Below are 72,089 nucleotides of genomic sequence, written 5' to 3'. Positions count from 1 at the left end.
CTGACACTCTCTATCACTCTCTGACACTCTCTGACACTCTCTGTCACTCTCTGACACTCTCAATCACTCTCTATCACTCTCTGGCACTCTTTGACATTCTCTATCACTCTCTATCACTCTCTGACACTCTCAGACACTCATTATCACTCTCTGACACTCTCTGACACTCTCTATCACTCTCTGACACTCTCTGACACTCTCTATCACTCTCTGACACTCTCTGACACTCTTTATCACTCTCTGACACTCTCTGACACTCTCTATCACTCTCTGACACTCTCCATCACTCTCTAACACTCTCTGACACTCTCTATCACTCTCTGACACTCTCTGACACTCTCTATCACTCTCTGACACTCTCTGACACTCCTTATCACTCTCTGACACTCTCTGACACTCTCTATCACTCTCTGACACTCTCCATCAATCTCTGACACTCTCTGACACTCTTTATCACTCTCTGACACTCTCTGAAACTCTCTATCACTCTCTGACACTCTCAGACACTCTCAGACACTCACTATCACTCTCTGACGCTCTCTGACACTCTCTATCATTCTCCATCACTCTCTATCACTCTCTGACACTCTCTGACACTCTCTGTCACTCTCTGACACTCTCAATCACTCTCTATCACGCTCTGGCACTCTTTGACATTCTCTATCACTCTCTATCACTCTCTGACACTCTGAGACACTCATTATCACTCTCTGACACTCTCTGACACTCTCTGACACACTCTATCACTCTCTGACACTCTCTGACACTCTCTATCACTCTCTGACACTCTCTGACACTCTTTATCACTCTCTGACACTCTCTGACACTCTCTATCACTCTCTGACACTCTCTATCACTCTCTGACACTCTCTGACACTCTTTATCACTCTCTGACACTCTCTGACACTCTCTATCACTCTCTGACACTCTCTGACACTCTCTGACACTCTCTATCACTCTCTGACACTCTCTGATACTCATTATCACTCTCTGACACTCTCTGACACTCTCTATCACTCTCTGACACTCTCTATCACTCTCTGACACTCTCTGACACTCTTTATCACTCTCTGACACTCTCTGACACTCTCTATCACTCTCTGACACTCTCAGACTCTCTCAGACACTCTCAGACACTCACTATCACTCTCTGACGCTCTCTGACACTCTCTATCACTCTCTATCACTCTCTATCACTCTCTGACACACTCTGACACTCTCAGACACTCAGTGTCACTCTCTGACACTCTCGGGCACTCTCTGACACTCTATATCACTCTCTTTCACTCTCTATCACTCTCTGACAATCTCTGACACTCTCTGACTCTCTCGGGAACTCTCTGACACTCTCTATCACTCTATATCACACTCTATCACTCTCTGACAATCTCTGACACTCTCTGACACTCTCGGGCACTCTCTGACACTCTCTATCACTCTATATCACTCTCTATCACTCTCTGACACTCTCTGACACTCTCTGACACTCTCGGGCACTCTCTGACACTCTCTATCACTCTATATCACTCTCTATCACTCTCTGACACTCTCTGACACACTCTATCACTCTCTATCACTCTCTGACACTCTCTGACACTCTCAGACTCTCACAGACACTCACTATCACTCTCTGACACTCTCTGACACTCTCTATCACTCTCTGACTCGCTCTGACACTCTCAGACACTCAGTGTCACTCTCTCACACTCTCGGGCACTCTCTGACACTCTCTATCGCTCTCTGACACTCTCAATCACTCTCTATCACTCTCTGACTTTCTCTATCATTCTCTATCACTCTCTGACACTCTCAGACACTCTCGATCACTCTCTGTCACTCTCTGACAATCACTATCACTCTCTGACACTCTCTGACACTCTCTGACACTCTCAGACACTCTCAGACACTATCAGACACTCACGAACACTCTCTGATTCTCTCTGACACTCACTATCACTCTGATACTCTCAGACCCTCACTATCACTCTCTGACACTCTCTATCACTCTCTGACAATCACTATCACTCTCTGACTCTCACAGACACTCACTATCACTCTCTGACACTCTCTGACATTGCCTATCACTCTCTGACATTCTCTGATTATCTCTGACACTCTCTATCACTCTCTGACACTCTCCATCACTCTCTATCACTCTCTGACACTCTCTGACACTCACTATCACTCTCTGACACACTCTTACACTCTCAGACACTCACTATCACTCTCTGTCACACTCTGACACTCTCAGACACTCACTATCACTCTCTGAAACTCACTATCACTCTCTGACACTCTCTGACACTCTCTATCACTCTCTGACACTCTCAATCACTCTCTGACGCACTCTGACACTCTCAGACACTCAGTGTCGCTCTCTGACACGCTCTGACACTCCCTGACACTCTCTATCACTCTCTATCACTCTCTGACACTCTCTGACACTTCCTGACACTCTCTGACACTCTCTGACACTCACTATCACACTCTGACACTCTCGATCACTCTCTGACAATCTCTATCACTCTCAGACACTCACTGTCACTCTCTGACACTCTCTGACACTCTCTATCAATCTCTATCTCTCTCTGACACTCTCCATCACTCTCTATCACTCTATGACACTCTCTGACACTCTCTGTCACTCTCTGACACTCTCAATCACTCTCGATCACTCTCTGGCACTCTTTGACATTCTCTATCACTCTCTATCACTCTGTGACACTCTCAGACGCTCACTATCACTCTCTGACACTCTCTGACACTCTCTGACACTCTCTATCACTCTCTGACACTCTCTGACACTCTCTGACACTCTCTGACACTCTCTGACACTCTCAGACACTCTCTGACACTCTCTGACACTCTCTATCACTCTCTGACACTCTCTATCACTCTCTGACACTCTCTGACACTCTCTGACACTCTCAGACACTCTCAGACACTCACTATCACTCTCTGACACTCTCTGACACTCTCTGACACTCTCTATCACTCTCTGACACTCTCTGACACTCTCTATCACTCTCTGACACTCTCTGACACTCTCTGACACTCTCTGACACTCTCAGACACTCTCAGACACTCTCAGACACTCACTATCACTCTCTGACACTCTCTATCACTCTCTGACACTCTCTATCATTCTCTGACACTCTCTGACACTCTCTGACACTCTCTATCACTCTCTGACACTCTCTGACACTCTCTGACACTCTCTGACACTCTCAGACACTCTCAGACACTCACTATCACTCTCTGACACTCTCTATCACTCTCTGACACTCTCTATCACTCTCTGACACTCTCAGACACTCTCAGACACTCTCAGACACTCACTATCACTCTCTGACGCTCCAAGACGCTCTCTATCATTCTCCATCACTCTCTATCACTCTCTGACACTCTCTGACACTCTCTGACACTCTCAGACACTCTCAGACACTCAATATCACTCTCTGACGCTCTCTGACGCTCTCTCTCATTTTCCATCACTCTCTATCACTCTCTGACACTCTCTGACACTCTCTGACACTCTCAGACTCTCTCAGACACTCACTATCACTCTCTGACGCTCTCTGACGCTCTCTATCATTCTCCATCACTCTCTATCACTCTCTGACACTCTCTGACACTCTCTGACACTCTCTGACACTCTCAGACACTCTCAGACACTCACTATCACTCTCTGACGCTCTCTGACGCTCTCTATCATTCTCCATCACTCTCTGACACTCTCTGACACTCTCTGACACTCTCAGACACTCTCAGACACTCTCAGACACTCACGATCAATCTCTGATTCTCTCTGACACTCACTATCACTCTCTGATACTCTCAGACACTCACTATCACACTCTGACACTCTCTATCACTCTCTGACACTCTCTATCACTCTCTGACACTCACTATCACTCTCTGACACTCTCTATCACCCTCTGACACTCTCTGACACTCTCTGACACTCTCTGACACTCTCAGACACTCACTATCACTCTCTGACACTCTCTGACACTCTCTGACACAGTATCACTCTCTATCACTCTCTGACACTCTCTGACACTCTCTGACACTCTCTGACACTCTCTGACACAGTATCACTCTCTATCACTCTCTGACACTCTCTGACACTCTCTGACTCTCTCTGACTCTCTCTGACTCTCTCTGACACAGTATCACTCTCTATCACTCTCTGACACTCTCTGACACTCTCTGACACTCTCAGACACTCAGTGTCACTCTCTTACACTCTCGGGCACTCTCTGACACTCTATATCACTCTCTATCACTCTCTATCACTCTCTGACAGTCTCTGACAATCTCTGACACTCTCTGACACTCTCGGGCACTCTCTGACACTCTCTTTCACTCTCTATCACTCTCTATCACTCTCTGACAGTCTCTGACACTCTCTGACACTCTCAATCACTCTCTGACACACTCTGACACTGTCAGACACTCAGTGTCACTCTCTGACACTCTCTGACACTCTCAGACAATGACTATCACTCTCTGACACTCTCTGACATTCTCTGACACACTCTATCACTCTCGATCACTCTCTGACACTCTCTGACACTCTCTGACACTCTCAGACACTCACAGACACTCTCTATCACTCACTGACTCTCTGACACACTCTATCGCTCACTGACTCGCTCTGACACTCTCAGACACTCTCAGACATTCACTATCACTCACTATCACTCACTGACACTCTCTGTCACTCTCTGACACTCTCTATCGCTCTCTGACACTCTCAATCACTCTCTATCACTCTCTGACATTCTCTATCATTCTCTATCACTCTCTGACACTCTCTGACACTCACTATCACTCTCTGACACTCTCTGACACTCTCTAACGCTCTCTATCACTCTCTGACACTCTCTGACACTCTCAGACACTCTCAGACACTATCAGACACTCACGATCACTCTCTGATTCTCTCTGAAACTCACTATCACTCTGATACTCTCAAACACTCACTATCACTCTTTGACTCTCCCTATCACTCTCTGACACTCTCTATCACGCTCTGACGCTCTCTGACACTCCCTGACACTCTCTGACACTCTCTGACACTCACTATCACACTCTGACACTCTCGATCACTCTCTGACACTCTCTATCACTCTCAGACACTCACTGTCACTCTCTGACACTCTCTCACACTCTCTGACACTCTCAATCACTCTCTATCACTCTCTGACACGCTCTATCAATCTGTGACACTCTCTGACACTCTCTGACACTCACTATCACTCTCTGACACTCTCTGACACTCTCTGACACTCTCTATCACTCTCTGACACTCTCTGACACTCTCTGTCATTCTCTGACACTCTCAATCACTCTCTATCACTCTCTGGCACTCTTTGACATTCTCTATCACTCTCTATCACTCTCTGACACTCTCAGACACTCATTATCACTCTCTGACACTCTCTGACACTCTCTATCACTCTCTGACACTCTCTGACACTCTCTATCAATCTCTGACACTCTCTGACACTCTTTATCACTCTCTGACACTCTCTGACACTCTCTATCACTCTCTGACACTCTCCATCACTCTCTAACACTCTCTGACACTCTCTATCACTCTCTGACACTCTCTGACACTCTCTATCACTCTCTGACACTCTCTGACACTCCTTATCACTCTCTGACACTCTCTGACACTCTCTATCACTCTCTGACACTCTCCGTCACTCTCTGACACTCTCTGACACTCTTTATCACTCTCTGACACTCTCTGAAACTCTCTATCACTCTCTGACACTCTCAGACACTCTCAGACACTCACTATCACTCTCTGACGCTCTCTGACACTCTCTATCATTCTCCATCACTCTCTATCACTCTCTGACACTCTCTGACACTCTCTGTCACTCTCTGACACTCTCAATCACTCTCTATCACGCTCTGGCACTCTTTGACATTCTCTATCACTCTCTATCACTCTCTGACACTCTCAGACACTCATTATCACTCTCTGACACTCTCTGACACTCTCTGACACACTCTATCACTCTCTGACACTCTCTGACACTCTCTATCACTCTCTGACACTCTCTGACACTCATTATCACTCTCTGACACTCTCTGACACTCTCTGACACACTCTATCACTCTCTGACACTCTCTGACACTCTCTATCACTCTCTGACACTCTCTGACACTCTTTATCACTCTCTGACACTCTCTGACACTCTCTATCACTCTCTGACACTCCCTATCACTCTCTGACACTCTCTGACACTCTTTATCACTCTCTGACACTCTCTGACACTCTCTATCACTCTCTGACACTCTCTGACACTCTCTATCACTCTCTGACACTCTCTGACACTCATTATCACTCTCTGACACTCTCTGACACTCTCTATCACTCTCTGACACTCTCTATCACTCTCTGACACTCTCTGACACTCTTTATCACTCTCTGACACTCTCTGACACTCTCTATCACTCTCTGACACTCTCAGACTCTCTCAGACACTCTCAGACACTCACTATCACTCTCTGACGCTCTCTGACACTCTCTATCACTCTCTATCACTCTCTATCACTCTCTGACACACTCTGACACTCTCAGACACTCAGTGTCACTCTCTGACACTCTCGGGCACTCTCTGACACTCTATATCACTCTCTTTCACTCTCTATCACTCTCTGACAATCTCTGACACTCTCTGACACTCTCGGGAACTCTCTGACACTCTCTATCACTCTATATCACTCTCTATCACTCTCTGACAATCTCTGACACTCTCTGACACTCTCTGACACACTCTATCACTCTCTGACACTCTCTGACACTCTCTGACACTCTCTGACACTCTCTGACACTCTTTATCACTCTCTGACACTCTCTGACACTCTCTATCACTCTCTGACACTCTCTATCACTCTCTGACACTCTCTGACACTCTTTATCATTCTCTGACACTCTCTGACACTCTCTATCACTCTCTGACACTCTCTGACACTCTCTGACACTCTCTATCACTCTCTGACACTCTCTGACACTCATTATCACTCTCTGACACTCTCTGACACTCTCTATCACTCTCTGACACTCTCTATCACTCTCTGACACTCTCTGACACTCTTTATCACTCTCTGACACTCTCTGACACTCTCTATCACTCTCTGACACTCTCAGACTCTCTCAGACACTCTCAGACACTCACTATCACTCTCTGACGCTCTCTGACACTCTCTATCACTCTCTATCACTCTCTATCACTCTCTGACACACTCTGACACTCTCAGACACTCAGTGTCACTCTCTGACACTCTCGGGCACTCTCTGACACTCTATATCACTCTCTTTCACTCTCTATCACTCTCTGACAATCTCTGACACTCTCTGACACTCTCGGGAACTCTCTGACCATCTCTATCACTCTATATCACTCTCTATCACTCTCTGACAATCTCTGACACTCTCTGACACTCTCGGGCACTCTCTGACACTCTCTATCACTCTATATCACTCTCTATCACTCTCTGACACTCTGACACTCTCTGACACTCTCGGGCACTCTCTGACACTCTCTATCACTCTATATCACTCTCTATCACTCTCTGACACTCTCTGACACACTATATCACTCTCTATCACTCTCTGACACTCTCTGACACTCTCAGACTCTCACAGACACTCACTATCACTCTCTGACACTCTCTGACACTCTCTATCACTCTCTGACTCGCTCTGACACTCTCAGACACTCAGTGTCACTCTCTCACACTCTCGGGCACTCTCTGACACTCTCTATCGCTCTCTGACACTCTCAATCACTCTCTATCACTCTCTGACTTTCTCTATCATTCTCTATCACTCTCTGACACTCTCAGACACTCTCGATCACTCTCTGTCACTCTCTGACAATCACGATCACTCTCTGACACTCTCTGACACTCTCTGACACTCTCAGACACTCTCAGACACTATCAGACACTCACGAACACTCTCTGATTCTCTCTGACACTCACTATCACTCTGATACTCTCAGACCCTCACTATCACTCTCTGACACTCTCTATCACTCTCTGACAATCACTATCACTCTCTGACACTCACAGACACTCACTATCACTCTCTGACACTCTCTGACATTGCCTATCACTCTCTGACATTCTCTGATTATCTCTGACACTCTCTATCACTCTCTGACACTCTCCATCACTCTCTATCACTCTCTGACACTCTCTGACACTCACTATCACTCTCTGACACACTCTTACACTCTCAGACACTCACTATCACTCTCTGTCACACTCTGACACTCTCAGACACTCACTATCACTCTCTGAAACTCACTATCACTCTCTGACACTCTCTGACACTCTCTATCACTCTCTGACACTCTCAATCACTCTCTGACGCACTCTGACACTCTCAGACACTCAGTGTCGCTCTCTGACACGCTCTGACACTCCCTGACACTCTCTATCACTCTCTATCACTCTCTGACACTCTCTGAGACTTCCTGACACTCTCTGACACTCTCTGACACTCACTATCACACTCTGACACTCTCGATCACTCTCTGACAATCTCTATCACTCTCAGACACTCACTGTCACTCTCTGACACTCTCTGACACTCTCTATCAATCTCAATCTCTCTCTGACACTCTCCATCACTCTCTATCACTCTCTGACACTCTCTGACACTCTCTGTCACTCTCTGACACTCTCAATCACTCTCGATCACTCTCTGGCACTCTTTGACATTCTCTATCACTCTCTATCACTCTGTGACACTCTCAGACGCTCACTATCACTCTCTGACACTCTCTGACACTCTCTGACACTCTCTATCACTCTCTGACACTCTCTGACACTCTCTGACACTCTCTGACACTCTCAGACACTCTCAGACACTCACTATCACTCTCTGACACTCTCTATCACTCTCTGACACTCTCTATCACTCTCTGACACTCTCTGACACTCTCTGACACTCTCAGACACTCTCAGACACTCACTATCACTCTCTGACACTCTCTGACACTCTCTGACACTCTCTATCACACTCTGACACTCTCTGACACTCTCTATCACTCTCTGACACTCTCTGACACTCTCTGACACTCTCTGACACTCTCAGACACTCTCAGACACTCACTATCACTCTCTGACACTCTCTATCACTCTCTGACACTCTCTGACACTCTCTGACACTCTCTGACACTCTCAGACACTCTCAGACACTCACTATCACTCTCTGACACTCTCTGACACTCTCTGACACTCTCTATCACACTCTGACACTCTCTGACACTCTCTATCACTCTCTGACACTCTCTGACACTCTCTGACACTCTCTGACACTCTCAGACACTCTCAGACACTCACTATCACTCTCTGACACTCTCTATCACTCTCTGACACTCTCTATCATTCTCTGACACTCTCTGACACTCTCTGACACTCTCTATCACTCTCTGACACTCTCTGACACTCTCTGACACTCTCTGACACTCTCAGACACTCACTATCACTCTCTGACACTCTCTATCACTCTCTGACACTCTCTATCACTCTCTGACACTCTCAGACACTCTCAGACACTCTCAGACACTCACTATCACTCTCTGACGCTCCAAGACGCTCTCTATCATTCTCCATCACTCTCTATCACTCTCTGACACTCTCTGACACTCTCTGACACTCTCAGACACTCTCAGACACTCAATATCACTCTCTGACGCTCTCTGACGCTCTCTCTCATTTTCCATCACTCTCTATCACTCTCTGACACTCTCTGACACTCTCTGACACTCTCAGACTCTCTCAGACACTCACTATCACTCTCTGACGCTCTCTGACGCTCTCTATCATTCTCCATCACTCTCTATCACTCTCTGACACTCTCTGACACTCTCTGACACTCTCTGACACTCTCAGACACTCTCAGACACTCACTATCACTCTCTGACGCTCTCTGACGCTCTCTATCATTCTCCATCACTCTCTGACACTCTCTGACACTCTCTGACACTCTCAGACACTCTCAGACACTCTCAGACACTCACGATCACTCTCTGATTCTCTCTGACACTCACTATCACTCTCTGATACTCTCAGACACTCACTATCACACTCTGACACTCTCTATCACTCTCTGACACTCTCTATCACTCTCTGACACTCACTATCACTCTCTGACACTCTCTATCACCCTCTGACACTCTCTGACACTCTCTGACACTCACTATCACTCTCTGACACTCTCTATCACCCTCTGACACTCTCTGACACTCTCTGACACTCTCTGACACTCTCAGACACTCACTATCACTCTCTGACACTCTCTGACACTCTCTGACACAGTATCACTCTCTATCACTCTCTGACACTCTCTGACACTCTCTGACACTCTCTGACACTCTCTGACACAGTATCACTCTCTATCACTCTCTGACACTCTCTGACACTCTCTGACTCTCTCTGACTCTCTCTGACTCTCTCTGACACTCTCAGACACTCTCAGACAATCTCAGAAGCTCACGTTCACTCTCTGATTCTCTCTGACACTCACTATCACTCTCTGATACTCTCAGACACTCACTATCACTCTCTAACACTTTCTATCACTCTCTGACACTCTCTGACACTCTCTGACACTAACTATCACTCTCTGACACTCTCGATCACTCTCGATCACTCTCGATCACTCTCTGACACTCTCTATCACTCTCAGACACTCTCAGACACTCACTATCACTCTCTGACACTCTCTGACACTCTCTGACACTCTCGATCTCTCTCTGACACGCTCTATCAATCTGTGACACTCTCTGACACTCTCTGACACTCACTATCACTCTCTGACACTCTCTGACACTCTCTGACACTCTCTATCACTCTCTATCTCTCTCTGACACACTCTATCGCTCTCGATCACTCTCTTACACACTCTGACACTCTCAGACACTCACAGACACTCACTATCACTCTCTGACATTTTCTATCACTCTCTATCACTCTCTGACATTCTCTGATACTCTCTGACACTCTCTATCACTCTCTGACACTCTCCATCACTCTCTATCACTCTCTGACACTCTCTATCACTCTCTATCTCTCTCTGACACACTCTATCGCTCTCGATCACTCTCTGACACTCTCTGACACTCTCTGACACTCTCAGACACTCACTATCACTCTCTGACACTCTCTGACACTCTCTGACACAGTATCACTCTCTATCACTCTCTGACACTCTCTGACACTCTCTGACACTCTCTGACACTCTCTGACACAGTATCACTCTCTATCACTCTCTGACACTCTCTGACACTCTCTGACTCTCTCTGACTCTCTCTGACTCTCTCTGACACTCTCAGACACTCTCAGACAATCTCAGAAGCTCACGTTCACTCTCTGATTCTCTCTGACACTCACTATCACTCTCTGATACTCTCAGACACTCACTATCACTCTCTAACACTTTCTATCACTCTCTGACACTCTCTGACACTCTCTGACACTAACTATCACTCTCTGACACTCTCGATCACTCTCGATCACTCTCGATCACTCTCTGACACTCTCTATCACTCTCAGACACTCTCAGACACTCACTATCACTCTCTGACACTCTCTGACACTCTCTGACACTCTCGATCTCTCTCTGACACGCTCTATCAATCTGTGACACTCTCTGACACTCTCTGACACTCACTATCACTCTCTGACACTCTCTGACACTCTCTGACACTCTCTATCACTCTCTATCTCTCTCTGACACACTCTATCGCTCTCGATCACTCTCTTACACACTCTGACACTCTCAGACACTCACAGACACTCACTATCACTCTCTGACATTTTCTATCACTCTCTATCACTCTCTGACATTCTCTGATACTCTCTGACACTCTCTATCACTCTCTGACACTCTCCATCACTCTCTATCACTCTCTGACACTCACTATCACTCACTATCACTCTCTGACACACTCCTACACTCTCAGACACTCACTATCACTCTCTGACACTCTCTATCACTCTCTGACACTCTCCATCACTCTCTGACACTCTCTGACACTCTCTGACACTCTCTGACACTCTCAGACACTCTCAGACACTCACTATCACTCACTATCACTCTCTGACACTCTCTGACACTCTCTGACACTCTCTATCACACTCTGACACTCTCTATCACTCTCTGACACTCTCTGACACTCTCTGACACTCTCTGACACTCTCAGACACTCTCAGACACTCACTATCACTCACTATCACTCTCTGACACTCTCTGACACTCTCTGACACTCTCTATCACTCTCTGACACTCTCTGACACTCTCTGACACTCTCTGACACTCTCAGACACTCTCAGACACTCACTATCACTCTCTGACACTCTCTATCACTCTCTGACACTCTCTGACACTCTCTGACACTCTCTATCACTCTCTGACACTCTCTGACACTCTCTGACACTCTCTGACACTCTCAGACACTCTCAGACACTCACTATCACTCTCTGACACTCTCTATCACTCTCTGACACTCTCTATCACTCTCTATCACTCTCTGACACTCTCTGACACTCTCTGACACTCACTATCACTCTCTGACACTCTCTGACACTCTCTGACGCTCTCTATCACTCTCTGACACTCTCTGACACTCTCTGACACTCTCAGACACTCTCAGACACTCACTATCACTCTCTGACACTCTCTATCACTCTCTGACACTCTCTATCACTCTCTGACACTCTCTGACACTCTCTGACACTCTCTATCACTCTCTGACACTCTCTGACACTCTCTGACACTCTCAGACACTCTCAGACACTCACTATCACTCTCTGACACTCTCTATCACTCTCTGACACTCTCAGACACTCTCAGACACTCTCAGACACTCACTATCACTCTCTGACGCTCCAAGACGCTCTCTATCATACTCCATCACTCTCTATCACTCTCTGAGTCTCTCTGACACTCTCTGACACTCTCAGACACTCTCAGACACTCTCAGACACTCAATATCACTCTCTGACGCTCTCTGACGCTCTCTATCATTTTCCATCACTCTCTATCACTCTCTGACACTCTCTGACACTCTCTGACACTCTCAGACACTCTCAGACACTCACTATCACTCTCTGACGCTCTCTGACGCTCTCTATCATTCTCCATCACTCTCTATCACTCTCTGACACTCTCTGACACTCTCTGACACTCTCTGACACTCTCAGACTCTCTCAGACACTCACTATCACTCTCTGACGCTCTCTGACGCTCTCTATCATTCTCCATCACTCTCTGACACTCTCTGACACTCTCTGACACTCTCAGACACTCTCAGACACTCTCAGACACTCTCAGACACTCACGATCACTCTCTGATTCTCTCTGACACTCACTATCACTCTCTGATACTCTCAGACACTCACTTTCACACTCTGACACTCTCTATCACTCTCTGACACTCTCTATCACTCTCTGACACTCACTATCACTCTCTGACACTCTCTATCACTCTCTGACACTCTCAGACACTCTCAGACACTCTCAGACACTCACTATCACTCTCTGACGCTCCAAGACGCTCTCTATCATTCTCCATCACTCTCTATCACTCTCTGACACTCTCTGACACTCTCTGACACTCTCTGACACTCTCTGACACTCTCAGACACTCTCAGACACTCAATATCACTCTCTGACGCTCTCTGACGCTCTCTATCATTTTCCATCACTCTCTATCACTCTCTGACACTCTCTGACACTCTCTGACACTCTCAGACACTCTCAGACACTCACTATCACTCTCTGACGCTCTCTGACGCTCTCTATCATTCTCCATCACTCTCTATCTCTCTCTGACACACTCTATCGCTCTCGATCACTCTCTGACACACTCTGACACTCTCAGACACTCACAGACACTCACTATCACTCTCTGACACTCACAGACACTCACTAACACTCTCTGACACTCTCTGACATTGTCTATCCCTCTCTATCACTCTCTGACATTCTCTGATACTCTCTGACACTCTCTATCACTCTCTGACACTCTCCATCACTCTTTATCACTCTCTGACACTCACTATCACTCACTATCACTCTCTGACACAATCCTACACTCTCAGACACTCACTATCACTCTCTGACACACTCTGACACTCAGACACTCACTATCACTCTCTGAAACTCACTATCACTCTCTGACACTCTCTGACATACACTATCACTCTCTGACAATCTCTGACACTCTCTGAAACTCTCTATCACTCTCTGACACTCTCAGACATTCAGTATCACTCTCTGACATACTCTGACACTCTCTGACACTCTCTGACACTCTCTATCACTCTCTATCACTCTCTATCACTCTCTGACACACTCTGACACTCTCAGACACTCAGTGTCACTCTCAGACACTCTCGGGCACTCTCTGACACTCTATATCACTCTCTTTCACTCTCTATCACACTCTGACAATCTCTGACACTCTCGGGAACTCTCTGACACTCTCTATCACTCTATATCACTCTCTATCACTCTCTGACAATCTCCGACACTCTCTGACACTCTCGGGCACTCTCAGACACTCTCTATCACTCTATATCACTCTCTATCACTCTCTGACACACTCTATCACTCTCTATCACTCTCTGACACTCTCTGACACTCTCTGATTCTCTCTGACACGCTCTATCGCTCTCTGACACTCTCAATCACTCTCTATCACTCTCTGACAATCTCTATCATTCTCTATCACTCTCTGACACTCTCAGACACTCTCTATCACTCTCTGACACTCACTATCACTCTCTCACACTCTCTGACACTCTCTAACGCTCTCTATCACTCTCTGACACTCTCTGACACTCTCAGACATTCACTGTCACTCTCTGACACACTCTGACACTCTCTGACACTCTCTGACACTCTCTATCACTCTCTATCACTCTCTATCACTCTCTGACACACTCTGACACTCTCAGACACTCAGTGTCACTCTCTGACACTCTCTGACACTCTCTATCACTCTCTGACACTCTTTATCACTCTCAGACACTCACTATCACTCTCTGATACTCTCTGACACTCACTATCACTCTCTGATACTCTCAGACACTCACTATCACACTCTGACACTCTCTATCACTCTCTGACACTCTCTATCACTCTCTGACACTCACTATCACTCTCTGACACTCTCTATCACCCTCTGACACTCTCTGACACTCTCTGACACTCTCAGACACTCAGTGTCACTCTCTTACACTCTCTGACACTCTCTGACACTCTCAGACACTCTCAGACACTCACTATCACTCACTATCACTCTCTGACACTCTCTGACACTCTCTGACACTCTCTATCACACTCTGACACTCTCTATCACTCTCTGACACTCTCTGACACTCTCTGACACTCTCTGACACTCTCAGACACTCTCAGACACTCACTATCACTCACTATCACTCTCTGACACTCTCTGACACTCTCTGACACTCTCTATCACTCTCTGACACTCTCTGACACTCTCTGACACTCTCTGACACTCTCAGACACTCTCAGACACTCACTATCACTCTCTGACACTCTCTATCACTCTCTGACACTCTCTGACACTCTCTGACACTCTCTATCACTCTCTGACACTCTCTGACACTCTCTGACACTCTCTGACACTCTCAGACACTCTCAGACACTCACTATCACTCTCTGACACTCTCTATCACTCTCTGACACTCTCTATCACTCTCTATCACTCTCTGACACTCTCTGACACTCTCTGACACTCACTATCACTCTCTGACACTCTCTGACACTCTCTGACGCTCTCTATCACTCTCTGACACTCTCTGACACTCTCTGACACTCTCTGACACTCTCAGACACTCTCAGACACTCACTATCACTCTCTGACACTCTCTATCACTCTCTGACACTCTCTATCACTCTCTGACACTCTCTATCACTCTCTGACACTCTCTGACACTCTCTGACACTCTCTATCACTCTCTGACACTCTCTGACACTCTCTGACACTCTCAGACACTCTCAGACACTCACTATCACTCTCTGACACTCTCTATCACTCTCTGACACTCTCAGACACTCTCAGACACTCTCAGACACTCACTATCACTCTCTGACGCTCCAAGACGCTCTCTATCATACTCCATCACTCTCTATCACTCTCTGAGTCTCTCTGACACTCTCTGACACTCTCAGACACTCTCAGACACTCTCAGACACTCAATATCACTCTCTGACGCTCTCTGACGCTCTCTATCATTTTCCATCACTCTCTATCACTCTCTGACACTCTCTGACACTCTCTGACACTCTCAGACACTCTCAGACACTCACTATCACTCTCTGACGCTCTCTGACGCTCTCTATCATTCTCCATCACTCTCTATCACTCTCTGACACTCTCTGACACTCTCTGACACTCTCTGACACTCTCAGACTCTCTCAGACACTCACTATCACTCTCTGACGCTCTCTGACGCTCTCTATCATTCTCCATCACTCTCTGACACTCTCTGACACTCTCTGACACTCTCAGACACTCTCAGACACTCTCAGACACTCTCAGACACTCACGATCACTCTCTGATTCTCTCTGACACTCACTATCACTCTCTGATACTCTCAGACACTCACTTTCACACTCTGACACTCTCTATCACTCTCTGACACTCTCTATCACTCTCTGACACTCACTATCACTCTCTGACACTCTCTATCACTCTCTGACACTCTCAGACACTCTCAGACACTCTCAGACACTCACTATCACTCTCTGACGCTCCAAGACGCTCTCTATCATTCTCCATCACTCTCTATCACTCTCTGACACTCTCTGACACTCTCTGACACTCTCTGACACTCTCTGACACTCTCAGACACTCTCAGACACTCAATATCACTCTCTGACGCTCTCTGACGCTCTCTATCATTTTCCATCACTCTCTATCACTCTCTGACACTCTCTGACACTCTCTGACACTCTCAGACACTCTCAGACACTCACTATCACTCTCTGACGCTCTCTGACGCTCTCTATCATTCTCCATCACTCTCTATCTCTCTCTGACACACTCTATCGCTCTCGATCACTCTCTGACACACTCTGACACTCTCAGACACTCACAGACACTCACTATCACTCTCTGACACTCACAGACACTCACTAACACTCTCTGACACTCTCTGACATTGTCTATCCCTCTCTATCACTCTCTGACATTCTCTGATACTCTCTGACACTCTCTATCACTCTCTGACACTCTCCATCACTCTTTATCACTCTCTGACACTCACTATCACTCACTATCACTCTCTGACACAATCCTACACTCTCAGACACTCACTATCACTCTCTGACACACTCTGACACTCAGACACTCACTATCACTCTCTGAAACTCACTATCACTCTCTGACACTCTCTGACATACACTATCACTCTCTGACAATCTCTGACACTCTCTGACACTCTCTATCACTCTCTGACACTCTCAGACATTCAGTATCACTCTCTGACATACTCTGACACTCTCTGACACTCTCTGACACTCTCTATCACTCTCTATCACTCTCTATCACTCTCTGACACACTCTGACACTCTCAGACACTCAGTGTCACTCTCAGACACTCTCGGGCACTCTCTGACACTCTATATCACTCTCTTTCACTCTCTATCACACTCTGACAATCTCTGACACTCTCGGGAACTCTCTGACACTCTCTATCACTCTATATCACTCTCTATCACTCTCTGACAATCTCCGACACTCTCTGACACTCTCGGGCACTCTCAGACACTCTCTATCACTCTATATCACTCTCTATCACTCTCTGACACACTCTATCACTCTCTATCACTCTCTGACACTCTCTGACACTCTCTGATTCTCTCTGACACGCTCTATCGCTCTCTGACACTCTCAATCACTCTCTATCACTCTCTGACAATCTCTATCATTCTCTATCACTCTCTGACACTCTCAGACACTCTCTATCACTCTCTGACACTCACTATCACTCTCTCACACTCTCTGACACTCTCTAACGCTCTCTATCACTCTCTGACACTCTCTGACACTCTCAGACATTCACTGTCACTCTCTGACACACTCTGACACTCTCTGACACTCTCTGACACTCTCTATCACTCTCTATCACTCTCTATCACTCTCTGACACACTCTGACACTCTCAGACACTCAGTGTCACTCTCTGACACTCTCTGACACTCTCTATCACTCTCTGACACTCTTTATCACTCTCAGACACTCACTATCACTCTCTGATACTCTCTGACACTCACTATCACTCTCTGATACTCTCAGACACTCACTATCACACTCTGACACTCTCTATCACTCTCTGACACTCTCTATCACTCTCTGACACTCACTATCACTCTCTGACACTCTCTATCACCCTCTGACACTCTCTGACACTCTCTGACACTCTCAGACACTCAGTGTCACTCTCTTACACTCTCGGGCACTCTCTGACTCTCTATATCACTCTCTATCACTCTCTATCACTCTCTGACAGTCTCTGACAATCTCTGACACTCTCTGACACTCTCTGACACTCTCGGGCACTCTCTGACACTCTCTTTCACTCTCTATCACTCTCTATCACTCTCTGACAGTCTCTGACACTCTCTGACACTCTCAATCACTCTCTGACACACTCTGACACTCTCAGACACTCAGTGTCACTCTCTGACACTCTCTGACACTCTCAGACAATCACTATCACTCTCTGACACTCTCTGACATTCTCTGACACACTCTATCACTCTCGATCACTCTCTGACACTCTCAGACACTCTCAGACACTCACTATCACTCTCTGACGCTCCAAGACGCTCTCTATCATTCTCCATCACTCTCTATCACTCTCTGAGTCTCTCTGACACTCTCTGACACTCTCTGACACTCTCAGACACTCTCAGACACTCAATATCACTCTCTGACGCTCTCTGACGCTCTCTATCATTTTCCATCACTCTCTATCACTCTCTGACACTCTCTGACACTCTCTGACACTCTCAGACACTCTCAGACACTCACTATCACTCTCTGACGCTCTCTGACGCTCTCTATCATTCTCCATCAATCTCTATCACTCTCTGACACTCTCTGACACTCTCTGACACTCTCTGACACTCTCAGACTCTCTCAGACACTCACTATCACTCTCTGACGCTCTCTGACACTCTCTATCATTCTCCATCACTCTCTGACACTCTCTGACACTCTCTGACACTCTCAGACACTCTCAGACACTCTCAGACACTCACGATCACTCTCTGATTCTCTCTGACACTCACTATCACTCTCTGATACTCTCAGACACTCACTATCACACTCTGACACTCTCTATCACTCTCTGACACTCTCTATCACTCTCTGACACTCACTATCACTCTCTGACACTCTCTATCACTCTCTGACACTCTCAGACACTCTCAGACACTCTCAGACACTCACTATCACTCTCTGACGCTCCAAGACGCTCTCTATCACTCTCTGACGCTCTCTGACGCTCTCTATCATTCTCCATCACTCTCTATCTCTCTCTGACACACTCTATCGCTCTCGATCACTCTCTGACACACTCTGACACTCTCAGACACTCACAGACACTCACTATCACTCTCTGACACTCACAGACACTCACTAACACTCTCTGACACTCTCTGACATTGTCTATCACTCTCTATCACTCTCTGACATTCTCTGATACTCTCTGACACTCTCTATCACTCTCTGACACTCTCCATCACTCTTTATCACTCTCTGACACTCACTATCACTCACTATCACTCTCTGACACAATCCTACACTCTCAGACACTCACTATCACTCTCTGACACACTCTGACACTCAGACACTCACTATCACTCTCTGAAACTCACTATCACTCTCTGACACTCTCTGACATACACTATCACTCTCTGACAATCTCTGACACTCTCTGACACTCTCTATCACTCTCTGACACTCTCAGACATTCAGTATCACTCTCTGACATACTCTGACACTCTCTGACACTCTCTGACACTCTCTATCACTCTCTATCACTCTCTATCACTCTCTGACACACTCTGACACTCTCAGACACTCAGTGTCACTCTCAGACACTCTCGGGCACTCTCTGACACTCTATATCACTCTCTTTCACTCTATATCACACTCTGACAATCTCTGACACTCTCTGACACTCTCGGGAACTCTCTGACACTCTCTATCACTCTATATCACTCTCTATCACTCTCTGACAATCTCTGACACTCTCTGACACTCTCGGGCACTCTCTGACACTCTCTATCACTCTATATCACTCTCTGACACACTCTATCACTCTCTATCACTCTCTGACACTCTCTGACACTCTCTGACACTCTCTGACACTCTCTGACACTCTCAGACTCTCACAGACACTCACTATCACTCTCTGACATTCTCTGACACTCTCTGACACTCTCTATCACTCTCTGACACTCTCTGACACTCTCTATCACTCTCTGACTCGCTCTGACGCTCTCAGACACTCACTATCACTCTCTGACACTCTCTGATTCTCTCTGACACGCTCTATCGCTCTCTGACACTCTCAATCACTCTCTATCACTCTCTGACAATCTCTATCATTCTCTATCACTCTCTGACACTCTCAGACACTCTCTATCACTCTCTGACACTCACTATCACTCTCTCACACTCTCTGACACTCTCTAACGCTCTCTATCCCTCTCTGACACTCTCTGACACTCTCAGACATTCACTGTCACTCTCTGACACACTCTGACACTCTCTGACACTCTCTGACACTCTCTATCACTCTCTATCACTCTCTATCACTCTCTGACACACTCTGACACTCTCAGACACTCAGTGTCACTCTCTGACACTCTCTGACACTCTCTATCACTCTCTGACACTCTTTATCACTCTCAGACACTCACTATCACTCTCTGATACTCTCTGACACTCACTATCACTCTCTGATACTCTCAGACACTCACTATCACACTCTGACACTCTCTATCACTCTCTGACACTCTCTATCACTCTCTGACACTCACTATCACTCTCTGACACTCTCTATCACCCTCTGACACTCTCTGACACTCTCTGACACTCTCTGACACTCTCAGACACTCAGTGTCACTCTCTTACACTCTCGGGCACTCTCTGACACTCTATATCACTCTCTATCACTCTCTATCCCTCTCTGACAGTCTCTGACAATCTCTGACACTCTCTGACACTCTCTGACACTCTCGGGCACTCTCTGACACTCTCTTTCACTCTCTATCACTCTCTATCACTCTCTGACAGTCTCTGACACTCTCTGACACTCTCAATCACTCTCTGACACACTCTGACACTCTCAGACACTCAGTGTCACTCTCTGACACTCTCTGACACTCTCAGACAATCACTATCACTCTCTGACACTCTCTGACATTCTCTGACACACTCTATCACTCTCGATCACTCTCTGACACTCTCTGACACTCTCAGACACTCACAGACACTCTCTATCACTCACTGACTCTCTGACACACTCTATCGCTCACTGACTCGCTCTGACACTCTCAGACACTCTCAGACATTCACTATCACTCACTATCACTCACTGACACTCTCTGTCACTCTCTGACACTCTCTATCGCTCTCTGACACTCTCAATCACTCTCTATCACTCTCTGACATTCTCTATCATTCTCTATCACTCTCTGACACTCTCTGACACTCACTATCACTCTCTGACACTCTCTGACACTCTCTAACGCTCTCTATCACTCTCTGACACTCTCTGACACTCTCAGACACTCTCAGACACTATCAGACACTCACGATCACTCTCTGATTCTCTCTGAAACTCACTATCACTCTGATACTCTCAGACACTCACTATCACTCTCTGACTCTCCCTATCACTCTCTGACACTCTCTATCACGCTCTGACGCTCTCTGACACTCCCTGACACTCTCTGACACTCTCTGACACTCACTATCACACTCTGACACTCTCGATCACTCTCTGACACTCTCTATCACTCTCAGACACTCACTGTCACTCTCTGACACTCTCTCACACTCTCTGACACTCTCAATCACTCTCTATCACTCTCTGACACGCTCTATCAATCTGTGACACTCTCTGACACTCTCTGACACTCACTATCACTCTCTGACACTCTCTGACACTCTCTATCACTCTCTGACACTCTCTGACACTCTCTGTCACTCTCTGACACTCTCAATCACTCTCTATCACTCTCTGGCACTCTTTGACATTCTCTATCACTCTCTATCACTCTCTGACACTCTCAGACACTCATTATCACTCTCTGACACTCTCTGACACTCTCTATCACTCTCTGACACTCTCTGACACTCTCTATCACTCTCTGACACTCTCTGACACTCTTTATCACTCTCTGACACTCTCTGACACTCTCTATCAATCTCTGACACTCTCCATCACTCTCTAACACTCTCTGACACTCTCTATCACTCTCTGACACTCTCTGACTCTCTCTATCACTCTCTGACACTCTCTGACACTCCTTATCACTCTCTGACACTCTCTGACACTCTCTATCACTCTCTGACACTCTCCATCACTCTCTGACACTCTCTGACACTCTTTATCACTCTCTGACACTCTCTGAAACTCTCTATCACTCTCTGACACTCTCAGACACTCTCAGACACTCACTATCACTCTCTGACGCTCTCTATCATTCTCCATCCCTCTCTATCACTCTCTGACACTCTCTGACACTCTCTGTCACTCTCTGACACTCTCAATCACTCTCTATCACGCTCTGGCACTCTTTGACATTCTCTATCACTCTCTATCACTCTCTGACACTCTCTGACACTCATTATCACTCTCTGACACTCTCTGACACTCTCTGACACTCTCTGACACACTCTATCACTCTCTGACACTGTCTGACACTCTCTATCACTCTCTGACACTCTCTGACACTCTCTATCACTCTCTGACACTCTCTATCACTCTCTGACACTCTTTATCACTCTCTGACACTCTCTGACACTCTCTATCACTCTCTGACACTCTCTGACACTCTCTGACACTCTCTATCACTCTCTGACACTCTCTGACACTCTTTATCACTCTCTGACACTCTCTGACACTCTCTATCACTCTCTGACACTCTCTATCACTCTCTGACACTCTCTGACACTCTTTATCACTCTCTGACACTCTCTGACACTCTCTATCACTCTCTGACACTCTCAGACACTCTCAGACACTCTCAGACACTCACTATCACTCTCTGACGCTCTCTGACACTCTCTATCACTCTCTATCACTCTCTATCACTCTCTGACACACTCTGACACTCTCAGACACTCAGTGTCACTCTCTGACACTCTCGGGCACTCTCTGACACTCTATATCACTCTCTTTCACTATCTATCACTCTCTGACAATCTCTGACACTCTCTGACACTCTCGGGAACTCTCTGACACTCTCTATCACTCTATATCACTCTCTATCACTCTCTGACAATCTCTGACACTCTCTGACACTCTCGGGCACTCTCTGACACTCTCTATCACTCTATATCACTCTCTATCACTCTCTGACACTCTCTGACACTCTCTGACACTCTCGGGCACTCTCTGACACTCTATATCACTCTCTTTCACTCTCTATCACTCTCTGACAATCTCTGACACTCTCTGACACTCTCGGGAGCTCTCTGACACTCTCTATCACTCTATATCACTCTCTATCACTCTCTGACAATCTCTGACACTCTCTGACACTCTCGGGCACTCTCTGACACTCTCTATCACTCTATATCACTCTCTATCACTCTCTGACACTCTCTGACACTCTCTGACACTCTCGGGCACTCTCTGACACTCTCTATCACTCTATATCACTCTCTATCACTCTCTGACACTCTCTGACACACTCTATCACTCTCTATCACTCTCTGACACTCTCTGACACTCTCAGACTCTCACAGACACTCACTATCACTCTCTGACACTCTCTGACACTCTCTGACACTCTCTATCACTCTCTGACTCGCTCTGACACTCTCAGACACTCAGTGTCACTCTCTCACACTCTCGGGCACTCTCTGACACTCTCTATCGCTCTCTGACACTCTCAATCACTCTCTATCACTCTCTGACTTTCTCTATCATTCTCTATCACTCTCTGACACTCTCAGACACTCTCGATCACTCTCTGTCACTCTCTGACAATCACTATCACTCTCTGACACTCTCTGACACTCTCTGACACTCTCAGACACTATCAGACACTCACGAACACTCTCTGATTCTCTCTGACACTCACTATCACTCTGATACTCTCAGACCCTCACTATCACTCTCTGACACTCTCTATCACTCTCTGACAATCACTATCACTCTCTGACACTCACAGACACTCACTATCACTCTCTGACACTCTCTGACATTGCCTATCACTCTCTGACATTCTCTGATTATCTCTGACACTCTCTATCACTCTCTGACACTCTCCATCACTCTCTATCACTCTCTGACACTCTCTGACACTCACTATCACTCTCTGACACACTCTTACACTCTCAGACACTCACTATCACTCTCTGACACACTCTGACACTCTCAGACAATCACTATCACTCTCTGAAACTCACTATCACTCTCTGACACTCTCTGACACTCTCTATCACTCTCTGACACTCTCAATCACTCTCTGACGCACTCTGACACTCTCAGACACTCAGTGTCGCTCTCTGACACGCTCTGACACTCCCTGACACTCTCTATCACTCTCTATCACTCTCTGACACTCTCTGACACTTCCTGACACTCTCTGACACTCACTATCACACTCTGACACTCTCGATCACTCTCTGACAATCTCTATCACTCTCAGACACTCACTGTCACTCTCTGACACTCTCTGACACTCTCTGACACTCTCTATCAATCTCTATCTCTCTCTGACACTCTCCATCACTCTCTATCACTCTCTGACACTCTCTGACACTCTCTGTCACTCTCTGACACTCTCAATCACTCTCGATCACTCTCTGGCACTCTTTGACATTCTCTATCACTCTCTATCACTCTGTGACACTCTCAGACACTCACTATCACTCTCTGACACTCTCTGACACTCTCTGACACTCTCTGACACTCTGTATCACTCTCTGACACTCTCTGACACTCTCAGACACTCTCAGACACTCACTATCACTCTCTGACACTCTCTATCACTCTCTGACACTCTCTATCACTCTCTGACACTCTCTGACACTCTCTGACACTCTCAGACACTCTCAGACACTCTCAGACACTCACTATCACTCTCTGACACTCTCTGACACTCTCTATCACTCTCTGACACTCTCTGACACTCTCTGACACTCTCTGACACTCTCAGACACTCTCAGACACTCTCAGACACTCACTATCACTCTCTGACACTCTCTATCACTCTCTGACACTCTCTATCACTCTCTGACACTCTCTGACACTCTCTGACACTCTCTGACACTCTCTATCACTCTCTGACACTCTCTGACACTCTCTGACACTCTCAGACACTCTCAGACACTCTCAGACACTCACTATCACTCTCTGACACTCTCTGACACTCTCTATCACTCTCTGACACTCTCTGACACTCTCTGACACTCTCAGACACTCTCAGACACTCTCAGACACTCACTATCACTCTCTGACACTCTCTATCACTCTCTGACACTCTCTATCACTCTCTGACACTCTCTGACACTCTCTGACACTCTCTATCACTCTCTGACACTCTCTGACACTCTCTGACACTCTCTGACACTCTCAGACACTCTCAGACACTCACTATCACTCTCTGACACTCTCTATCACTCTCTGACTCTCTCTATCACTCTCTGACACTCTCAGACACTCTCAGACACTCTCAGACACTCACTATCACTCTCTGACGCTCCAAGACGCTCTCTATCATTCTCCATCACTCTCTATCACTCTCTGACACTCTCTGACACTCTCTGACACTCTCAGACACTGTCAGACACTCAATATCACTCTCTGACGCTCTCTGACGCTCTCTATCATTTTCCATCACTCTCTATCACTCTCTGACACTCTCTGACACTCTCTGACACTCTCAGACACTCTCAGACACTCACTATCACTCTCTGACACTCTCTGACGCTCTCTATCATTCTCCATCACTCTCTATCACTCTCTGACACTCTCTGACACTCTCTGACATTCTCTGACACTCTCAGACACTCTCAGACACTCACTATCACTCTCTGACGCTCTCTGACGCTCTCTATCATTCTCCATCACTCTCTGACACTCTCTGACACTCTCTGACACTCTCAGACACTCTCAGACACTCTCAGACACTCACGATCACTCTCTGATTCTCTCTGACACTCACTATCACTCTCTGATACTCTCAGACACTCACTATCACACTCTGACACTCTCTATCACTCTCTGACACTCTCTATCACTCTCTGACACTCACTATCACTCTCTGACACTCTCTATCACCCTCTGACACTCTCTGACACTCTCTGACACTCTCTGACACTCTCAGACACTCACTATCACTCTCTGACACTCTCTGACACTCTCTGACACAGTATCACTCTCTATCACTCTCTGACACTCTCTGACACTCTCTGACACTCTCTGACACTCTCTGACACAGTATCACTCTCTATCACTCTCTGACACTCTCTGACACTCTCTGACTCTCTCTGACTCTCTCTGACTCTCTCTGACACTCTCAGACACTCTCAGACAATCTCAGAAGCTCACGTTCATTCTCTGATTCTCTCTGACACTCACTATCACTCTCTGATACTCTCAGACACTCACTATCACTCTCTAACACTTTCTATCACTCTCTGACACTCTCTGACACTCTCTGACACTAACTATCACTCTCTGACACTCTCAATCACTCTCGATCACTCTCGATCACTCTCTGACACTCTCTATCACTCTCAGACACTCTCAGACACTCACTATCACTCTCTGACACTCTCTGACACTCTCTGACACTCTCGATCTCTCTCTGACACGCTCTATCAATCTGTGACACTCTCTGACACTCTCTGACACTCACTATCACTCTCTGACACTCTCTGACACTCTCTGACACTCTCTATCACTCTCTATCTCTCTCTGACACACTCTATCGCTCTTGATCACTCTCTGACACACTCTGACACTCTCAGACACTCACAGACACTCACTATCACTCTCTGACATTTTCTATCACTCTCTATCACTCTCTGACATTCTCTGATACTCTCTGACACTCTCTATCACTCTCTGACACTCTCCATCACTCTCTATCACTCTCTGACACTCACTATCACTCACTATCACTCTCTGACACACTCCTACAATCTCAGACACTCTCAGACACTCACTATCACTCTCTGACACTCTCTATCACTCTCTGACACTCTCTATCACTCTCTGACACTCTCTGACACTCTCTGGCACTCTCTATCACTCTCTGACACTCTCTGACACTCTCTGACACTCTCTGACACTCTCAGACACTCACTATCACTCTCTGACACTCTCTGACACTCTCTGACACTCTCTATCACTCTCTGACACTCTCTGACACTCTCTGACACTCTCTGACACTCTCTGACACTCTCAGACACTCACTATCACTCTCTGACACTCTCTGACACTCTCTGACACTCTCTATCACTCTCTGACACTCTCTGACACTCTCAGACACTCTCAGACACTCACTATCACTCTCTGACACTCTCTATCACTCTCTATCACTCTTTATCACTCTCTGACACTCTCAGACACTCAGTGTCACTCTCTCACACTCTCGGGCACTCTCTGACACTCTCTATCGCTCTCTGACACTCTCAATCACTCTCTATCACTCTCTGACTTTCTCTATCATTCTCTATCACTCTCTGACACTCTCAGACACTCTCGATCACTCTCTGTCACTCTCTGACAATCACTATCACTCTCTGACACTCTCTGACACTCTCTGACACTCTCTGACACTCTCAGACACTCTCAGACACTATCAGACACTCACGAACACTCTCTGATTCTCTCTGACACTCACTATCACTCTGATACTCTCAGACCCTCACTATCACTCTCTGACACTCTCTATCACTCTCTGACAATCACTATCACACTCTGACACTCACAGACACTCACTATCACTCTCTGACACTCTCTGACATTGCCTATCACTCTCTGACATTCTCTGATTATCTCTGACACTCTCTATCACTCTCTGACACTCTCCATCACTCTCTATCACTCTCTGACACTCTCTGACACTCACTATCACTCTCTGACACACTCTTACACTCTCAGACACTCACTATCACTCTCTGACACACTCTGACACTCTCAGACACTCACTATCACTCTCTGAAACTCACTATCACTCTCTGACACTCTCAGACACTCTCTATCACTCTCTGACACTCTCAATCACTCTCTGACGCACTCTGACACTCTCAGACACTCAGTGTCGCTCTCTGACACGCTCTGACACTCCCTGACACTCTCTATCACTCTCTATCACTCTCTGACACTCTCTGACACTTCCTGACACTCTCTGACACTCACTATCACACTCTGACACTCTCGATCACTCTCTGACAATCTCTATCGCTCTCAGACACTCACTGTCACTCTCTGACACTCTCTGACACTCTCTGACACTCTCTATCAATCTCTATCTCTCTCTGACACTCTCCATCACTCTCTATCACTCTCTGACACTCTCTGACACTCTCTGTCACTCTCTGACACTCTCAATCACTCTCGATCACTCTCTGGCACTCTTTGACATTCTCTATCACTCTCTATCACTCTGTGACACTCTCAGACACTCACTATCACTCTCTGACACTCTCTGACACTCTCTGACACTCTCTGACACTCTCTATCACTCTCGGACACTCTCTGACACTCTCTGACACTCTCTGACACTCTCAGACACTCTCAGACAATCACTATCACTCTCTGACACTCTCTATCACTCTCTGACACTCTCTATCACTCTCTGACACTCTCTGACACTCTCTGACACTCTCTGACACTCTCTGACACTCTCTATCACTCTCTGACACTCTCAATCACTCTCTGACGCACTCTGACACTCTCAGACACTCAGTGTCGCTCTCTGACACGCTCTGACACTCCCTGACACTCTCTATCACTCTCTATCACTCTCTGACACTCTCTGACACTTCCTGACACTCTCTGACACTCACTATCACACTCTGACAGTCTCGATCACTCTCTGACAATCTCTATCACTCTCAGACACTCACTGTCACTCTCTGACACTCTCTGACACTCTCTGACACTCTCTATCAATCTCTATCTCTCTCTGACACTCTCCATCACTCTCTATCACTCTCTGACACTCTCTGACACTCTCTGTCACTCTCTGACACTCTCAATCACTCTCGATCACTCTCTGGCACTCTTTGACATTCTCTATCACTCTCTATCACTCTGTGACACTCTCAGACACTCACTATCACTCTCTGACACTCTCTGACACTCTCTGACACTCTCTGACACTCTCTATCACTCTCTGACACTCTCTGACACTCTCTGACACTCTCAGACACTCTCAGACACTCACTATCACTCTCTGACACTCTCTATCACTCTCTGACACTCTCTATCACTCTCTGACACTCTCTGACACTCTCAGACACTCTCAGACACTCACTATCACTCTCTGACACTCTCTGACACTCTCTGACACTCTCTATCACTCTCTGACACTCTCTGACACTCTCTGACACTCTCTGACACTCCCAGACACTCTCAGACACTCTCAGACACTCACTATCACTCTCTGACACTCGCTATCACTCTCTGACACTCTCTATCACTCTCTGACACTCTCTGACACTCTCTGACACTCTCTATCACTCTCTGACACTCTCAGACACTCACTATCACTCTCTGACACTCTCTGACACTCTCTGACACTCTCTATCACTCTCTGACACTCTCTGACACTCTCTGACACTCTCTGACACTCTCAGACACTCTCAGACACTCACTATCACTCTCTGACACTCTCTATCACTCTCTGACACTCTCTGACACTCTCTGACACTCTCTGACACTCTCTATCACTCTCTGACACTCTCTGACACTCTCTGACACTCTCAGACACTCTCAGACACTCACTATCACTCTCTGACACTCTCTATCACTCTCTGACACTCTCTATCACTCTCTGACACTCTCAGACACTCTCAGACACTCACTATCACTCTCTGACGCTCCAAGACGCTCTCTATCATTCTCCATCACTCTCTATCACTCTCTGACACTCTCTGACACTCTCTGACACTCTCAGACACTCTCAGACACTCAATATCACTCTCTGACGCTCTCTGACGCTCTCTATCATTTTCCATCACTCTCTATCACTCTCTGACACTCTCTGACACTCTCTGACACTCTCAGACACTCTCAGACACTCACTATCACTCTCTGACACTCTCTGACGCTCTCTATCATTCTCCATCACTCTCTATCACTCTCTGACACTCTCTGACACTCTCTGACACTCTCAGACACTCTCAGACACTCACTATCACTCTCTGACGCTCTCTGACGCTCTCTATCATTCTCCATCACTCTCTGACACTCTCTGACACTCTCTGACACTCTCAGACACTCTCAGACACTCTCAGACACTCTCAGACACTCACGATCACTCTCTGATTCTCTCTGACACTCACTATCACTCTCTGATACTCTCAGACACTCACTATCACACTCTGACACTCTCTATCACTCTCTGACACTCTCTATCACTCTCTGACACTCACTATCACTCTCTGAGACTCTCTATCACCCTCTGACACTCTCTGACACTCTCTGACACTCTCTGACACTCTCAGACACTCACTATCACTCTCTGACACTCTCTGACACTCTCTGACACAGTATCACTCTCTATCACTCTCTGACACTCTCTGACACTCTCTGACACTCTCTGACACAGTATCACTCTCTATCACTCTCTGACACTCTCTGACACTCTCTGACACTCTCTGACACTCTCTGACTCTCTCTGACTCTCTCTGACTCTCTCTGACACTCTCAGACACTCTCAGACACTCACCATCACTCTCTGACACTCTCTGACACTCTCTGACACTCTCTATCACTCTCTGACACTCTCTGACACTCTCTGACACTCTCTGACACTCTCAGACACTCTCAGACACTCTCAGACACTCACTATCACTCTCTGACACTCTCTGACACTCTCTGCACTCTCTATCACTCTCTGACACTCTCTGACACTCTCTGACACTCTCAGACACTCTCAGACACTCTCAGACACTCACTATCACTCTCTGACACTCTCTATCACTCTCTGACACTCTCTATCACTCTCTGACACTCTCTGACACTCTCTGACACTCTCTATCACTCTCTGACACTCTCTGACACTCTCTGACACTCTCAGACACTCTCAGACACTCACTATCACTCTCTGACACTCTCTATCACTCTCTGACACTCTATCACTCTCTGACACTCTCAGATACTCTCAGACACTCTCAGACACTCACTATCACTCTCTGACGCTCCAAGACGCTCTCTATCATTCTCCATCACTCTCTATCACTCTCTGAGTCTCTCTGACACTCTCTGACACTCTCTGACACTCTCAGACACTCTCAGACACTCAATATCACTCTCTGACGCTCTCTGACGCTCTCTATCATTTTCCATCACTCTCTATCACTCTCTGACACTCTCTGACACTCTCTGACACTCTCAGACACTCTCAGACACTCACTATCACTCTCTGACGCTCTCTGACGCTCTCTATCATTCTCCATCACTCTCTATCACTCTCTGACACTCTCTGACACTCTCTGACACTCTCTGACACTCTCAGACACTCTCAGACACTCACTATCACTCTCTGACGCTCTCTGACGCTCTCTATCATTCTCCATCACTCTCTGACACTCTCTGACACTCTCTGACACTCTCAGACACTCTCAGACACTCTCAGACACTCTCAGACACTCACGATCACTCTCGGATTCTCTCTGACACTCACTATCACTCTCTGATACTCTCAGACACTCACTATCACACTCTGACACTCTCTATCACTCTCTGACACTCTCTATCACTCTCTGACACTCACTATCACTCTCTGACACTCTCTATCACTCTCTGACACTCTCAGACACTCTCAGACACTCTCAGACACTCACTATCACTCTCTGACGCTCCAAGACGCTCTCTATCATTCTCCATCACTCTCTATCACTCTCTATCATTCTCCATCACTCTCTGACACTCTCTGACACACTCTGACACTCTCAGACACTCTCAGACACTCAATATCACTCTCTGACGCTCTCTGACACTCACTATCACTCTCTGATACTCTCAGACACTCACTATCACACTCTGACACTCTCTATCACTCTCTGACACTCTCTATCACTCTCTGACACTCACTATCACTCTCTGACACTCTCTATCACTCTCTGACACACTCAGACACTCTCAGACACTCTCAGACACTCACTATCACTCTCTGACGCTCCAAGACGCTCTCTATCATTCTCCATCACTCTCTATCACTCTCTATCATTCTCCATCACTCTCTGACACTCTCTGACACTCTCTGACACTCTCAGACACTCTCAGACACTCAATATCACTCTCTGACGCTCTCTGACACTCACTATCACTCTCTGATACTCTCAGACACTCACTATCACACTCTGACACTCTCTATCACTCTCTGACACTCTCCATCACTCTCTGACACTCACTATCAATCTCTGACACTCTCTATCACCCTCTGACACTCTCTGACACTCTCTGACACTCTCTGACACTCTCAGACACTCAATATCACTCTCCGACGCTCTCTGACGCTCTCTATCATTTTCCATCACTCTCTATCACTCTCTGACACTCTCTGACACTCTCTGACACTCTCAGACACTCTCAGACACTCACTATCACTCTCTGACGCTCTCTGACGCTCTCTATCATTCTCCATCACTCTCTATCACTCTCTGACACTCTCTGACACTCTCTGACACTCTCAGACACTCTCAGACACTCACTATCACTCTCTGACGCTCTCTGACGCTCTCTATCATTCTCCATCACTCTCTATCACTCTCTGACACTCTCTGACACTCTCTGACACTCTCAGACACTCTCAGACACTCACTATCACTCTCTGACGCTCTCTGACGCTCTCTATCATTCTCCATCACTCTCTGACACTCTCTGACACTCTCTGACACTCTCAGACACTCTCAGACACTCACGATCACTCTCTGATTCTCTCTGACACTCACTATCACTCTCTGATACTCTCAGACACTCACTATCACACTCTGACACTCTCTATCACTCTCTGACACTCTCTATCACTCTCTGACACTCACTATCACTCTCTGACACTCTCTATCACCCTCTGACACTCTCTGACACTCTCTGACACTCTCTGACACTCTCAGACACTCACTATCACTCTCTGACACTCTCTGACACAGTATCACTCTCTATCACTCTCTGACACTCTCTGACACTCTCTGACACTCTCAGACACTCTCAGACACTCTCAGACACTCACGATCACTCTCTGATTCTCTCTGACACTCACTATCACTCTCTGATACTCTCAGACACTCACTATCACACTCTGACACTCTCTATCACTCTCTGACACTCTCTATCACTCTCTGACACTCACTATCACTCTCTGACACTCTCTATCACCCTCTGACACTCTCTGACACTCTCTGACACTCTCTGACACTCTCAGACACTCACTATCACTCTCTGACACTCTCTGACACAGTATCACTCTCTATCACTCTCTGACACTCTCTGACACTCTCTGACACTCTCTGACACTCTCTGACACAGTATCACTCTCTATCACTCTCTGACACTCTCTGACACTCTCTGACACTCTCTGACTCTCTCTGACTCTCTCTGACTCTCTCTGACACTCTCAGACACTCTCAGACAATCTCAGAAGCTCACGTTCACTCTCTGATTCTCTCTGACACTCACTATCACTCTCTGATACTCTCAGACACTCACTATCACTCTCTAACACTTTCTATCACTCTCTGACACTCTCTGACACTCTCTGACACTAACTATCACTCTCTGACACTCTCGATCACTCTCGATCACTCTCGATCACTCTCGATCACTCTCTGACACTCTCTATCACTCTCAGACACTCTCAGACACTCACTATCACTCTCTGACACTCTCTGACACTCTCAGACACTCTCGATCACTCTCTGTCACTCTCTGACAATCACTATCACTCTCTGACACTCTCTGACACTCTCTGACACTCTCAGACACTCTCAGACACTATCAGACACTCACGAACACTCTCTGATTCTCTCTGACACTCACTATCACTCTGATACTCTCAGACCCTCACTATCACTCTCTGACACTCTCTATCACTCTCTGACAATCACTATCACACTCTGACACTCACAGACACTCACTATCACTCTCTGACACTCTCTGACATTGCCTATCACTCTCTGACATTCTCTGATTATCTCTGACACTCTCTATCACTCTCTGACACTCTCCATCACTCTCTATCACTCTCTGACACTCTCTGACACTCACTATCACTCTCTGACACACTCTTACACTCTCAGACACTCACTATCACTCTCTGACACACTCTGACACTCTCAGACACTCACTATCACTCTCTGAAACTCACTATCACTCTCTGACACTCTCTGACACTCTCTATCACTCTCTGACACTCTCAATCACTCTCTGACGCACTCTGACACTCTCAGACACTCAGTGTCGCTCTCTGACACGCTCTGACACTCCCTGACACTCTCTATCACTCTCTATCACTCTCTGACACTCTCTGACACTTCCTGACACTCTCTGACACTCTCTGACACTCACTATCACACTCTGACACTCTCGATCACTCTCTGACAATCTCTATCACTCTCAGACACTCACTGTCACTCTCTGACACTCTCTGACACTCTCTGACACTCTCTATCAATCTCTATCTCTCTCTGACACTCTCCATCACTCTCTATCACTCTCTGACACTCTCTGACACTCTCTGTCACTCTCTGACACTCTCAATCACTCTCGATCACTCTCTGGCACTCTTTGACATTCTCTATCACTCTCTATCACTCTGTGACACTCTCAGACACTCACTATCACTCTCTGACACTCTCTGACACTCTCTGACACTCTCTGACACTCTCTGACACTCTCTGACACTCTCAGACACTCACTATCACTCTCTGACACTCTCTATCACTCTCTGACACTCTCTATCACTCTCTGACACTCTCTGACACTCTCAGACACTCTCAGACACTCACTATCACTCTCTGACACTCTCTGACACTCTCTGACACTCTCTATCACTCTCTGACACTCTCTGACACTCTCTGACACTCTCTGACACTCTCAGACACTCTCAGACACTAACTATCACTCTCTGACACTCTCTATCACTCTCTATCACTCTCTATCACTCTCTGACACTCTCTATCACTCTCTGACACTCTCTGACACTCTCTGACACTCTCTATCACTCTCTGACACTCTCTGACACTCTCTGACACTCTCAGACACTCTCAGACACTCACTATCACTCTCTGACACTCTCTATCACTCTCTGACACTCTCTATCACTCTCTGACACTCTCAGACACTCTCAGACACTCTCAGACACTCACTATCACTCTCTGACGCTCCAAGACGCTCTCTATCATTTTCCATCACTCTCTATCACTCTCTGACACTCTCTGACACTCTCTGACACTCTCAGACACTCTCAGACACTCAATATCACTCTCTGACGCTCTCTGACGCTCTCTATCATTTTCCATCACTCTCTATCACTCTCTGACACTCTCTGACACTCTCTGACACTCTCAGACACTCTCAGACACTCACTATCACTCTCTGACACTCTCTGACGCTCTCTATCATTCTCCATCACTCTCTATCACTCTCTGACACTCTCTGACACTCTCTGACACTCTCTGACACTCTCAGACACTCTCAGACACTCACTATCACTCTCTGACGCTCTCTGACGCTCTCTATCATTCTCCATCACTCTCTGACACTCTCTGACACTCTCAGACACTCTCAGACACTCTCAGACACTCTCAGACACTCACGATCACTCTCTGATTCTCTCTGACACTCACTATCACTCTCTGATACTCTCAGACACTCACTATCACACTCTGACACTCTCTATCACTCTCTGACACTCTCTATCACTCTCTGACACTCACTATCACTCTCTGAGACTCTCTATCACCCTCTGACACTCTCTGACACTCTCTGACACTCTCTGACACTCTCAGACACTCACTATCACTCTCTTACACTCTCTGACACTCTCTGACACAGTATCACTCTCTATCACTCTCTGACACTCTCTGACACTGTCTGACACTCTCTGACACAGTATCACTCTCTATCACTCTCTGACACTCTCTGACACTCTCTGACTCTCTCTGACACTCTCTGACTCTCTCTGACACTCTCAGACACTCTCAGACAATCTCAGAAGCTCACGTTCATTCTCTGATTCTCTCTGACACTCACTATCACTCTCTGATACTCTCAGACACTCACTATCACTCTCTAACACTTTATATCACTCTCTGACACTCTCTGACACTCTCTGACACTCTCTGACACTAACTATCACTCTCTGACACTCTCGATCACTCTCGATCACTCTCGATCACTCTCTGACACTCTCTATCACTCTCAGACACTCTCAGACACTCACTATCACTCTCTGACACTCTCTGACACTCTCTGACACTCTCTGACACTCTCAGACACTCTCAGACACTCACTATCACTCTCTGACACTCTCTATCACTCTCTGACACTCTCTATCACTCTCTGACACTCTCAGACACTCTCAGACACTCTCAGACACTCACTATCACTCTCTGACGCTCCAAGACGCTCTCTATCATTCTCCATCACTCTCTATCACTCTCTGACACTCTCTGACACTCTCTGACACTCTCAGACACTCAATATCACTCTCTGACGCTCTCTGACGCTCTCTATCATTTTCCATCACTCTCTATCACTCTCTGACACTCTCTGACACTCTCTGACACTCTCAGACACTCTCAGACACTCACTATCACTCTCTGAAACTCTCTGACGCTCTCTATCATTCTCCATCACTCTCTATCACTCTCTGACACTCTCTGACACTCTCTGACACTCTCTGACACTCTCAGACACTCTCAGACACTCACTATCACTCTCTGACGCTCTCTGACGCTCTCTATCATTCTCCATCACTCTCTGACACTCTCTGACACTCTCAGACACTCTCAGACACTCTCAGACACTCAATATCACTCTCTGACGCTCTCTGACGCTCTCTATCATTTTCCATCACTCTCTATCACTCTCTGACACTCTCTGACACTCTCTGACAGTCTCAGACACTCTCAGACACTCACTATCACTCTCTGACACTCTCTGACGCTCTCTATCATTCTCCATCACTCTCTATCACTCTCTGACACTCTCTGACACTCTCTGACACTCTCTGACACTCTCAGACACTCTCAGACACTCACTATCACTCTCTGACGCTCTCTGACGCTCTCTATCATTCTCCATCACTCTCTGACACTCTCTGACACTCTCAGACACTCTCAGACACTCTCAGACACTCTCAGACACTCTCAGACCTTCACGATCACTCTCTGATTCTCTCTGACACTCACTATCACTCTCTGATACTCTCAGACACTCACTATCACACTCTGACACTCTCTATCACTCCCTGACACTCTCTATCACTCTCTGACACTCACTATCACTCTCTGAGACTCTCTATCACCCTCTGACACTCTCTGACACTCTCTGACACTCTCTGACACTCTCAGACACTCACTATCACTCTCTGACACTCTCTGACACTCTCTGACACAGTATCACTCTCTATCACTCTCTGACACTCTCTGACACTCTCTGACACTCTCTGACACTCTCTGACACAGTATCACTCTCTATCACTCTCTGACACTCTCTGACACTCTCTGACTCTCTCTGACTCTCTCTGACTCTCTCTGACACTCTCAGACACTCTCAGACAATCTCAGAAGCTCACGTTCACTCTCTGATTCTCTCTGACACTCACTATCACTCTCTGATACTCTCAGACACTCACTATCACTCTCTAACACTTTCTATCACTCTCTGACACTCTCTGACACTCTCTGACACTAACTATCACTCTCTGACACTCTCGATCACTCTCGATCACTCTCGATCACTCTCTGACACTCTCTATCACTCTCAGACACTCTCAGACACTCACTATCACTCTCTGACACTCTCTGACACTCTCTGACACTCTCGATCTCTCTCTGACACGCTCTATCAATCTGTGACACTCTCTGACACTCTCTGACACTCACTATCACTCTCTGACACTCTCTGACACTCTCTGACACTCTCTATCACTCTCTATCTCTCTCTGACACACTCTATCGCTCTCGATCACTCTCTGACACACTCTGACACTCTCAGACACTCACAGACACTCACTATCACTCTCTGACATTTTCTATCACTCTCTATCACTCTCTGACATTCTCTGATACTCTCTGACACTCTCTATCACTCTCTGACACTCCCCATCACTCTCTATCACTCTCTGACACTCACTATCACTCACTATCACTCTCTGACACACTCCTACACTCTCAGACACTCACTATCACTCTCTGACACTCTCTATCACTCTCTGACACTCTCTATCACTCTCTGACACTCTCAGACACTCTCAGACACTCTCAGACACTCACTATCACTCTCTGACGCTCCAAGACGCTCTCTATCATTCTCCATCACTCTCTATCACTCTCTATCATTCTCCATCACTCTCTGACACTCTCTGACACTCTCTGGCATTCTATATCACTCTCTGACACTCTCTAACACACTCTGACACTCACAGACACTCTCAGACACTCTCTGACACTCTCTGATACTCTCTATCTCTCTCTGTTTCTCTCTGACACTCTCAGACATTCTCTGACACTCTCTGGCACTCTCTCGCACTCTCTGACACTCTATATCACTCTCTGACACTCTCTATCTCTCTCTGACACTCTCTGAAACTCTCTATCACTCTCTGACACACTCTGACACTCTCTGACACTCTCTATAACTCTCTGACAGGCTCTGACACTCTCTGACACTCTCTGTCGCTCTCGGATACACTCTGACACTCGCTGACACTCTCAGACTTTCTCTGACACTCTCTGGCACTCTCTATCACTCTCTGACACTCTCTGACACTCTTGATCACTCTCTATCACTCTCTATCACTCTCTATCACTCTCTGACACACTCTGACACTCTCTGACACTCTCAGACACTCTCCATCACTCTATGACACTCACTATCACTCTCTGTCACTCTCTATCACTCTCTGACAATCTCTGACACTCCCTGACACTCTCTGTCGCTCTCGGACACTCTCAGACACTTTCCATCACTCTCTGACACTCTCAGACCCTCTCTGAAACACTCTTTCACACTCTATCACTCTCTGACACACTCTCTCACTCTCTGACACACTCTGACACTCTCTGTCTCTCTTTGACACTCTCAGACAGTCTCAGACACTCTCTATCACTCACTGAAACTCTCTACCACGCTTTGACTCTCTCTATCTCTCTCTATCACTCTCTGGCACTCTCTGACACTCTCGGATACACTCTGACATTCCCTGACTCTCTCTGACACTCTCTTTCACTCTCTGACACTCTCTGACAATCTCAGACACACTCAGACACTCTCTGACACTCTCTATCACTCTCTGACACTCTCTGACACATTCAGACACTCTCAGACACTCACGACCACTCTCGACCACTCTCTGACACTCTCTGATACACTCTGACACACCCTGACACTCTCTGACACATTCTGTCACTCTCTGACACTCTCTGACAATCTCAGACACAATCCGAAACTCTCAGACACTCTCTGTCACTCTCTGACACTCTCAGATTCTGTCTGACAATCTCTTTCACTCTCCATCACTCTCTGATACTCTCTATCACTCTCTGACACTCTCTGATACACACTGAAACTCTCACATACTCTCTGACACTCTCTATCACTCTCCAACACTCTCTGAAACTATCTGATACACTCTGACACTCTCAGATTGTCTCTGACACTCTCAGACTGTCTCTGACACTCTCTGACACTCTCTATCACTCTCTGACACTCTCTGACACTTTCTGATACACTCTGACACTCTCAGACAGTCTCTGACACTTCTATCACTCTCTGACACACTCTGACACACTCTATCACTCTCTGACAATCTCTGACACTCTCTGACACTCTCAGACACTCTCAGACACTCCCTGACACTGTCTGAGACTCTCAGACACTCTCACACCCTCTGACACTCTCAGGCACTCTTAGATACCCTCTATCACTCTCCATCACTCTCCGACAGCCTCTCATACTCTCTATCACTCTCTGAAACTCTCAGTCACTCTCTGGGACTCTCTGACACTCTCTATCACTTTCTGACAATCTCTGACACTCTCTGATACACTCTGAAACTCTCAGACAGTCTCTGACACTTCTATCATTCTCTGACAATCTCTATCACTCTCTGACAATCTCTGACACTCTCTGATACACTCTGAAACTCTCAGACACTCTCTGACACTCTGTATCACTCTCTGACACTCTCTGACACTCTCTATCACTCTCAGGCACCGTCTCACACTCGCTGACACTCTCTGGCATTCTATATCACTCTCTGAGACTCTAACACACTTTGACACTCACAGACACTCTCAGACACTCTCTGACACTCTCTGATATTCCCAATCTCTCTCTGATACTCTCTGACACTCTCAGACACTCTCTGACACTCTCTGGCACTCTCTTGCACTCTCTGACACTCTATATCACTCTCTGACACTCTCTATCTCTCTCTGACACTCTCTGAAACTCTCTATCACTCTCTGACACACTCTGACACTCTCTGACACTCTCAATAACTCTCTGACACGCTCTGACACTCTCTGACACTCTCTGTCGCTCTCGGATACACTCTGACACTCGCTGACACTCTCAGACTTTCTCTGACACTCTCTGACACTCTCTGGCACTCTCTATCACTCTCTGACACTCTCTGACACTCTCGATCACTCTCTATCACTCTCTATCACTCTCTGACACACTCTGACATTCTCTGACACTCTCGGACACTCTCAGACACTTTCCATCACTCTCTGACACTCTCAGACCCTCTCTGAAACACTCTTTCACACTCTATCACTCTCTGACACACTCTCTCACTCTCTGACACACTCTGACACTCTCTATCACTCTTTGACTATCTCTGACACTCTCTGATACACTCTGACACTCTCACACGCTATCACTCTCTGACACTCTCAATCACTCTCTGACACTCACTGACACTCTCTGACACTCTCAGACACTCTCAGACAGTCTCAGACACTCTCTATCACTCACTGAAACTCTCTACCACGCTTTGACTCTCTCTATCTCTCTCTATCACTCTCTGGCACTCGCTGACACTCTCGGATACACTCTGACACTCCCTGACTCTCTCTGACACTCTCTTTCACTCTCTGACACTCTCTGACAATCTCAGACACACTCAGACACTCTCTGACACTCTCTATCACTCTCTGACACTCTCTGACACATTCAGACTCTCTCAGACACTCACTACCACTCTCTACCACTCTCTGACACTCTCTGATACACTCTGACACACCCTGACACTCTCTGGCACTCCCTATCACTCTGTGACACTCTCTGACAATCTCAGACACAATCAGACACTCTCTGGCACTCTCTGGCGCTCTCTATCACTCTCTGGCACTCTCTATCACTCTCTCACACTCTCTGACACTCTCTGAATGTTTATGTCACTCTCTGACACACTCTATCACTGTCTGACTCTCCCTGACACTCTCAGACTCTCTCTGACTCTCTCCATCACTCTCTGACACTCGCTGAAACTCTCTGTCACTCTCTGTCACTCTCTGTCACTCTCTGTCACTCTCTGACACTCTCAGACACTCTCAGACACTCTCAGACTTTCTCTGACACTCTCTGACACTCTCTGGCACTCTCTATCACTCTCTGACACTCTCTGACACTCTCGATCACTCTCTATCACTCTCTATCACTCTCTGACACACTCTGACATTCTCTGACACTCTCGGACACTCTCAGACACTTTCCATCACTCTCTGACACTCTCAGACCCTCTCTGAAACACTCTTTCACACTCTATCACTCTCTGACACACTCTCTCACTCTCTGACACACTCTGACACTCTCTATCACTCTTTGACTATCTCTGACACTCTCTGATACACTCTGACACTCTCACACGCTATCACTCTCTGACACTCTCAATCACTCTCTGACACTCACTGACACTCTCTGACACTCTCAGACACTCTCAGACAGTCTCAGACACTCTCTATCACTCACTGAAACTCTCTACCACGCTTTGACTCTCTCTATCTCTCTCTATCACTCTCTGGCACTCGCTGACACTCTCGGATACACTCTGACACTCCCTGACTCTCTCTGACACTCTCTTTCACTCTCTGACACTCTCTGACAATCTCAGACACACTCAGACACTCTCTGACACTCTCTATCACTCTCTGACACTCTCTGACACATTCAGACTCTCTCAGACACTCACTACCACTCTCTACCACTCTCTGACACTCTCTGATACACTCTGACACACCCTGACACTCTCTGGCACTCCCTATCACTCTGTGACACTCTCTGACAATCTCAGACACAATCAGACACTCTCTGGCACTCTCTGGCGCTCTCTATCACTCTCTGGCACTCTCTATCACTCTCTCACACTCTCTGACACTCTCTGAATGTTTATGTCACTCTCTGACACACTCTATCACTGTCTGACTCTCCCTGACACTCTCAGACTCTCTCTGACTCTCTCCATCACTCTCTGACACTCGCTGAAACTCTCTGTCACTCTCTGTCACTCTCTGTCACTCTCTGTCACTCTCTGACACTCTCAGACACTCTCAGACACTCTCAGACACTCTCTGACACTCTCTGACGCTCTCTGACGCTCTCAGACACTCTCTCTCATTCTCTCTCGCTCTCCATCACTCTCTGACACTCTCTATCACTTTATGACACTGCCTGACACACACTGACACTCTCAGGCACTCTCTGAAAGTCTGTATCACTCTCTGAAACTCTCTGACACTAGCAGACACTCTCTGACACTTTATATCAATTACTGACACTCTCAGACATTTTCAGACACTCTCTGACACACTCTATCACTCTCTGACACTCTCTGACACTCTCTATCACTCTCTGACAATCTCTGACACTCTCTGATACACTCTGACACTCTCAGACACTCTCTATCATGCTCTGACACTCTCTATCACTCTCTGACACTCACTGACACACTCTGACACTCTCAGACACTCTCAGACAGTCTCAGACACTCTCTATCACTCTCTGAAACTCTCTACCACGCTTTGACTCTCTCTATCTGTCTCTATCACTCTCTGGCACTCTCTGACACTCTCAGATACACTCTGACACTCCCTGACACTCTCTGACACTCTCTTTCACTCTCTGACACTCTCTGACAATCTCAGACACACTCAGACACTCTTTGACAGTCTCTATCACTCTCTGACATTCTCTGACACATTCAGACACTCTCAGACAATCTCTACCACTCTCTACCACTCTCTGACACTTCCTATCACTCTCTGACACTCTCTGACAATCTCAGACACAATCAGAAACTCTCAGACACTCTATGTCACTCTCTGACACTCTCTGACACTTTCAGACTCTCTCAGACACACTCAGACAATCTCTGGCACTCTCTATCACTCTCTGGCACTCTCTATCACTCTCTCTCTCACTCTCTGACACTCTCTGACACTCTCTGAATGTTTATATCACTCTCTGACACACTCTATCACTGTCTGACACTCCCTGACACTCTCAGACTCTCTCTGACTCTCTCTATCACTCTCTGACTCTCTCTGACTCTCACTGACACTCTAGGACACTCTCAGACACTCTCTGACACTCTCTGACGCTCTCAGACACTCTCTATCACTCTCTATAACTCACTCTCACTCTCTGACGCACTCTATCACTTTCTGACACTGCCTGACACACACTGACACTCTCAGGCACTCACTGAAAGTCTCTATCACTCTCTGAAACTTTCTGACACTCGCAGACACTCTCTGACACGTTCTATCACTTTCTGACACTCTTAGACACTCTCAGACATTTTCAGACACTCTCTGGCACTTTCTGTCACTCTCTGACACTCTCTAACACTCTCTGATACACTCTGTCACTCTCTATCACTCTCAGACACTCTCTATCACTCTCAGTCTCTCTCAGACACTCCCTGACACTCTCAGACACAATCAGAAACTCTCAGACACTCTCTGTCACTCTCTGACACTCTCTGACTCTTTCAGACACTCTCAGACACACTCAGACACTCTCTGCCACTCTCTGGCACTCTCTATCACTCTCTGACACTCATTTAAACTCTCTGACACACTCTGTCACTCTCTGTAACTCTCTGACACTCTCTACCACTCTCTACAGCTCTCTGTCACTCTCTGACACTCTCTGACACTCTCTGACACTCTCTGACACTTTCAGACACTCTCTGACACGCTCAGACCCTCTCAGACACTCTTGACACTTTCTATCACTGTATGACACTCTCAGACACTCTCTGTCACTTTCTCTCACTCTCTGACACTGTTTGACACTCTCTGACATTCTCTGACACTCTCAGACACCCTCTGACACTTTCTATCACTCTCTGACACTCTCAGAAACTCTCAGACAGTCTCAGACAATTTATATCACTCTCTGACACTGCCTGACACTCTCTGACACTCTCAGACACTCTCTTTCACTCTCTATCCTTCTATGACACTCTCTGACACTCTCAGACACTCTGTGACACTCTCAGACACTCTCTGACACTCTCAGACACAGTTTGACACTCTCTCACATTCTGAGACACTGTCTGACACAGTCTGACACTCTCAGACACTCTCTGACACTCTCAGGCACTCTCTGACACTTTCTAACACTCTCTGAAACTCTCGGACACTTTTTATCACTCTCCGACACACTCTGACACGTTCTGACACTTTCTATCACTCTCTGACACTCTCAGACACTTTCAGACACATTCTATCTCTCTTTGACACTCTCTGACACTCTCAGAGACGCTCAGGCAGTCTCAGACGCTCTCCATTACTCTCTGCCACTGTTTGACACTCTCTGACACTGTCAGACACTCCCTGACACGCTCAGACACTTTCTATCACTCTCTGACACTGTCTGACTTTCTCTGACACTCTCTGACACTCTCACACCCTCTCTGACACACTCTGACACTCTCAGGCACAATCAGACACTCTCTATCACTCTCCATCACTCTCCGACACTCTCTCATATTCTCTAACACTCTCTGAAACACTCAGGCACTCTCTGGGACTCTCTGACACTCTCTATCACTTTCTGACACTCTCTGACTCTGTCTGACTCTCTCTGACATTCTCAGACACTCTCAGACACTCTCAGACACTCTCTGACACACTCTGACACTCTCTGACACTCTCAGACACTCTCTTACGCTCTCTATCACTCTATGACACTCCCTATCACTCCCTGACACTCTCAGATTCTGTCTGACAATCTCTTTCACTCTCCATCAATCTCTGACACTCTTTGACACTCTCAGACACTCTCTGACACTCACTGACACCTCAGACATCTCTACCACTCTCTATCACTCTCTGATACTCTCTATCGCTCTCCGACACTCTCTGAAACTCTCTGATACACTCTGACACTCTCAGACACTCTCTGACACTCTGCACCACTCTCTGACTCTGTCTATCACTCTCTGACACTCTCTGACACTCACTGATACACTCTGACACTCTCAGACAGTCTCTGACACTTCTATCACTCGCTGACACACTCTGACACTCTCTTTCACTCTCTGACACTCTCTGACAATCTCAGACACACTCAGACACTCTCTGACACTCTCTATCACTCTCTGACACTCTCTGACACATTCAGACTCTCTCAGACACTCACTACCACTCTCTACCACTCTCTGACACTCTCTGATACACTCTGACACACCCTGACACTCTCTGGCACTCCCTATCACTCTGTGACACTCTCTGACAATCTCAGACACAATCAGACACTCTCTGGCACTCTCTGGCGCTCTCTATCACTCTCTGGCACTCTCTATCACTCTCTCACACTCTCTGACACTCTCTGAATGTTTATGTCACTCTCTGACACACTCTATCACTGTCTGACTCTCCCTGACACTCTCAGACTCTCTCTGACTCTCTCCATCACTCTCTGACACTCGCTGAAACTCTCTGTCACTCTCTGTCACTCTCTGTCACTCTCTGTCACTCTCTGACACTCTCAGACACTCTCAGACACTCTCAGACACTCTCTGACACTCTCTGACGCTCTCTGACGCTCTCAGACACTCTCTCTCATTCTCTCTCGCTCTCCATCACTCTCTGACACTCTCTATCACTTTATGACACTGCCTGACACACACTGACACTCTCAGGCACTCTCTGAAAGTCTGTATCACTCTCTGAAACTCTCTGACACTAGCAGACACTCTCTGACACTTTATATCAATTACTGACACTCTCAGACATTTTCAGACACTCTCTGACACACTCTATCACTCTCTGACACTCTCTGACACTCTCTATCACTCTCTGACAATCTCTGACACTCTCTGATACACTCTGACACTCTCAGACACTCTCTATCATGCTCTGACACTCTCTATCACTCTCTGACACTCACTGACACACTCTGACACTCTCAGACACTCTCAGACAGTCTCAGACACTCTCTATCACTCTCTGAAACTCTCTACCACGCTTTGACTCTCTCTATCTGTCTCTATCACTCTCTGGCACTCTCTGACACTCTCAGATACACTCTGACACTCCCTGACACTCTCTGACACTCTCTTTCACTCTCTGACACTCTCTGACAATCTCAGACACACTCAGACACTCTTTGACAGTCTCTATCACTCTCTGACATTCTCTGACACATTCAGACACTCTCAGACAATCTCTACCACTCTCTACCACTCTCTGACACTTCCTATCACTCTCTGACACTCTCTGACAATCTCAGACACAATCAGAAACTCTCAGACACTCTATGTCACTCTCTGACACTCTCTGACACTTTCAGACTCTCTCAGACACACTCAGACAATCTCTGGCACTCTCTATCACTCTCTGGCACTCTCTATCACTCTCTCTCTCACTCTCTGACACTCTCTGAATGTTTATATCACTCTCTGACACACTCTATCACTGTCTGACACTCCCTGACACTCTCAGACTCTCTCTGACTCTCTCTATCACTCTCTGACTCTCTCTGACTCTCACTGACACTCTAGGACACTCTCAGACACTCTCTGACACTCTCTGACGCTCTCAGACACTCTCTATCACTCTCTATAACTCACTCTCACTCTCTGACGCACTCTATCACTTTCTGACACTGCCTGACACACACTGACACTCTCAGGCACTCACTGAAAGTCTCTATCACTCTCTGAAACTTTCTGACACTCGCAGACACTCTCTGACACGTTCTATCACTTTCTGACACTCTTAGACACTCTCAGACATTTTCAGACACTCTCTGGCACTTTCTGTCACTCTCTGACACTCTCTAACACTCTCTGATACACTCTGTCACTCTCTATCACTCTCAGACACTCTCTATCACTCTCAGTCTCTCTCAGACACTCCCTGACACTCTCAGACACAATCAGAAACTCTCAGACACTCTCTGTCACTCTCTGACACTCTCTGACTCTTTCAGACACTCTCAGACACACTCAGACACTCTCTGCCACTCTCTGGCACTCTCTATCACTCTCTGACACTCATTTAAACTCTCTGACACACTCTGTCACTCTCTGTAACTCTCTGACACTCTCTACCACTCTCTACAGCTCTCTGTCACTCTCTGACACTCTCTGACACTCTCTGACACTCTCTGACACTTTCAGACACTCTCTGACACGCTCAGACCCTCTCAGACACTCTTGACACTTTCTATCACTGTATGACACTCTCAGACACTCTCTGTCACTTTCTCTCACTCTCTGACACTGTTTGACACTCTCTGACATTCTCTGACACTCTCAGACACCCTCTGACACTTTCTATCACTCTCTGACACTCTCAGAAACTCTCAGACAGTCTCAGACAATTTATATCACTCTCTGACACTGCCTGACACTCTCTGACACTCTCAGACACTCTCTTTCACTCTCTATCCTTCTATGACACTCTCTGACACTCTCAGACACTCTGTGACACTCTCAGACACTCTCTGACACTCTCAGACACAGTTTGACACTCTCTCACATTCTGAGACACTGTCTGACACAGTCTGACACTCTCAGACACTCTCTGACACTCTCAGGCACTCTCTGACACTTTCTAACACTCTCTGAAACTCTCGGACACTTTTTATCACTCTCCGACACACTCTGACACGTTCTGACACTTTCTATCACTCTCTGACACTCTCAGACACTTTCAGACACATTCTATCTCTCTTTGACACTCTCTGACACTCTCAGAGACGCTCAGGCAGTCTCAGACGCTCTCCATTACTCTCTGCCACTGTTTGACACTCTCTGACACTGTCAGACACTCCCTGACACGCTCAGACACTTTCTATCACTCTCTGACACTGTCTGACTTTCTCTGACACTCTCTGACACTCTCACACCCTCTCTGACACACTCTGACACTCTCAGGCACAATCAGACACTCTCTATCACTCTCCATCACTCTCCGACACTCTCTCATATTCTCTAACACTCTCTGAAACACTCAGGCACTCTCTGGGACTCTCTGACACTCTCTATCACTTTCTGACACTCTCTGACTCTGTCTGACTCTCTCTGACATTCTCAGACACTCTCAGACACTCTCAGACACTCTCTGACACACTCTGACACTCTCTGACACTCTCAGACACTCTCTTACGCTCTCTATCACTCTATGACACTCCCTATCACTCCCTGACACTCTCAGATTCTGTCTGACAATCTCTTTCACTCTCCATCAATCTCTGACACTCTTTGACACTCTCAGACACTCTCTGACACTCACTGACACCTCAGACATCTCTACCACTCTCTATCACTCTCTGATACTCTCTATCGCTCTCCGACACTCTCTGAAACTCTCTGATACACTCTGACACTCTCAGACACTCTCTGACACTCTGCACCACTCTCTGACTCTGTCTATCACTCTCTGACACTCTCTGACACTCACTGATACACTCTGACACTCTCAGACAGTCTCTGACACTTCTATCACTCGCTGACACACTCTGACTCTCTCTATCACACTCTGACAATCTCTGACACTCTCTGATACACTCTGAAACTCTCAGACACTCTCTGACACTCTCTATCACTCTCTGACACTCTCTGATACACTGTGACACTCTCAGACACTCTCCATCACTCTATGACACTCTCGATCACTCTCTGTCACTCTCTATCACTCTCTGACAATCACTGACACTCCCTGACACTCTCTGTCGCTCTCGGACACTCTCAGACACTTTCTATCACTCTCTGACACTCTCAGACCCTCTCTGAAACACTCTTTCACACTCTATCACTCTCTGACACAGTCTCTCACTCTCTGATACACTCTGACACTCTCTATCACTCTTTGACAATCTCTGACACTCTCTGATACACTCTGACACTCTCACACGCTATCACTCTCTGACACTCTCAATCACTCTCTGACACTCACTGACACTCTCTGACACTCTCAGACACTCTCAGACAGTCTCAGACACTCTCTATCACTCACTGTAACTCTCTACCACGCTTTGACTCTCTCTATCTCTCTCTATCACTCTCTGGCACTCTCTGACACTCTCGGATACACTCTGACACTCCCTGACTCTCTCTGACACTCTCTTTCACTCTCTGACACTCTCTGACAATCTCAGACACACTCAGACACTCTCTGACACTCTCTATCACTCTCTGACACTCTGTGACACATTCAGACACTCTCAGACACTCACTACCACTCTCTACCACTCTCTGAAACTCTCTGATACACTCTGACACTCTCAGATTGTCTCTGACACTCTGCATCACTCTCTGACACTCTCTGACACTCTCTATCACTCTCTGCAACTCTCTGACACTCTCTGATACACTCTGACACTCTCAGACAGTCTCTGACACTTCTATCACTCTCTGACACACTCTGACACTCTCTATCACTCTCTGACAATCTCTGACACTCTCTGACACTCTCAGACACTCTCAGACACTCCCTGACACTGTCTGAGACTCTCAGACACTCTCAGACACCCTCTATCATTCTCCATCACTCTCCGACAGTCTCTCATACTCTCTATCACTCTCTGAAACTCTCAGTCACTCTCTGGGACTCTCTGACACTCTCTATCACTCTCAGGCACCGTCTCACACTCGCTGACACTCTCTGGCATTCTATATCACTCTCTGACACTCTCTAACAGACTCTGACACTCACAGTCACTCTCAGACACTCTCTGACACTCTCTGATAATCTCTAACTCTCTCTGATACTCTCTGACACTCTCAGACACTCTCTGACTCTCTCTGGCACTCTCTCGCACTCTCTGACACTCTATATCACTCTCTGACACTCTCTATCTCTCTCTGACACTCTCTGAAACTCTCTATCACTCTCTGACACATAATGACACTCTCTGACACTCTCTATAACTCTCTGACACGCTCTGACACTCTCTGACACTCTCTGTCGCTCTCGGATACACTCTGACACTCGCTGACACTCTCAGACTTTCTCTGACACTCTCTGGCATTCTCTATCACTCTCTGACACTCTCTGACACTCTCGATCACTCTCTGTCACTCTCTATCACTCTCTGACACACTCTGACACTCTCTGACACTCTCTGACACTCTCTGACACTCTCAGACACTCTCCATCACTCTATGACACTCTCTATCACTCTCTGTCACGCTCGATCACTCTCTGACAATCTCTGACACTCCCTGACACTCTCTGTCGCTCTCGGACACTCTCAGACACTTTCCATCACTCTCTGACACTCTCAGACCCTCTCTGAAACACTCTTTCACACTCTATCACTCTCTGACACACTCTCTCACTCTCTGACACACTCTGACACTCTCTATCACTCTTTGACAATCTCTGACACTCTCTGATACACTCTGACACTCTCAAACGCTATCACTCTCTGACACTCTCCATCACTCTCTGACACTCACTGACACCTCAGACATCTCTACCACTCTCTATCACTCTCTGATACTCTCTATCGCTCTCCGACACTCTCTGAAACTCTCTGATGCACTCTGACACTCTCAGACACACTCTATCACCCTCTGACGCACTCTATCACTCTCTGAAACTCACTGAAACTCTCTGACACACTCTGTCACTCTCTGTAACTCTCTGACACTCTCTACCACTCTATACCACTCTCTACAACTCTCTGTCACTCTCTGACACTCTCTGAGACTCTCTATCACTCTCTGACACTCTCTGACACTTTCAGACACTCTCTGACACGCTCAGACCCTCTCAGACACTCTTGACACTTTCTATCACTGTATGACACTCTCAGACACTCTCTGTCACTTTCTCTCACTCTCTGACACTGTTTGACACTCTCTGACATTCTCTGACACTCTCAGACACCCTCTGACACTTTCTATCACTCTCTGACACTCTCAGAAACTCTCAGACAGTCTCAGACAATTTATATCACTCTCTGACACTGCCTGACACTCTCTGACACTCTCAGACACTCTCTTTCACTCTCTATCCATCTATGACACTCTCTGACACTTTCAGACACTCTGTGACACTCTCAGACACTCTCTGACACTCTCAGACACAGTTTGACACTCTCTCACATTCTGAGACACTGTCTGACACAGTCTGACACTCTCAGACACAGTCTGACACTCTCTATCACTCTCTGACACTCTCTATCACTCTCTATAACTCTCTGACACTCTCTGACACTCTCAGGCACTCTCTGACACTTTCTATCACTCTCTGACACTCTCAGACACTCTCAGACACATTCTATCTCTTTTTGACACTCTCTGACACTCTCAGAGACTCTCAGGCAGTCTCAGACGCTCTCCATTACTCTCTGCCACTGTTTGACACTCTCTGACACTGTCAGACACTCCCTGACACGCTCAGACACTTTCTATCACTCTCTGACACTGTCTGACTTTCTCTGACACTCTCTGACACTCTCACACCCTCTCTGACACACTCTGACACTCTCAGGCACAATCAGACACTCTCTATCACTCTCCATCACTCTCCGACACTCTCTCATACTCTCTAACACTCTCTGAAACACTCAGGCACTCTCTGGGACTCTCTGACGCTCTCTATCACTTTCTGACACTCTCTGACTCTGTCTGACTCTCTCTGACATTCTCAGACACTCTCAGACACTCTCAGACACTCTCTGACACACTCTGACACTCTCTGACACTCTCAGACACTCTCTTTCGCTCTCTATCACCCTATGACACTCCCTATCACTCCCTGACACTCTCAGATTCTGTCTGACAATCTATTTCACTCTCCATCACTCTCTGACACTCACTGACACCTCAGACATCTCTACCACTCTCTCTCACTCTCTGATACTCTCTATCGCTCTCCGACACTCTCTGAAACTCTCTGATACACTCTGACACTCTCAGACACTCTCTGACACTCTGCACCACTGTCTGTCACTCTCTGACACTCTCTACAACTCTCTGACACTCTCTGACACTCTCTGATACACTCTGAAACTCTCAGACAGTCTCTGACACTTCTATCACTCGCTGACACACTCTGACTCTCTCTATCACACTCTGACAATCTCTGACACTCTCTGATACACTCTGAAACTCTCAGACACTCTCTGACACTCTCTATCACTCTCTGACACTCTCTGATACACTGTGACACTCTCAGACACTCTCTGACACTCTGTATCAGTCTCTGACACTCTCTATCACTCTCTGACACTCTATGACAGTCTCTGATACACTCTGAAACTCTCAGACACTCTCTGACACTTATATAACTCTCTGACACACTCTGAAACTCTCTATCACTCTCTGACAATCTCTCACACTCTGACACTCTCAGACACTCTCAGACAGTCTCAGACACTCTCTATCACTCTCTGAAACACTCTACCACGCATTGACACTCTCTATCTCTCACTATCACTCTCTATCACTCTCTGACACTCTCTGACACTTTCCGACACACTCAGGCAATCTCTACCACTCTCTATCACTCACTGACACTCTCTGTTACACTCTGACACTCCCTGACACTCTCTGACACTCTCCATCACTCTCTGACACTCTCTGACAATCTCAGACACAATCTGACACTCTCTATGACTCTCTGACACTCTCTGACACTTTCAGACACTCTCAGACACACTCATACAATCTCTGGCACTCTCTGGCACTCTATCGCTCTCTGGCCTTTTCTATCACTCTCTGACACTCTCTGACACTCTCTGACACTTTCAGACTGTCCATGTCACTCTCAGACTCTCTCTGACTCTCTCTATCACTCTCTATCACTCTCTGACACTCTATATCACTTTCTGACACTGCCTGACACACACTGACACTCTCAGGCACTCTCTGAAACTCTCTATCACTCTCTGAAACTCTCTGACACTCGCAGACACTCTCTGAAACTTTTTATCACTTTCAGACACTCTCAGACACTCTCAGACACTCTCTGGCACTCTCTATCACTCTGTGATACTCTCTATCACACTCTGACACTTACTGTCACTCTCTGTCACACTCTGTCACTCTCTATCACTCTCTACCACTTTCTGTCACTCTCTGTCACACTCTGTCACTCTCTATCACTCTCTACCACTCTCTGTCACTCTCTGTCACTCTCTGACACTCTCTATCACTCTCAGAACCTCTCTGACACTTTCTATCACTCTCTGACTCTCTCAGACACTCTCTGTCACTTTCTATCACTCTCTGACACTGTTTGACACTCTCTGACACTCTCAGAAACTCTCAGACACTTTATATCACTCGCTGACACTCTCTGACACTCTCGGAGACTCTCTGACACTCTCTGACACTCTCTGTCACTCTCTGTCACTCTCTGACACTCTCTATCACTCTCTGACACTCTCTGACACTCTCAGACCCTCTCAGAACCTCTCTGACACTTTCTATCACTCTCTGACTCTCTCAGACACTCTCTGTCACTTTCTATCACTCTCTGACACTGTTTGACACTCTCTGACACTTTCAGAAACTCTCAGACAATTTATATCACTCGCTGACACTCTCTGACACTCTCGGAGACTCTCTGACACTCTCTATCTCTCTCTGACACTCTCTGAAACTCTCTATCACTCTCTGACACACACTGACACTCTCTGACACTCTCTTTTACTCTCTGACACTCTCTGACACTCTCTAACACACTCTGACACTCTCTGACACTCTCTGACACACTCAGACACTCTCCATCACTCTATGACACTCTCTATCACTCTCTGACACTCTCTATCACTCTCTGACTCTCTCTGACACTCCCTGACACTCTCTGTCGCTCTCGGACACTCTCAGACACTTTCCATCACTCTCTGACCCTCTCAGACCCTCTCTGAAACTCTCTTTCACACTCTAGCACTCACTGACACACTCTCTCACTCTCTGACACACTCTGACACTCTCTATCACTCTTTGACAATCTCTGACACTCTCTGATACACACTGACACTCTCACACGCTATCACGCTCTGACACTCTCAATCACTCTCTGACACTCACTGACACTCTCTGACACTCTCAGACACTCTCAGACAGTCTCAGACAATCTCAATCACTCACTGAAACTCTCTACCACGCTTTGACTCTCTCTATCTCTCTCTATCACTCTCTGGCACTCTCTGACACTCCCGGATACACTCTGACACTCCATGACTCTCTCTGACACTCTCTTTCACTCTCTGACACTCTCTGACAATCTCAGACACACTCAGACACTCTCTGACACTCTCTGTCATTCTCTGACACTCTCTGACACATTCAGACACTCTCAGACACTCACTACCACTCTCTACCACACTCTGACACTCTCTGATACAAAATGACACACCCTGACACTCTCTGACACATTCTGTCACTCTCTGACACTCTGTGACAATCTCAGACACAATCAGAAACTCTCAGAAACTCTCAGACACTCTCTGTCACTCTCTGACACTCTCTGACATTTTCAGACACTATCAGACACACTCAGACACTCTCTGGCTCATTCTGGCGCTCTCTATCACTCTCTGGCACTCTCTATCACTCTCTCACACTCTTGACACTCTCTGACAATCTCTGAATGTTTATATCACTCTCTGACACACTCTATCACTGTCTGACACTGCCTGACACTCTCAGACTCTCCCTGACACTCTCAGACTCTCTCTGACACTCTCTGAAACTCTCTGTCACTCTCTGACACTCTCAGACACTCTCAGACACTCTCTGACACTCTCTGACACTCTCTGACGCTCTCAGACACTCTCTCTCATTCTCTCTCGCTCTCTATCACTCTCTGACACTCTCTATCACTTTCTGACACGCCCTGACACACACTTACACTCTCAGGCACTCTCTGAAAGTCTGTATCACTCTCTGAAACTCTCTGACACTGGCAGACACTCTCTGACACATTCTATCAATTACTGACACTCTCAGACACTCTCAGACATTTTCAGACTCTCTCTGACACACCTTATCACTCTCCGACACTCTCTGAAACTCTCTGATACACTCTGACACTCTCAGACACTCTCTGACACTCTCTATCACACTCTGACACTCTCTGAAACTCTCTGATACACTCTGACACTCTCAGACACTCTCTGACACTCTGCACCACTGTCTGACACTCTCTGACACTCTCTATCACTCTCTGACACTCTCTGACACTCTCTGATACAATCTGACGCTCTCAGACAGTCTCTGACACTTCTATCACTCGCAGACACACTCTGACTCTCTCTATCACACTCTGACAATCTCTGACACTCTCTGATACACTCTGAAACTCTCAGACACTCTCTGACACTCTCTATCACTCTCTGACACTCTCTGATACACTGTGACACTCTCAGACACTCTCTGACACTCTGTATCACTCTCTGACACTCTCTGACACTCTCTATCACTCTCTGACACTCTCTGACGCTCTCTATCATTCTCCATCACTCTCTATCACTCTCTGACACTCTCTGACACTCTCTGACACTCTCTGACACTCTCAGACACTCTCAGACACTCACTATCACTCTCTGACGCTCTCTGACGCTCTCTATCATTCTCCATCACTCTCTGACACTCTCAGACACTCTCAGACACTCTCAGACACTCTCAGACACTCACGATCACTCTCTGATTCTCTCTGACACTCACTATCACTCTCTGATACTCTCAGACACTCACTATCACACTCTGACACTCTCTATCACTCTCTGACACTCTCTATCACTCTCTGACACTCACTATCACTCTCTGAGACTCTCTATCACCCTCTGACACTCTCTGACACTCTCTGACACTCTCTGACACTCTCAGACACTCACTATCACTCTCTGACACTCTCTGACACTCTCTGACACAGTATCACTCTCTATCACTCTCTGACACTCTCTGACACTCTCTGACACTCTCTGACACAGTATCACTCTCTATCACTCTCTGACACTCTCTGACACTCTCTGACTCTCTCTGACACTCTCTGACTCTCTCTGACAATCTCAGAAGCTCACGTTCACTCTCTGATTCTCTCTGACACTCACTATCACTCTCTGATACTCTCAGACACTCACTATCACTCTCTAACACTTTCTATCACTCTCTGACACTCTCTGACACTCTCTGACACTAACTATCACTCTCTGACACTCTCGATCACTCTCGATCACTCTCGATCACTCTCTGACACTCTCTATCACTCTCAGACACTCTCAGACACTCACTATCACTCTCTGACACTCTCTGACACTCTCTGACACTCTCTGACACTCTCAGACACTCTCAGACACTCACTATCACTCTCTGACACTCTCTATCACTCTCTGACACTCTCTATCACTCTCTGACACTCTCAGACACTCTCAGACACTCTCAGACACTCACTATCACTCTCTGACGCTCCAAGACGCTCTCTATCATTCTCCATCACTCTCTATCACTCTCTGACACTCTCTGACACTCTCTGACACTCTCAGACACTCTCAGACACTCAATATCACTCTCTGACGCTCTCTGACGCTCTCTATCATTTTCCATCACTCTCTATCACTCTCTGACACTCTCTGACACTCTCTGACACTCTCAGACACTCTCTATCATTCTCCATCACTCTCTATCACTCTCTGACACTCTCTGACACTCTCTGACACTCTCTGACACTCTCAGACACTCTCAGACACTCACTATCACTCTCTGACGCTCTCTGACGCTCTCTATCATTCTCCATCACTCTCTGACACTCTCTGACACTCTCAGACACTCTCAGACACTCTCAGACACTCTCAGACCTTCACGATCACTCTCTGATTCTCTCTGACACTCACTATCACTCTCTGATACTCTCAGACACTCACTATCACACTCTGACACTCTCTATCACTCCCTGACACTCTCTATCACTCTCTGACACTCACTATCACTCTCTGAGACTCTCTATCACCCTCTGACACTCTCTGACACTCTCTGACACTCTCTGACACTCTCAGACACTCACTATCACTCTCTGACACTCTCTGACACTCTCTGACACAGTATCACTCTCTATCACTCTCTGACACTCTCTGACACTCTCTGACACTCTCTGACACAGTATCACTCTCTATCACTCTCTGACACTCTCTGACACTCTCTGACTCTCTCTGACTCTCTCTGACTCTCTCTGACACTCTCAGACACTCTCAGACAATCTCAGAAGCTCACGTTCACTCTCTGATTCTCTCTGACACTCACTATCACTCTCTGATACTCTCAGACACTCACTATCACTCTCTAACACTTTCTATCACTCTCTGACACTCTCTGACACTCTCTGACACTAACTATCACTCTCTGACACTCTCGATCACTCTCGATCACTCTCGATCACTCTCTGACACTCTCTATCACTCTCAGACACTCTCAGACACTCACTATCACTCTCTGACACTCTCTGACACTCTCTGACACTCTCGATCTCTCTCTGACACGCTCTATCAATCTGTGACACTCTCTGACACTCTCTGACACTCACTATCACTCTCTGACACTCTCTGACACTCTCTGACACTCTCTATCACTCTCTATCTCTCTCTGACACACTCTATCGCTCTCGATCACTCTCTGACACACTCTGACACTCTCAGACACTCACAGACACTCACTATCACTCTCTGACATTTTCTATCACTCTCTATCACTCTCTGACATTCTCTGATACTCTCTGACACTCTCTATCACTCTCTGACACTCCCCATCACTCTCTATCACTCTCTGACACTCACTATCACTCACTATCACTCTCTGACACACTCCTACACTCTCAGACACTCACTATCACTCTCTGACACTCTCTATCACTCTCTGACACTCTCTATCACTCTCTGACACTCTCAGACACTCTCAGACACTCTCAGACACTCACTATCACTCTCTGACGCTCCAAGACGCTCTCTATCATTCTCCATCACTCTCTATCACTCTCTATCATTCTCCATCACTCTCTGACACTCTCTGACACTCTCTGGCATTCTATATCACTCTCTGACACTCTCTAACACACTCTGACACTCACAGACACTCTCAGACACTCTCTGACACTCTCTGATACTCTCTATCTCTCTCTGTTTCTCTCTGACACTCTCAGACATTCTCTGACACTCTCTGGCACTCTCTCGCACTCTCTGACACTCTATATCACTCTCTGACACTCTCTATCTCTCTCTGACACTCTCTGAAACTCTCTATCACTCTCTGACACACTCTGACACTCTCTGACACTCTCTATAACTCTCTGACACGCTCTGACACTCTCTGACACTCTCTGTCGCTCTCGGATACACTCTGACACTCGCTGACACTCTCAGACTTTCTCTGACACTCTCTGGCACTCTCTATCACTCTCTGACACTCTCTGACACTCTTGATCACTCTCTATCACTCTCTATCACTCTCTATCACTCTCTGACACACTCTGACACTCTCTGACACTCTCAGACACTCTCCATCACTCTATGACACTCACTATCACTCTCTGTCACTCTCTATCACTCTCTGACAATCTCTGACACTCCCTGACACTCTCTGTCGCTCTCGGACACTCTCAGACACTTTCCATCACTCTCTGACACTCTCAGACCCTCTCTGAAACACTCTTTCACACTCTATCACTCTCTGACACACTCTCTCACTCTCTGACACACTCTGACACTCTCTGTCTCTCTTTGACAATCTCTGACACTCTCTGACACTCTCAGACACTCTCAGACAGTCTCAGACACTCTCTATCACTCACTGAAACTCTCTACCACGCTTTGACTCTCTCCATCTCTCTCTATCACTCTCTGGCACTCTCTGACACTCTCGGATACACTCTGACATTCCCTGACTCTCTCTGACACTCTCTTTCACTCTCTGACACTCTCTGACAATCTCAGACACACTCAGACACTCTCTGACACTCTCTATCACTCTCTGACACTCTCTGACACATTCAGACACTCTCAGACACTCACGACCACTCTCGACCACTCTCTGACACTCTCTGATACACTCTGACACACCCTGACACTCTCTGACACATTCTGTCACTCTCTGACACTCTCTGACAATCTCAGACACAATCCGAAACTCTCAGACACTCTCTGTCACTCTCTGACACTCTCAGATTCTGTCTGACAATCTCTTTCACTCTCCATCACTCTCTGATACTCTCTATCACTCTCTGACACTCTCTGATACACACTGAAACTCTCACATACTCTCTGACACTCTCTATCACTCTCCAACACTCTCTGAAACTATCTGATACACTCTGACACTCTCAGATTGTCTCTGACACTCTCAGACTGTCTCTGACACTCTCTGACACTCTCTATCACTCTCTGACACTCTCTGACACTTTCTGATACACTCTGACACTCTCAGACAGTCTCTGACACTTCTATCACTCTCTGACACACTCTGACACACTCTATCACTCTCTGACAATCTCTGACACTCTCTGACACTCTCAGACACTCTCAGACACTCCCTGACACTGTCTGAGACTCTCAGACACTCTCACACCCTCTGACACTCTCAGGCACTCTTAGATACCCTCTATCACTCTCCATCACTCTCCGACAGCCTCTCATACTCTCTATCACTCTCTGAAACTCTCAGTCACTCTCTGGGACTCTCTGACACTCTCTATCACTTTCTGACAATCTCTGACACTCTCTGATACACTCTGAAACTCTCAGACAGTCTCTGACACTTCTATCATTCTCTGACAATCTCTATCACTCTCTGACAATCTCTGACACTCTCTGATACACTCTGAAACTCTCAGACACTCTCTGACACTCTGTATCACTCTCTGACACTCTCTGACACTCTCTATCACTCTCAGGCACCGTCTCACACTCGCTGACACTCTCTGGCATTCTATATCCCTCTCTGAGACTCTAACACACTTTGACACTCACAGACACTCTCAGACACTCTCTGACACTCTCTGATATTCCCAATCTCTCTCTGATACTCTCTGACACTCTCAGACACTCTCTGACACTCTCTGGCACTCTCTTGCACTCTCTGACACTCTATATCACTCTCTGACACTCTCTATCTCTCTCTGACACTCTCTGAAACTCTCTATCACTCTCTGACACACTCTGACACTCTCTGACACTCTCAATAACTCTCTGACACGCTCTGACACTCTCTGACACTCTCTGTCGCTCTCGGATACACTCTGACACTCGCTGACACTCTCAGACTTTCTCTGACACTCTCTGACACTCTCTGGCACTCTCTATCACTCTCTGACACTCTCTGACACTCTCGATCACTCTCTATCACTCTCTATCACTCTCTGACACACTCTGACATTCTCTGACACTCTCGGACACTCTCAGACACTTTCCATCACTCTCTGACACTCTCAGACCCTCTCTGAAACACTCTTTCACACTCTATCACTCTCTGACACACTCTCTCACTCTCTGACACACTCTGACACTCTCTGTCTCTCTTTGACAATCTCTGACACTCTCTGACACTCTCAGACACTCTCAGACAGTCTCAGACACTCTCTATCACTCACTGAAACTCTCTACCACGCTTTGACTCTCTCCATCTCTCTCTATCACTCTCTGGCACTCTCTGACACTCTCGGATACACTCTGACATTCCCTGACTCTCTCTGACACTCTCTTTCACTCTCTGACACTCTCTGACAATCTCAGACACACTCAGACACTCTCTGACACACTCTATCACTCTCTGACACTCTCTGACACATTCAGACACTCTCAGACACTCACGACCACTCTCGACCACTCTCTGACACTCTCTGATACACTCTGACACACCCTGACACTCTCTGACACATTCTGTCACTCTCTGACACTCTCTGACAATCTCAGACACAATCCGAAACTCTCAGACACTCTCTGTCACTCTCTGACACTCTCAGATTCTGTCTGACAATCTCTTTCACTCTCCATCACTCTCTGATACTCTCTATCACTCTCTGACACTCTCTGATACACACTGAAACTCTCACATACTCTCTGACACTCTCTATCACTCTCCAACACTCTCTGAAACTATCTGATACACTCTGACACTCTCAGATTGTCTCTGACACTCTCAGACTGTCTCTGACACTCTCTGACACTCTCTATCACTCTCTGACACTCTCTGACACTTTCTGATACACTCTGACACTCTCAGACAGTCTCTGACACTTCTATCACTCTCTGACACACTCTGACACACTCTATCACTCTCTGACAATCTCTGACACTCTCTGACACTCTCAGACACTCTCAGACACTCCCTGACACTGTCTGAGACTCTCAGACACTCTCACACCCTCTGACACTTTCAGGCACTCTTAGATACCCTCTATCACTCTCCATCACTCTCCGACAGCCTCTCATACTCTCTATCACTCTCTGAAACTCTCAGTCACTCTCTGGGACTCTCTGACACTCTCTATCACTTTCTGACAATCTCTGACACTCTCTGATACACTCTGAAACTCTCAGACAGTCTCTGACACTTCTATCATTCTCTGACAATCTCTATCACTCTCTGACAATCTCTGACACTCTCTGATACACTCTGAAACTCTCTGACACTCTCTGACACTCTGTATCACTCTCTGACACTCTCTGACACTCTCTATCACTCTCAGGCACCGTCTCACACTCGCTGACACTCTCTGGCATTCTATATCACTCTCTGAGACTCTAACACACTTTGACACTCACAGACACTCTCAGACACTCTCTGACACTCTCTGATATTCCCAATCTCTCTCTGATACTCTCTGACACTCTCAGACACTCTCTGACACTCTCTGGCACTCTCTTGCACTCTCTGACACTCTATATCACTCTCTGACACTCTCTATCTCTCTCTGACACTCTCTGAAACTCTCTATCACTCTCTGACACACTCTGACACTCTCTGACACTCTCAATAACTCTCTGACACGCTCTGACACTCTCTGACACTCTCTGTCGCTCTCGGATACACTCTGACACTCGCTGACACTCTCAGACTTTCTCAGACTTTCTCTGACACTCTCTGACACTCTCTGGCACTCTCTATCACTCTCTGACACTCTCTGACACTCTCGATCACTCTCTATCACTCTCTATCACTCTCTGACACACTCTGACATTCTCTGACACTCTCGGACACTCTCAGACACTTTCCATCACTCTCTGACACTCTCAGACCCTCTCTGAAACACTCTTTCACACTCTATCACTCTCTGACACACTCTCTCACTCTCTGACACACTCTGACACTCTCTATCACTCTTTGACTATCTCTGACACTCTCTGATACACTCTGACACTCTCACACGCTATCACTCTCTGACACTCTCAATCACTCTCTGACACTCACTGACACTCTCTGACACTCTCAGACACTCTCAGACAGTCTCAGACACTCTCTATCACTCACTGAAACTCTCTACCACGCTTTGACTCTCTCTATCTCTCTCTATCACTCTCTGGCACTCGCTGACACTCTCGGATACACTCTGACACTCCCTGACTCTCTCTGACACTCTCTTTCACTCTCTGACACTCTCTGACAATCTCAGACACACTCAGACACTCTCTGACACTCTCTATCACTCTCTGACACTCTCTGACACATTCAGACTCTCTCAGACACTCACTACCACTCTCTACCACTCTCTGACACTCTCTGATACACTCTGACACACCCTGACACTCTCTGGCACTCCCTATCACTCTGTGACACTCTCTGACAATCTCAGACACAATCAGACACTCTCTGGCACTCTCTGGCGCTCTCTATCACTCTCTGGCACTCTCTATCACTCTCTCACACTCTCTGACACTCTCTGAATGTTTATGTCACTCTCTGACACACTCTATCACTGTCTGACTCTCCCTGACACTCTCAGACTCTCTCTGACTCTCTCCATCACTCTCTGACACTCGCTGAAACTCTCTGTCACTCTCTGTCACTCTCTGTCACTCTCTGTCACTCTCTGACACTCTCAGACACTCTCAGACACTCTCAGACACTCTCTGACACTCTCTGACGCTCTCTGACGCTCTCAGACACTCTCTCTCATTCTCTCTCGCTCTCCATCACTCTCTGACACTCTCTATCACTTTATGACACTGCCTGACACACACTGACACTCTCAGGCACTCTCTGAAAGTCTGTATCACTCTCTGAAACTCTCTGACACTAGCAGACACTCTCTGACACTTTATATCAATTACTGACACTCTCAGACATTTTCAGACACTCTCTGACACACTCTATCACTCTCTGACACTCTCTGACACTCTCTATCACTCTCTGACAATCTCTGACACTCTCTGATACACTCTGACACTCTCAGACACTCTCTATCATGCTCTGACACTCTCTATCACTCTCTGACACTCACTGACACACTCTGACACTCTCAGACACTCTCAGACAATCTCAGACACTCTCTATCACTCTCTGAAACTCTCTACCACGCTTTGACTCTCTCTATCTGTCTCTATCACTCTCTGGCACTCTCTGACACTCTCAGATACACTCTGACACTCCCTGACACTCTCTGACACTCTCTTTCACTCTCTGACACTCTCTGACAATCTCAGACACACTCAGACACTCTTTGACAGTCTCTATCACTCTCTGACATTCTCTGACACATTCAGACACTCTCAGACAATCTCTACCACTCTCTACCACTCTCTGACACTTCCTATCACTCTCTGACACTCTCTGACAATCTCAGACACAATCAGAAACTCTCAGACACTCTATGTCACTCTCTGACACTCTCTGACACTTTCAGACTCTCTCAGACACACTCAGACAATCTCTGGCACTCTCTATCACTCTCTGGCACTCTCTATCACTCTCTCTCTCACTCTCTGACACTCTCTGACACTCTCTGAATGTTTATATCACTCTCTGACACACTCTATCACTGTCTGACACTCCCTGACACTCTCAGACTCTCTCTGACTCTCTCTATCACTCTCTGACTCTCTCTGACTCTCACTGACACTCTAGGACACTCTCAGACACTCTCTGACACTCTCTGACGCTCTCAGACACTCTCTATCACTCTCTATAACTCACTCTCACTCTCTGACGCACTCTATCACTTTCTGACACTGCCTGACACACACTGACACTCTCAGGCACTCACTGAAAGTCTCTATCACTCTCTGAAACTTTCTGACACTCGCAGACACTCTCTGACACGTTCTATCACTTTCTGACACTCTTAGACACTCTCAGACATTTTCAGACACTCTCTGGCACTTTCTGTCACTCTCTGACACTCTCTAACACTCTCTGATACACTCTGTCACTCTCTATCACTCTCAGACACTCTCTATCACTCTCAGTCTCTCTCAGACACTCCCTGACACTCTCAGACACAATCAGAAACTCTCAGACACTCTCTGTCACTCTCTGACACTCTCTGACTCTTTCAGACACTCTCAGACACACTCAGACACTCTCTGCCACTCTCTGGCACTCTCTATCACTCTCTGACACTCATTTAAACTCTCTGACACACTCTGTCACTCTCTGTAACTCTCTGACACTCTCTACCACTCTCTACAACTCTCTGTCACTCTCTGACACTCTCTGACACTCTCTGACACTCTCTGACACTTTCAGACACTCTCTGACACGCTCAGACCCTCTCAGACACTCTTGACACTTTCTATCACTGTATGACACTCTCAGACACTCTCTGTCACTTTCTCTCACTCTCTGACATTCTCTGACACTCTCAGACACCCTCTGACACTTTCTATCACTCTCTGACACTCTCAGAAACTCTCAGACAGTCTCAGACAATTTATATCACTCTCTGACACTGCCTGACACTCTCTGACACTCTCAGACACTCTCTTTCACTCTCTATCCTTCTATGACACTCTCTGACACTCTCAGACACTCTGTGACACTCTCAGACACTCTCTGACACTCTCAGACACAGTTTGACACTCTCTCACATTCTGAGACACTGTCTGACACAGTCTGACACTCTCAGACACTCTCTGACACTCTCAGGCACTCTCTGACACTTTCTAACACTCTCTGAAACTCTCGGACACTTTTTATCACTCTCCGACACACTCTGACACGTTCTGACACTTTCTATCACTCTCTGACACTCTCAGACACTTTCAGACACATTCTATCTCTCTTTGACACTCTCTGACACTCTCAGAGACGCTCAGGCAGTCTCAGACGCTCTCCATTACTCTCTGCCACTGTTTGACACTCTCTGACACTGTCAGACACTCCCTGACACGCTCAGACACTTTCTATCACTCTCTGACACTGTCTGACTTTCTCTGACACTCTCTGACACTCTCACACCCTCTCTGACACACTCTGACACTCTCAGGCACAATCAGACACTCTCTATCACTCTCCATCACTCTCCGACACTCTCTCATATTCTCTAACACTCTCTGAAACACTCAGGCACTCTCTGGGACTCTCTGACACTCTCTATCACTTTCTGACACTCTCTGACTCTGTCTGACTCTCTCTGACATTCTCAGACACTCTCAGACACTCTCAGACACTCTCTGACACACTCTGACACTCTCTGACACTCTCAGACACTCTCTTACGCTCTCTATCACTCTATGACACTCCCTATCACTCCCTGACACTCTCAGATTCTGTCTGACAATCTCTTTCACTCTCCATCAATCTCTGACACTCTTTGACACTCTCAGACACTCTCTGACACTCACTGACACCTCAGACATCTCTACCACTCTCTATCACTCTCTGATACTCTCTATCGCTCTCCGACACTCTCTGAAACTCTCTGATACACTCTGACACTCTCAGACACTCTCTGACACTCTGCACCACTCTCTGACTCTGTCTATCACTCTCTGACACTCTCTGACACTCACTGATACACTCTGACACTCTCAGACAGTCTCTGACACTTCTATCACTCGCTGACACACTCTGACTCTCTCTATCACACTCTGACAATCTCTGACACTCTCTGATACACTCTGAAACTCTCAGACACTCTCTGACACTCTCTATCACTCTCTGACACTCTCTGATACACTGTGACACTCTCAGACACTCTCCATCACTCTATGACACTCTCGATCACTCTCTGTCACTCTCTATCACTCTCTGACAATCACTGACACTCCCTGACACTCTCTGTCGCTCTCGGACACTCTCAGACACTTTCCATCACTCTCTGACACTCTCAGACCCTCTCTGAAACACTCTTTCACACTCTATCACTCTCTGACACAGTCTCTCACTCTCTGACACACTCTGACACTCTCTATCACTCTTTGACAATCTCTGACACTCTCTGATACACTCTGACACTCTCACACGCTATCACTCTCTGACACTCTCAATCACTCTCTGACACTCACTGACACTCTCTGACACTCTCAGACACTCTCAGACAGTCTCAGACACTCTCTATCACTCACTGTAACTCTCTACCACGCTTTGACTCTCTCTATCTCTCTCTATCACTCTCTGGCACTCTCTGACACTCTCGGATACACTCTGACACTCCCTGACTCTCTCTGACACTCTCTTTCACTCTCTGACACTCTCTGACAATCTCAGACACACTCAGACACTCTCTGACACTCTCTATCACTCTCTGACACTCTGTGACACATTCAGACACTCTCAGACACTCACTACCACTCTCTACCACTCTCTGAAACTCTCTGATACACTCTGACACTCTCAGATTGTCTCTGACACTCTGCATCACTCTCTGACACTCTCTGACACTCTCTATCACTCTCTGCAACTCTCTGACACTCTCTGATACACTCTGACACTCTCAGACAGTCTCTGACACTTCTATCACTCTCTGACACACTCTGACACTCTCTATCACTCTCTGACAATCTCTGACACTCTCTGACACTCTCAGACACTCTCAGACACTCCCTGACACTGTCTGAGACTCTCAGACACTCTCAGACACCCTCTATCATTCTCCATCACTCTCCGACAGTCTCTCATACTCTCTATCACTCTCTGAAACTCTCAGTCACTCTCTGGGACTCTCTGACACTCTCTATCACTCTCAGGCACCGTCTCACACTCGCTGACACTCTCTGGCATTCTATATCACTCTCTGACACTCTCTAACACACTCTGACACTCACAGTCACTCTCAGACACTCTCTGACACTCTCTGATAATCTCTAACTCTCTCTGATACTCTCTGACACTCTCAGACACTCTCTGACTCTCTCTGGCACTCTCTCGCACTCTCTGACACTCTATATCACTCTCTGACACTCTCTATCTCTCTCTGACACTCTCTGAAACTCTCTATCACTCTCTGACACATAATGACACTCTCTGACACTCTCTATAACTCTCTGACACGCTCTGACACTCTCTGACACTCTCTGTCGCTCTCGGATACACTCTGACACTCGCTGACACTCTCAGACTTTCTCTGACACTCTCTGGCATTCTCTATCACTCTCTGACACTCTCTGACACTCTCGATCACTCTCTGTCACTCTCTATCACTCTCTGACACACTCTGACACTCTCTGACACTCTCTGACACTCTCTGACACTCTCAGACACTCTCCATCACTCTATGACACTCTCTATCACTCTCTGTCACGCTCGATCACTCTCTGACAATCTCTGACACTCCCTGACACTCTCTGTCGCTCTCGGACACTCTCAGACACTTTCCATCACTCTCTGACACTCTCAGACCCTCTCTGAAACACTCTTTCACACTCTATCACTCTCTGACACACTCTCTCACTCTCTGACACACTCTGACACTCTCTATCACTCTTTGACAATCTCTGACACTCTCTGATACACTCTGACACTCTCAAACGCTATCACTCTCTGACACTCTCCATCACTCTCTGACACTCACTGACACCTCAGACATCTCTACCACTCTCTATCACTCTCTGATACTCTCTATCGCTCTCCGACACTCTCTGAAACTCTCTGATGCACTCTGACACTCTCAGACACACTCTATCACCCTCTGACGCACTCTATCACTCTCTGAAACTCACTGAAACTCTCTGACACACTCTGTCACTCTCTGTAACTCTCTGACACTCTCTACCACTCTATACCACTCTCTACAACTCTCTGTCACTCTCTGACACTCTCTGAGACTCTCTATCACTCTCTGACACTCTCTGACACTTTCAGACACTCTCTGACACGCTCAGACCCTCTCAGACACTCTTGACACTTTCTATCACTGTATGACACTCTCAGACACTCTCTGTCACTTTCTCTCACTCTCTGACACTGTTTGACACTCTCTGACATTCTCTGACACTCTCAGACACCCTCTGACACTTTCTATCACTCTCTGACACTCTCAGAAACTCTCAGACAGTCTCAGACAATTTATATCACTCTCTGACACTGCCTGACACTCTCTGACACTCTCAGACACTCTCTTTCACTCTCTATCCATCTATGACACTCTCTGACACTTTCAGACACTCTGTGACACTCTCAGACACTCTCTGACACTCTCAGACACAGTTTGACACTCTCTCACATTCTGAGACACTGTCTGACACAGTCTGACACTCTCAGACACAGTCTGACACTCTCTATCACTCTCTGACACTCTCTATCACTCTCTATAACTCTCTGACACTCTCTGACACTCTCAGGCACTCTCTGACACTTTCTATCACTCTCTGACACTCTCAGACACTCTCAGACACATTCTATCTCTTTTTGACACTCTCTGACACTCTCAGAGACTCTCAGGCAGTCTCAGACGCTCTCCATTACTCTCTGCCACTGTTTGACACTCTCTGACACTGTCAGACACTCCCTGACACGCTCAGACACTTTCTATCACTCTCTGACACTGTCTGACTTTCTCTGACACTCTCTGACACTCTCACACCCTCTCTGACACACTCTGACACTCTCAGGCACAATCAGACACTCTCTATCACTCTCCATCACTCTCCGACACTCTCTCATACTCTCTAACACTCTCTGAAACACTCAGGCACTCTCTGGGACTCTCTGACGCTCTCTATCACTTTCTGACACTCTCTGACTCTGTCTGACTCTCTCTGACATTCTCAGACACTCTCAGACACTCTCAGACACTCTCTGACACACTCTGACACTCTCTGACACTCTCAGACACTCTCTTTCGCTCTCTATCACCCTATGACACTCCCTATCACTCCCTGACACTCTCAGATTCTGTCTGACAATCTATTTCACTCTCCATCACTCTCTGACACTCACTGACACCTCAGACATCTCTACCACTCTCTCTCACTCTCTGATACTCTCTATCGCTCTCCGACACTCTCTGAAACTCTCTGATACACTCTGACACTCTCAGACACTCTCTGACACTCTGCACCACTGTCTGTCACTCTCTGACACTCTCTACAACTCTCTGACACTCTCTGACACTCTCTGATACACTCTGAAACTCTCAGACAGTCTCTGACACTTCTATCACTCGCTGACACACTCTGACTCTCTCTATCACACTCTGACAATCTCTGACACTCTCTGATACACTCTGAAACTCTCAGACACTCTCTGACACTCTCTATCACTCTCTGACACTCTCTGATACACTGTGACACTCTCAGACACTCTCTGACACTCTGTATCAGTCTCTGACACTCTCTATCACTCTCTGACACTCTATGACAGTCTCTGATACACTCTGAAACTCTCAGACACTCTCTGACACTTATATAACTCTCTGACACACTCTGAAACTCTCTATCACTCTCTGACAATCTCTCACACTCTGACACTCTCAGACACTCTCAGACAGTCTCAGACACTCTCTATCACTCTCTGAAACACTCTACCACGCATTGACACTCTCTATCTCTCACTATCACTCTCTATCACTCTCTGACACTCTCTGACACTTTCCGACACACTCAGGCAATCTCTACCACTCTCTATCACTCACTGACACTCTCTGTTACACTCTGACACTCCCTGACACTCTCTGACACTCTCCATCACTCTCTGACACTCTCTGACAATCTCAGACACAATCTGACACTCTCTATGACTCTCTGACACTCTCTGACACTTTCAGACACTCTCAGACACACTCATACAATCTCTGGCACTCTCTGGCACTCTATCGCTCTCTGGCCTTTTCTATCACTCTCTGACACTCTCTGACACTCTCTGACACTTTCAGACTGTCCATGTCACTCTCAGACTGTCTCTGACTCTCTCTATCACTCTCTATCACTCTCTGACACTCTATATCACTTTCTGACACTGCCTGACACACACTGACACTCTCAGGCACTCTCTGAAACTCTCTATCACTCTCTGAAACTCTCTGACACTCGCAGACACTCTCTGAAACTTTTTATCACTTTCAGACACTCTCAGACACTCTCAGACACTCTCTGGCACTCTCTATCACTCTGTGATACTCTCTATCACACTCTGACACTTACTGTCACTCTCTGTCACACTCTGTCACTCTCTATCACTCTCTACCACTTTCTGTCACTCTCTGTCACACTCTGTCACTCTCTATCACTCTCTACCACTCTCTGTCACTCTCTGTCACTCTCTGACACTCTCTATCACTCTCAGAACCTCTCTGACACTTTCTATCACTCTCTGACTCTCTCAGACACTCTCTGTCACTTTCTATCACTCTCTGACACTGTTTGACACTCTCTGACACTCTCAGAAACTCTCAGACACTTTATATCACTCGCTGACACTCTCTGACACTCTCGGAGACTCTCTGACACTCTCTGACACTCTCTGTCACTCTCTGTCACTCTCTGACACTCTCTATCACTCTCTGACACTCTCTGACACTCTCAGA

This window comes from Heterodontus francisci, chromosome 23 (assembly GCF_036365525.1).
Source record: "Heterodontus francisci isolate sHetFra1 chromosome 23, sHetFra1.hap1, whole genome shotgun sequence".
Lineage (NCBI taxonomy): Eukaryota > Metazoa > Chordata > Chondrichthyes > Heterodontiformes > Heterodontidae > Heterodontus > Heterodontus francisci.
The sequence above is the reverse complement of the archived record's forward strand: the minus strand, read 5'-3'. Positions refer to the sequence as shown.